Source organism: Necator americanus, chromosome V (assembly GCF_031761385.1).
Source record: "Necator americanus strain Aroian chromosome V, whole genome shotgun sequence".
NCBI lineage: Eukaryota > Metazoa > Nematoda > Chromadorea > Rhabditida > Ancylostomatidae > Necator > Necator americanus.
Window position 1 is genome coordinate 34,254,397 of NC_087375.1, and position 70,999 is coordinate 34,325,395.

The 70,999-nt window shown below is 42.5% G+C and overlaps 9 protein-coding genes across 13 annotated transcripts in view; 3 read left to right on the plus strand and 6 right to left on the minus strand.

Moving 5' to 3' along the window:
- Positions 1-6,156: 6,156 nt before the first annotated feature.
- RB195_016074 (uncharacterized protein) lies at positions 6,157-13,374 on the minus strand (the record flags this gene model as incomplete). Its single annotated transcript, XM_064207069.1, has 7 exons — positions 6,157-6,442; positions 7,074-7,122; positions 7,670-7,726; positions 7,954-8,076; positions 8,823-8,895; positions 9,159-9,248; positions 13,291-13,374. The coding sequence occupies 7 exons, from the start codon at positions 13,372-13,374 to the stop codon at positions 6,157-6,159; spliced, it is 762 nt and encodes a 253-aa protein (XP_064062950.1).
- Positions 13,375-15,808: 2,434 nt separating this feature from the next.
- Positions 15,809-16,897, plus strand: RB195_016075 (uncharacterized protein; the record flags this gene model as incomplete). The annotated part of the gene is made up of 2 exons (XM_064207070.1): positions 15,809-16,008; positions 16,729-16,897. The coding sequence occupies 2 exons, from the start codon at positions 15,809-15,811 to the stop codon at positions 16,895-16,897; spliced, it is 369 nt and encodes a 122-aa protein (XP_064062951.1).
- Positions 16,898-17,689: 792 nt separating this feature from the next.
- On the plus strand, positions 17,690-18,427 carry RB195_016076 (uncharacterized protein; the record flags this gene model as incomplete). Its single annotated transcript, XM_064207071.1, has 1 exon — positions 17,690-18,427. One exon carries the CDS (start codon positions 17,690-17,692, stop codon positions 18,425-18,427), a length of 738 nt encoding a protein of 245 aa, XP_064062952.1.
- Positions 18,428-20,692: 2,265 nt separating this feature from the next.
- On the minus strand, positions 20,693-21,790 carry RB195_016077 (uncharacterized protein; the record flags this gene model as incomplete). Its single annotated transcript, XM_064207072.1, has 4 exons — positions 20,693-20,782; positions 20,861-21,064; positions 21,633-21,715; positions 21,766-21,790. 4 exons carry the CDS (start codon positions 21,788-21,790, stop codon positions 20,693-20,695), a joined length of 402 nt encoding a protein of 133 aa, XP_064062953.1.
- Positions 21,791-31,683: 9,893 nt separating this feature from the next.
- RB195_016078 (uncharacterized protein) lies at positions 31,684-42,722 on the minus strand (the record flags this gene model as incomplete). The annotated part of the gene is made up of 9 exons (XM_064207073.1): positions 31,684-31,981; positions 34,344-34,392; positions 35,019-35,060; positions 35,290-35,370; positions 36,224-36,296; positions 36,822-36,911; positions 37,268-37,351; positions 42,519-42,598; positions 42,698-42,722. The coding sequence occupies 9 exons, from the start codon at positions 42,720-42,722 to the stop codon at positions 31,684-31,686; spliced, it is 822 nt and encodes a 273-aa protein (XP_064062954.1).
- RB195_016079 (uncharacterized protein) lies at positions 39,892-40,347 on the minus strand (the record flags this gene model as incomplete). Its single annotated transcript, XM_064207074.1, has 1 exon — positions 39,892-40,347. The coding sequence occupies one exon, from the start codon at positions 40,345-40,347 to the stop codon at positions 39,892-39,894; it is 456 nt and encodes a 151-aa protein (XP_064062955.1).
- A 3,191-nt stretch (positions 42,723-45,913) lies between the features above and the next one.
- On the minus strand, positions 45,914-59,423 carry RB195_016080 (uncharacterized protein; the record flags this gene model as incomplete). 3 transcript variants are annotated; one of them, XM_064207077.1, is made up of 14 exons in its annotated part: positions 47,495-47,658; positions 47,896-47,968; positions 50,298-50,387; positions 50,739-50,825; positions 51,772-51,851; positions 52,635-52,813; positions 53,436-53,496; positions 54,612-54,668; positions 54,891-54,947; positions 55,177-55,257; positions 56,111-56,183; positions 56,710-56,799; positions 57,157-57,190; positions 59,224-59,423. In XM_064207077.1, the coding sequence occupies 14 exons, from the start codon at positions 59,421-59,423 to the stop codon at positions 47,495-47,497; spliced, it is 1,326 nt and encodes a 441-aa protein (XP_064062957.1). The 3 variants fall into 3 exon arrangements, with proteins under 3 accessions (XP_064062956.1, XP_064062957.1, XP_064062958.1); XM_064207075.1 differs by lacking the exons at positions 52,635-52,813; positions 53,436-53,496; positions 54,612-54,668; ... (4 more) ...; positions 57,157-57,190; positions 59,224-59,423 and adding exons at positions 45,914-46,044; positions 51,954-51,978 and having other exon boundaries at positions 47,539-47,658; XM_064207076.1 differs by lacking the exons at positions 47,495-47,658; positions 47,896-47,968; positions 50,298-50,387; ... (2 more) ...; positions 57,157-57,190; positions 59,224-59,423 and having other exon boundaries at positions 52,621-52,813; positions 56,710-56,730.
- Positions 59,424-59,456: 33 nt separating this feature from the next.
- Positions 59,457-59,855, plus strand: RB195_016081 (uncharacterized protein; the record flags this gene model as incomplete). 2 transcript variants are annotated; one of them, XM_064207078.1, is made up of 1 exon in its annotated part: positions 59,457-59,855. In XM_064207078.1, the coding sequence occupies one exon, from the start codon at positions 59,457-59,459 to the stop codon at positions 59,853-59,855; it is 399 nt and encodes a 132-aa protein (XP_064062959.1). The 2 variants fall into 2 exon arrangements, with proteins under 2 accessions (XP_064062959.1, XP_064062960.1); XM_064207079.1 differs by having other exon boundaries at positions 59,487-59,855.
- Positions 59,856-66,230: 6,375 nt separating this feature from the next.
- Positions 66,231-70,999, minus strand: part of RB195_016082 (uncharacterized protein) — a gene marked incomplete at both ends in the record, with an annotated part of 11,697 nt that continues 6,928 nt past the window's right edge. The window contains 4 exons of one of the 2 annotated variants that reach the window (XM_064207080.1): positions 66,231-66,361; positions 67,719-67,838; positions 68,076-68,148; positions 70,985-70,999. The exon at positions 70,985-70,999 is cut by the window's right edge and continues 72 nt beyond it. In XM_064207080.1, coding sequence (XP_064062961.1) covers positions 66,231-66,361; positions 67,719-67,838; positions 68,076-68,148; positions 70,985-70,999 — 339 coding nt within the window. Of the gene's footprint in view, positions 66,362-67,674; positions 67,839-68,075; positions 68,149-70,984 lie in introns of those variants that run through there. The other variant, XM_064207081.1, reaches the window with a different exon arrangement.

Here is a 70,999-nt window from a genome sequence, read left to right on the forward strand (position 1 = left end):
AACATACCGCTGGAGTTTTCTTTTAGAATTTCGAGGCCAATTTATGCTCACTAGTGTGGTGCGGACAATTATTTTGACGCGATCCGGCGGCACCGCCATATTCAATAGGTTTAAAACAATTAAAGAGTGGGTGAATAGTTATTAATGGGAACATCAACCAAAAACATCATTGGAAGACGAAACTGCCGTTGAATAAAGGAGCAATGGCTTTCCAGGCTTCAGATGCTGAGATTAATCTATCTTACGATCGTTTTGCAAGCGCTGTGGGTATACACAATTTCTCATATATTGTTCGTAAACATTCTACTCAGAAGTGCGAAAGTTCGACTTTCCTTGAATCTTGGCATAGAGATTGCAACTTGTTGATAGTCGAATTTAAGCAACAGCCAAGATTGTTAACAAAATTTATTACGGCTAACGTTTCGGCGTTGTCGCCTTCGTCAGAGCCTGGAAAGTAAGAACATTTGCAATATATCCTCTCAAATGCCTCATTCAGAACAAGTCATCATCCCCTAGGATATTACACCCGTAAAAAACCAAAAAAGCGTAAATCGTTGTGCCTACCTCAGTAGCAGCGTTGCCGAGATGTTAGCGGATATCGCGTGGTGCAATCGCTCCGCTGATACTAATTAGGATGCGACCCGCATATGACTCCGTAGTTCAAACCCGCAAAGGTCTTGATACAGAGCCAGCTCGTTGGTCACAGCTAAGCACTCTTCCTTTCTATTCATTTTTGGACCTTTTGCATTTATCCAAAACGCTTCTAAAGTTCTGCAAGCTATAATTTCGGGTTCGTACGATAGAATTGTGACAGCTATGCAGAAAGGAACGTTTTCATGGCATTGTCTGCGGTGAACTCCGAGGGGAGTTGCTGCATTCGATTGTCCTTAGATGTTCTTATTCTGTCCGTGGGGCCACCTACGTTTCTTATGATAGGACGTACTTTGAATACATCCGGGTCTTCTGAAAGGAAAGCAAAGGAAGAGAGTTCGTGTGTTTTTGTTAGCAGATATAGAACTGGGCAAGCAGGAAGTTCGTATTTTTTCCGTAAATACGAACGTCCTGCTTGCTTCTAGCTCCCACACTAGCCATTGCATTCATGTCCAAAATAGAACAACCCATTCTGGAACGGAAACCTTTCCTCTATTGCCGTTATATTGATGACTGTTGCATTATATGCCCCACTCAAGACGAGATGGACACTTGTTTCGAGCTTCTAAACCAACAGTCCCCTTACATACGGTTCACAAGGGAGAAACCCAAAGAAAATTGGCTGTCCTTCCTTAATGTAGAAATACAGTGGTCCAATGGTGAATGGAAGACACGATGGTTCCGAAAACCTAGCAACAAAAACATTTTAGTTCATTGTCTTTCCCTTGGAAAACTAAGAAATCTGTGGTTAAAAACATGTTTAGGACAGCCGTAAGGGTGACATCGGATGTCCAGGAGCGGATCGATGCGATCAACCTAGCGCAATGCATCGCGAATTCTAACGGTTACATTGGTAATGTAGCACGTAGGCCAGATCTTGGTGCGCAGCGAGAATATGCCACACTGGTTGACTGCCCTTTATAACCGACGATCTGAGTAAAGCTATACGGGCTAGTCTGGTGAAATGCGGTCTCGAGGACCAAGTGAGAGTTGTGGAAATACCTCCAACAAATCTCAAAAAACAACTAGTTCGAAACAGAATGTACGACCGCTTCTGTCTCACTCCAGACTGTATAATATGCCCATTGGGAAGGAAGGGGACAGCATGGTCTCTGGTGTAGTCTATCTAATTTCGTGCAAAATATGTGGGGACCAATACATTGGCGAAACAGGGCGCCCCCTTTGTGTACGCATTAAGGAACATCTAAGGACAATCGAATGCAGCAACTCCCCTCGGAGTTCACCGCAGACAATGTCATGAAAACGTTCCTTTCTGCATAGCTGTCACAATTCTATCGTACGAACCCGAAATTATAGCTTGCAGAACTTTAGAAGCGTTTTGGATAAATGCAAAAGGTCCAAAAATGAATAGAAAGGAAGAGTGCTTAGCTGTGACCAACGAGCTGGCTCTGTATCAAGACCTTTGCGGGTTTGAACTACTCGCATCCTAATTAGTATCAGCGGAGCGATTGCACCACGCGATATCCGCTAACATCACGGCAACGCTGCTACTGAGGTAGGCACAACGATTTACGCTTTTTTGGTTTTTGTTTACGGGTGTAATATCCTAGGGAATGATGACTTGTTCTGAATGAGGCATTTGAGAGGATATATTGCAAATGTTCTTACTTTCCAGGCTCTGACGAAGGCGACAACGCCGAAACGTTAGCCGTAATAAATTTTGTTAACATTCTACTCAGCCACATAGGAAATCAAGAATAAAATAAAAATAAAGCTAATTGGACCTTTCTTGAGACAAACACTCCGCAATGTGATCCGCAATATGAACACAATGTGATCAAGTTATTCCATTTTACTCTTCAAAGTATTTTCAGCTTTTTTTTTTATTAATTTGCTTGAGCTATGGCCAAGATTGGTATTGATATTTATTAACAACTAACGTTTCGGCATTTTCGCCTTCGTCAGAACCTGGAAAAATCGTAGCCATTAGTGATTTAATCTCTCAAACGCCTTATCACCTACAGAAAGCATCCAAACGGTAGGCTAGGTAAACTCAAACATCAATACAAAGGCTAGTGTTTACCTCATTTAGACTTGGTAACGCAATAGATCATCACGAACCACAACTGCGAAGTCAAGCAAGTCAAGTCAAGAAAATAAATAAAAAGCTAGTTATTCAACATGCCAAGATTCAAGGACAGTCGAACATGGGCAATTCTAAGCAGACTCAGTTCAGAGGGCTAACGATAGTGAAATTAGAGAAGCAGAGGTTAAAAAGACGGTTGCCTCATACGCTGTCCAGTAAACCTGCTTGAACCGCTAGAACTGGACGACGGAACTGAGCAGGATCAATCCAATACGGAGCACGCTACTGAAGAAGAAGAAGCACGAGCGAGAAATACATATATTATTAGAAATATTTCCTTTACAGACAGATGTGGATACTCACCACTGTACTGCCGAGGAACGGGGAACGAAGGGCGGGTGTAGCGCATTCGGGTAAAGATTTCGCTGCCTGCGCAATCGATCAGAGGTTCGAATCCGCCCTAGTGCTCACCAAGCGTGTCACCCCTCCGCGGTCGATAAATTAGTACCAGTGTTGTCTGGGAGGATAAAAGCACTGATTTACTAGCCCCAGCAAGTCATTCTAGAGACCAGTTACACGTTCGTGAACCCCGAATAGTTCGGAATTGAAGTAAACGTGGTGGAGCATCCCAAGCAGACTGATTAACGCCAAACACTTAATCCTTTATCTTTTAGCAGCGCAGATTACAACATGTTTTTAAACTTGCATCGAAATTGGCTGCAGCCTACGGACTTCGACTCCGCCGTGGTAAATGCAAGCATATGTGGGTGTTCTCGAGACCCTCAACGGGAGAGATCATCAGGGTGGACGGATAACCTATCGAACTCGTCGATGTTATTCTGCTGTTTGGGCTGTATGCTGAAAAACGATGGCAGGTACGAGAGCGATATTCAGCGTTAAAGCGAATTTGGCATTCAATCCACTGACCAAGTTCCGGTGGTTACCTAAAGTCAAGCCGCAGGTCTCCCATCCATCACGATGCAGGGATGATAGATTTGGGCAGCGTCATCGACGGTGATGAAGAAATTTTAACTGCATGGAGAGAAACTTATTTGTTAGGCTATATTTAGCCGATGGTGTGCCATAACCAATGACTATACTTTAAAGGCAGCATACCACGAATCTGAGGTGGTACGGATCTCAGTTGGAGTATCCGTATACGGGGTCGTAAGTTATGGAGACCGGTTCCGCTCATCTCTCCCTGAATCACTGTAAGCAGCCGGCCCCTGAATGCTGTTTTGTGCGATGCGTTCTATTGCGGCGCGCCACCCTTGCACGCGTAGCGTCCCTTACTGCCTATCGGGGCAGTCCGTTAAGCAGGCGAACTGGCACTTCCTTCAAATAGTTTTATCCGCTGGAATATATACTTTCACAACGATTTAGAACAATATTTTTCTAGCAACTTTTCTCCCTTCTCGCTTCGCAATACATCCTCCAGGTAGAATGGTAGCGCTAATCTATTGCCAAACTGCGCACACTTTCTGCTGGTGATTGTTAGGATGAAAGCATTTCCAGCCCGGAAAAGAGGTTCTAAATTGAAATTGCTAACTGCTCCATTGCAATTTCGTGTTATTTGCATCTTTAACGCTTAAGAATTTTGTAAAGTTTGTAGAGCTACGCTTTGACTGTACCAAGTCCTGTAAGTGTGATGAGGTGGCTATCGAGGACGAGCAAAAAATGCTACTATTGAATTTCAGATGCTTATGGAATGATAATATGAAAGATTTCGGGTCCCTGACGAATTTAACGTATTTAACGACTTTATCCCTTCTTCTCGAGATTTTGTAGTTTCTTTTAGTCACCCGTCGTTCCTTAACTAAAACATTTCCAAATTTTCGATTGACAGCTTCAGCTACTTTCTACATTGCTGTGTTTCAACAGCGCCGGGGTTGTTCTCTAGGCTTTGAAAGCCAATTTTCACTCACTCTTTGTGATTTAGGCTCAATCTAGCAGCCTTGCCAAATTCGATAGGAAAGAGAGTTCAAAATTCTGCGTTGTTCCTCGCTCCGCAATTACGGCTTTGAAAAATTGAAAAATGAAAAGAAGTTTTCATTTTTCATTCTTTAATTTCTGTTAATGATATTCCAAATAAAAAACTAGGGAAGTTAGAAACGCAGAATTTTGGTGTAATGTAGGAAAATGGCTCTCCACAGCCGTGCATAATTGTATCTTGCATTACTGTCAGCGTCGCAGCGTCGTTCTTCAGCAGCTCGTGGAGCCCTTTTTACACTAATTTTATCCCTATCGCCAGCCGTAGATGTCTGCTTTTCTTGTCAAAATTGTCGAAATTCCTTCTTTGATGGATGATATGATCCAACTGACGCCAAATACTTGCCAAAAGGATTGTATCACAACAGACCCTGAGATTATATTCGAAAAGGTGTTCAGAAATTCAAGCTTTCATATTTCTCCAAAAGATCGAGAAATGTGAATGCGACAATAAGAAATTTTTGATTTATCATTTCTAACTTAATTATCATTTCTAACTTTTGATTGGTATGTGAAATTGTGGATTGTCTTTACTTTGAACCTTTGTTGCGAGAAACGAAGCTATCAGAACAGCGGTAAAATTGCGATTAAGTTTCTGCGCAGTTTTTTGCTGCATGTAAGGAGACCAATTTCATTCCTTGATTAGAGCAGCTCAAATATGAAAAGGTTCATTTCTCCTCCGTTTCCTTACATTTCTTCTCCAAGTTCTTCCCCTGCCAATCTATAGAACTAAGTTTAAATCGTGGCAACCTCAGTAGAACATAAAACATGAAATATACTTCAATTTGTAGAGCTGATTTCTCTCTAGTTGGATTTTCTTGTTCTCTCACAGCACTTTCAGTAGCTTTCAGTAGCAAAGAAATTAGATGGGAAAGATTTGATGATGCAACTATTTTAACATTAATTGGCAAATTATTAAGTTCGCCACAGCATTTCTACTTGGCAGTGTTAGAGAAGTTACTTGGTTTAGTCTCTGCAAAAATAAAACTTTAGGCATTGAGAATATCCCTACTGTACTCCATTCTACTCACCTACAGGCGATTTACCCTCATATTTTCAAGGGAAACCCATCCCACTTGGAAAAGCGAGCAAATTATGAGTGAACTCCTGAACTAATTATTCTATTCCCAGAAGCAGCAAGTCTAAAAGGCGAGTGAAAAATTCAATTTTCTGAACAGCAAGAAGTTTTGTATTATCAAATAAATCTCTTGAAATGATCAATGCAGAAAAGAAGGCTTAAATTTTGTGGAGCGATAAAAAGATGAAACCCAGATTTTGTGTTCAACATGATTGAACTGCTGCAAAAAAACGTTGGTTTATATGATACTCATAAAAATTAGAATAGTAATCGAGTGTGAGTAGCCATTTTATTCAGTGATAAGTATGTCAGTATTCACGATTCGGATAATTGCAAGAAAGTTTTCTGCAGTTGTTAGAAAGAGTATGTATCATTGGACATCATTTGCTTCCTATCCTTCTGCTGCTCTTTGACTTGTGTTACTTGTTTTCTTACTCGCACCTCCTGGTCTTCTGCTTTCCGTGTTCGATCGAGCGCTCTTGGTGCTCGTTGTCTTAGCACTTTTACCGCTTTTCTTACTTTTGTCGCTCCTGAGGCTCTTCGTACTTTCGCCTCCTCCCTTTTTGGAACTTCTGATTCTATTTCGTTTTGATTTCATTGCAACACATAAGATCAGGGCCGGAATGATGGCTATCAGTAGAATTGCAGCAATAATGACAAGAATCAGAAAAATAATCCTGAAAAAAAAATGATTTCTTGAATTATTCACAAGTACCAGAATGTACATAGAATATAAAAAATACAAAAAAAAGCACATGCGTAGAATTAGTTGCACAGTCTGAACACTTTTGCCACAATAAACCACTGCGAAGGATTGCTTGGCACATTCTGATTTCGACGGACTTCCTCAACACTCGTTCACAACTCACGACTGGGACTCGTTTCATCATTTTTTTTAAATCGCTTTTTATCAATTTTGTCACCATCTGATGCCGTTGCATCGATGATGCAGTTCGACCCCGTACGACCTTACTCATCTCTTTGTTACACGCAAATTAACACCCAACCACACACTTTACATAATAAGCCCATTACTATATAACTACCGACGTTAGAATTTTATAACCATAGCACACGCAAAGTGACATAGCTCCACTTAGCCTCAATGGATTGTATGCATAATTTGAAGTGTTAATTTGAAGCTGATAACCAGTATGCATCAAATGCTTTACCTAAGTACAATCTTTTTTACAGTTAAGAGAAAAGTGAAATTTGGTAGTTCTACTCCAATAGTCCGAACTGAAAAGTAAGCGCAGATTCCGACAACGTGAAATGCGTAAAATTATATGGAATGCATGAAAAGCTTACAAGTCAAAGTTTGAATCACCGCCGGAAGAGCTTTTGCTATGGTCAGTGCCTGGAAATCAAAACCGTAGATATGTTATGGCTTACTTTTTTTGTTGAATAAAAGCAGAACACTCCCTCAACTAGGATTTCGTCAAACATTTCTCTATATGAAGTGAAGCATTCAGAGCATTGAGGTATTTTGGCGTTTGAATCTTGCCTCAATGTTCTCCGACATTCTTCCTTTTTGATATATGAAGTTATGGAGTTTAGCGAACAGTGACCTATTTGTAGCTAGTGCTGCTCAATTTTATATGTTTGGGGCAAAGCTTTTGCATGTGTATGTGTGGAAATTCTTGAAGGGACGGATAAAATAATAAATTAAGTTTAAGCTCCCGACAAATTTTGAGAAGAAAGGATCGTTTTTATCTGGACGCTCCTCTTGTATGGGAATCATTCTGTCAATCACAATCAATCGGTCATCAAAATCTGGAAGCGCTTAAAAAATGTTTGGATATATGGGCTTTTCTAGCCAAGTCGTATTTCTTCGGAATCAGAGTTTTGACAGGGTCTTAAATGTCAAGACAGGTGTTTTTAACAAGTACATAAAAGAACAATACTCGATTTTTCCTCATCTTCGTTGATATTCTTTTGTTCCTGGGATGTGGTTGTGGGAACTGAAATTAATTGGCGATTTGTTGTTCAACTCAAAATGAAGATATTAAAGTGCTCAATTCGATGCGTAAACACAATAAGTGAAGTTGACGCCGATAACTATAAAAGCTCATTGCAACTAATCAATTGTACGACCCGTGCGACCAGCCATGCACAACTATTATTTCTTGAGTGAACGAGAGAGACAAATAAGAAATAGTGATAAACAGATGCTTCAAGTAAAGCTCACCTTCTCCTGTAGTAGTAGTTCTTTCTGTAGTGGTTGTTTCTGCAGGTACGGTGGTAGTATGTACAGTTACGGTAGATTCAGTGGATTCAGTGGAGGTAGGAGGAGGCACAGTGGAGAATTTTCCTTGAAGCCTTCACATAACATCAGAAAATATAGTATGATATCGTAATTTAACTTTTGTGTGGAAAACGTTTGGATTTTTATGATTATTTCTTCTACATACTTTTCTTTGCAAAACGTCACAGAATTAGTGCAGCATAATATATCATTTGATGAAATGTGTATTGAGGTAAATTTAGGGATTTAAAAAAAAAATATGAAAGTAGTTTGGCATTTAAGAAAAAAAAAGTGGTGCCTTCATATGTTCTTAATTGTTCCATCTCGAGCTTAGGCCATACCCTTAAGACTGGGTATATGGTACAAGAGATGCAAAGGCTGTCCATGGAGAAATGTTGATTGCCCGGGCTTTATCGATTAGTACTTAAAGAAAACCGCTCTTTCACTACCTATCCCATTACACGAAACACATTCAGATTCAGCCTATATTACACTAAATTTGAGTTACTCTGACATTCAAATCTCGCCTAGGGGGTTCAATTTACACCTTCCACATATCTTGATAAGGTTTGACATAAGTTCAAAACCGGCAAGCAGAAAACATTTGTATTGTAGGTAGGATCATTTGGACCGGCAATAAATGACTACTTGCTGCTAGCTTGTTTACATCTATTACAATTTACCATGTTTTGCACTTATGACAAGTTCGGAGTTAACCTTCGGTAAATCTCCAGCTCTAGGACATCTTGCAGAAGAACAGATCATTTAATTCCAGACGTTTCCCTCGTAAAAGAAAACTGTTTGCTACGAACCTTCTATAGCTTTTACAAAGCATTTATCGGCTTGACTTTCTTTTTTGTAAATAGGTGATGACCTCCATATTTCCTATTAAGGCATCATTATTTTTAGTAAAATAAAACGGATATATTACCAGTTATTTTAGATCAACATCATCTTATCGGAGAAATCGAGATGTAATTGATTCGAAAATCTGACGAGTTTGCAGAATGAGGCTGATGTATGCAATTTTTTCTTGCTGAAGCGCTACAGGACCCAGGCAAAGTAATCGCAGCTCGGCGAATGGTCCTCTACATTTGACTGATTTGGATGATCCGATAGTAAGTCAGCCGATTGAATATCATACTCACCGATATCAAAGTAAAGTTCATGTTGCAGAGATTAGTATCGCAGCTGCATACAATATTTTGCTCTGTTTGCTGACATGTTTTTCCACTGGGCTGAAAGTGATTGTGTCAGAATAACACAACTCTAAAAAAGAAATTGTCTTGCATATGGCTGTGCCAGAGGCTCATACATCTGTGTGAAGTTTACGAGAAAGAAATGAGAAAGAGGGAAACTAGAGCTCCTGTAGAAACTACTTCTCACAAACAAAGCGGAAACTGCTAGTTGCTCACTCGCCACCAGGCTTCATTGAACATGAACGGATGAAGATTTAGCAAGTCATGACGCTGACTAATGAGTGTCTGAATTGCTCTATTTTTGGCTATCGGAACAGCACTACCGACAACTCAGAGGCCTATCTATGAGAAAAAGACTGGGACCCACCCTCGCCATTGTATTCATGTTCGAGAACGGTAAGCCTATAATAGACCACCACTGCCGCATTGTTGTTGCATGATGCAGATGATTGTTGCGTCGTCGCCCAACCAGAGGAAATTGGACGAGTGCTTCAATCTTCTCAACCAGCAGTGTCCGCACATTAAAGGCATCACCCCACGAATCTGGAGTGGTACGGATTTTCGGTGAAGTATTCGTATACAGGATCATGCGTTATGGGAAGGACGGTGATTCCGTCCATTTCCTAATTGCCGTAGAAAACGGCCTGGAAGATACGGCTTCGAGCGTTCCGGTGCACTATTTTCTACAAGGACTTCGGTTGTAGCGCGCTAGCCATGTGCGGCGCCGCACATTAAGGGCCGTTTTTTTACGGCAATGAGGAAGAAATGGACGGAATCACACCCCTCTCCATAATCTACTATCCCGTATACGAATACTCCACCTGAAATCCGAACTACCTCAGATTCGTGCTGTGGTGCCTTTAAATTTACGAAAGAGGAACCAATAGACAAGTGGTTGGCGTTCTTAAATGATGCGTTTCTTGCATGCGGAATGGGATATGGAGATCAAGTGGTATCAAAAACTTAGTAGCAAGAACATCTTTGTTCAGTACTTTTCAGCGCATCCCAACAAAATGAAAACTCTATTATAGGTAATATGTACGGGGGGGGGGGGGGGGGGCGACAACGGTTACATCGAGCAACCAGGAAAAAACGTGGTCTCTCAATCCGACCAACAAAGTGGCTATTTCCAATGCCAATGGGTACCCGACTGAAAATTGTGCTACTCGAGACAGGACTTCCCTCCTCCTGGCCTGACATGGTGAATGGCTAAGAAAAGCCTCCGTTCTGCTTGCCCTACATATGTGATGATATGAGCAGAACGGTACGTATCTGTCTACGCAAAGCTGGTCTACAGAACAACGTAAGGGTTGTAGAGATACCACCAAAGAGCCTCAAGTATCAGCTAGTACGTAATCGTGCGTATGTCCGACTCTATACAACTTCCAGTTGCGTGGTTTACATGACATCAGAAGTGGTGTATCGTATCACATACAGGTAGTGTAAAGACGATTATATAGGGGAAACGGGACACCCTCTGTTTATTCGGATCAGAAAACATCTAGATGGGCCGGCAAAATCTCAGCTTTCTAGCCCACCCGGGACACCGTGGAGTACATAACTAAACTTCGAAGTAGAGGTAGAAGTTAGTACACTATCTTTCTCAAGTCTGAGATCATAGCACGCAGAACACTAGAGCCATTTTGGATCACCGCCAAAGCTCCAAAAATAAAGAGGAAGCATGTTTGCATTGCGATTACGAACCAGCCTCAGTTCAAGATCTGCGCGAGTTTTGATCTACGTGGTGTTTCGTCAGGGTAACATGTAAGTTTGTAAGACTCATGGTTGTGGTACGTGGTGATTTGTTGCGTTACCAGATCTAGCAAATGAGGCAAGCACCAACCGAAGTGTTGTTTGAGTTTACATGTTGCTTGAATTCTTTCTGTGGGGAAATGAGGCGCTGGAGAGAATAATCAGATACAGCTTTGATTTTTCCAGGCTCTGACGAAGACGATAGCGCCACAACGTTAGCTGCTGATAAAGATCAATACCAATCCTTTCTACACGTTGAGCAAATCAATAAAAATCAGGAATCATCTTTTCTTTTTTATTTTCCGTTTATTTTTAAATCACTTTTTCCACCACAAATCATTCACATTTTTGTCTGCCGTGCAAAGAATGAACTGTAATTCACTATGCAGGTCATCGAGTACAGAAAATCTGTAGGCAATAGATCTTCTCTGCAGTTCTCTTAAAAATGGTTAGTGTTTACTCAAAAATGGTTTCCACTATTGCATTTACCCCATTTGGAACCGTTTCCCTTGCTCGTTTTAACTGTGAAAGTGGGATCTAATCCACTTAACCACCTAACCAGTTCCACTCTATCATATACCATGCACTACTGCAGTGGTTTTGTATTACGTTTTGCGATGCAGCAACGTTGTAGTGATTTCATTATGATACATACACAAAGTGGTTATCAATCGCATTTTACTCGTAATCCACTTAGGGGAGGGGGACGGGATGGAACGTAAGGATTAGGGTGTGCAGCCTGAAGTACCTCGAAGAGGAGGAAATCGAGGCAGGGGAAGGAGTTACTGGCCGCGTTCCCGCATGGGTACGGAGCGATAGATTGCTATATGGTGTCTTGGCCCAGGATCTACGGACCCTCTACGGATTGGGCAGTCGAGGCAGGTTTCACTCACTGATGCCCACCGCTCCTCGGGCAAACCGGGGACACGATATGTCTAATAATGGGGAAGTCCGTATCCCAGAAGTTCCATATGTATTGTCTTTAATATTCAACCGAACTGTGTATATTGCTCTTATTTCTTTACTTTAATAGACGCAGCGGGGGAATTTTCGAAGTTGGATAGTATTGTATGGAGTGCAAGAAATTATCTTAATTTCCGTTCTTGTGTTCGAGCAATACCCAGTTATACTTTCATTCGCGTGATCACGCGAAAAGGTTTCCCAGTGTCGAAGAAGTCTCTTTTGCCGAAGAACAGAAAGGGCAGAAGATTTTTTTCAAAGCAATTAGTAAGTGTAGTAGTGAAGTGGAGAAATCCAGCCACGCAGTGGGCAGAATTCAAAACGTTCATATGATTAGAGGCAAGTGAAGCTGTAGAAGAAATACAAGTGGAAATCTTGATTATCTCCTTTATCCATTCTCGATGTTCTCACCAAAGTTCCAGAAAGCAGTCATCATTGTATTGACGAATTCCCAGGAGGCATAGCAATTGACCATTGCGCTCCTTAGCTCTGTGCTCTAACCTTGCTATCACATCAAAACGAGTTTTAACGTCTCTCTTCAAACACTTGCGTGTTTGATCGCGAGTTCCTGTTCAAACTAGGCTCGTGAGGCTACATTTCTACGTATCAATTAGAGAATTTCTTTAAGAAGATGCCTCTTCGTGGTGTTAAAACTCCCGTTTTCAACTTATCTATCTGCAGATGTACTCGAACCGACCATCCTCGTCGTCGGTGATATTTTGGTACCAATCCATGGCGAAAAGGGCTTTTTGAAATGCGAGCTTCAATTGAAAGTCCTGGTCATGATGATCAAATCAGATAGCTTCTCTTCAGTTCCTGCTATTGTAGAAAATGGATCTCGATGTAAAGTTCTCCTTGCCTCCTCCAGGGACTTCATCAAATCCTCTACTCTCAGAAGTTTTTCCTCTAGTCCAATAAGGAACATAGACATTTTCCATTTAACTGAGAAGGAAAAGCTTCACGTTAGTAGTATAACTGCATGGGAGCGGGACCATGCAAACTGGACTTAATTAATTAGAAGAGCTTACTTCTGCAATCTCTGATACCTGGAGGTTCAGCTTCTGTTTTCTGCGGTAGTTTTGGAAACTTAGTCGCAAGTCCTAGCTATCCGCAGAAGTAAGACAACGCTGGAAACTTGGGCGCTGCCCTTTGATCCATGATATTTTGTTTACCCATACGTGTAATGGATTTTTCAACGATAATTCTCCTCAATAAAAAATTTTCCATATATTTCGTGCGGTCTCTTCAACGATATGTTTGAAAAATGCCAAAGATAATGTAGTTTTGCCTTTCGCAATTTTCTTTAACAGTAAAACTTGAGCAATCTTATGAAGGCCGTTTGAGTTTATCCTCAAAAAAAAAAACTCACTTCAACATAACTCCAGTCGAAGTACCCATCTATTTCTTCATCGCATTCCAAACTAATGTACACCATACAATTCTTGTCTTCCATATAAGCATGAAAAGAAACACATTATAAGAAATACACAATTGGTTTGGTGAAATGTAAGCATAATGTTAGTATAGTGCTGTTCCGGAAAAAAAAACTTGTGGTATTCTTCGCAGAAATGCACTTACTGCAAAACAATTATGTTAAACGCTTGCCGCGGTCATTGAAATCACTACTTATTTCATTACTTAAATAAGGTTAGTATGGGAAAGGTCGATATTATGAGGAAAGATCACGTACGCTTGCATCCAGAATATTTCTAATTTTTGTCATGGAAATGTAATGGCACAGAGAAAATATGCGCTACTCTTATAAACGAGAAAAACTCATTTACACAGTTTTTTTCTCCTAAAAGAGAACCTTTTTGCCCTACTCTGGTTATCCTACAAGTCAAGTGTGGCAAACTAAACACATCGCTGGAGGGAAGATTCCGTTGCTTTTAAAAATTGATTTGCGAATTTTTTTAAACGGATGTACGCAAGTTTCTTACAATTGTTTATGTGATTTTTTTTCCATCATAGAATGCATCACTCTTCTTCCTCTTGTTTTGGCAAGCCGCAGTTTGATGCCACGGTACATTTGCAGAGATTTTGTTTCGGAATGCAGCAGCTCGATTAAGGCAAAATGTGATGTGTAGTAGAGAAATAAGGAGTTGGTCGTTAAAGCCCAGCCGTGAAAACGACTGCTACCGACTACACGTAAGTTGTTAAAAGAGAACTAGTCGAAATGAAAGCTCTATCAAACTGGCGTAACTGAAAAGCAAAATTGGAAGGAATGGCATGCATCGAATCGGATTGTTTGCTACCACAATGCAGGGGGTTTAACATTAATCCGACCTCTTCAAAATAAAAATAAAGGGGGGGGGGGGGGGGTTGGGGGAGGGGTGGGAGATGTGATCGAGAATGCTTCCTGCTTATGTTTTCCTGTTCTGCCAAGAAGTTTTTTAGCCTGACCTTTCAACAATATCGTCTTCATGAAAGACCTAGAAATGGTTCGATCTTTTTGATGCTATGCATAACCAGAAAACTCCTCCGTCTTTCCTTTGCCGATATCGTTCCGCGTACGCAATACGAGCACTCGGAACAGGAAAGCAAACTGAGCAGTAACACAGACTAACGGGACTGAACTTCCGGCCAAAGCCGGAATTTGGACTTTTTTGTAGTGTTGTCTCCGCTCGCCTTCACTTCAATTGATCAAAATTGATCAAAAATTAATAGTATTGACGTTTTCTGTAAAATCAGAAATCTGTTTTTCTAACAACTTTCCTTTTTTCTTTTTTTTTTTGGTAAATTTTTCTTATCTTCTCTTTATCTTTTTTTATTATAAATTTAGACGAAACATTTTATAGTTTTCTTTGTGTTCGCATCATTTCTAAATTTAGAGAACATTCAAACTTCAGCTTCAAACACTACTTCGACACCAGTATAATATAGACACAATTTGAAAGTATTACTCGAAGTATGGGGTTTCTTCCTGTTTTCCCCAACATCTATCATAGGATGGTGTTTAATATAAAATGACGTGAACGACATCATCGTACTGATGAAGATAAGTCCCTCGGCAGATCACGTAAACTGTTGGCTACTATCTAAGCAGCCGGTTTCTTTCGTGTTTGCACTTTCTGAGGAAGACGTGTTACTAACCTGAGGCAAACGTGCAAGGAAACAGACGCACAGAGGAGTGATAGTGGTGAAAAGCAAAGCGCACAGTGGCCACGGGGTATGAAACGGTTGCAACGTCTCGTTTACCTTAGGCGACATGCACACGAAGTTATTGCGCGATAATACTGGACTATGGCGCAGAAATTCCATGCCTTTGGGTACTTTTATAGCTATCTTGTCATAGTTATACCGCGCCGACGCACCAGCCCTATGTCGTGGGCTCGTTCTGCCCCATTTTATAGATTTGTGCCGTCGGCACACCAATCCCACGCCGCTGTACCCGTCAAGCCTCCTTTCACTGCCCTACGACGCCTTCGGATCTCCCTTATTAGAGGGATCACAGCCGTATAGTCGCAAGGCTACATGGCGCGTCCTCGAACGGCGAAAAGGCGACTTTGTATCTGCCCTAAGATGCAAGTGGATTCAGGGGATGGACTACTTGTTTCTGCCTTGTCAGTATCGGCTCTAAAAACTATTGTATCCCACACTTCCATCCGGCTAAAAGCCTGCAGTCAAGTGAATGAGAAGTGCAAGAGGGGCGGTTTTGAGCCGCATCGAAGAAATAAGCTCCATTGTCCACAAAGGGAGGACACAGCACTCTCCAAAAAGAAAACTCATGGAACTAAAGGCTTGCAACTTCCTCGTGGGTTTTAAATTTATTTGCACGACACAGTAATAGAAAAGGGTCTTCTGATTTCGGAGGAAACCCTGGTTCGACAACGTCAGGAAAGGCAGAGTTGCAGGAGTTATGTAGGCTACCAAAACGGAAGATTAGGATGACGATCTGTACTTACAGCTCACGTACGCCTGCATCAGAAGTGGCTAATGAAGATCTGTTGACGCAAGCCACGACGATTGTACAGCGTAAGTACGGCGTCATCGAACTGACCGACATGAGACGGTGTCAAAAACTTAGCGTCGTATATGACACTGTAGACAGTAAGGAAGTTGGTGGAGTCGGTTTCCGTCAACACAAGTATTTCTATGAATGTCAACTCTTTCGGACAACTTACGCCCGAATCGGATGTTTACGGATGAGAAGATGTGGTTTAACCCAACCCTTGACAATCTTCGTCGCTTACACTCGAAGCTCTTTATGTGGACCCAGAGGAGTTCTACAGAGAAGACCACACTTTCTAAGGTCATTGTTAGTGATTTTAACGCCAAAATGGCCCAAGAAGAACGCCTGAGGAACTTCCCATTAGAACACACGGAACACCTGGAATGAGTAGGGAGAGAGGCTTTTCGAGTTGGTCATTACGACTAAAACGATCATCGGGAACTCGCAATCCCAGAAGCCCTCCTCTCTACGTGGGAGTCTCCCGATGGAGGGTATCATAATGAAATTGACCATGTCATCGTCACTAAAAGGTTTTGCCTGACGGATGTCGCTGTTGAACCATAGTTTTATGCGTGATCGGACTATCGCCTCCTCCGAAAAAAATTTTCCTTCACAAGAAGAGAAGTGAAAGCCGCCACGCCGCCAAGTTCAGAGAGCAAACTCCCAGAACCATCATTGACTGGGAACTCTTCGCTTCGTTTGTCGGTTTTTGGGAAAATGGACCAGTCATGGACAACATTGAAGACGGATGTGAACGACATGTAGAACATCTTCATGACTGTACGAGGGAAGCGAAAAGTTTCAAAACCACCAAGAGGCACCTATCTCCGGAAATTATAGAGCTGACACGTCCAGACCTGCACGAGCTGCAGATAACCAAGAACTCACGTCCGTGCTCGCAATGCTTTGCAGAGAGGCGATAAAAGAAAACCCAAAGAGAGAAGAGCAGAAGTGTTGGTCGAACCTGCAGAGGCAGGACAGAGCATTCGCTACGCCCGCCGGAACTTCGCCAATAGTAAAATAGTAATGACTGCTCCCCGGATCCCAGATACAACAGCCACAGAATCAAGAAGGGGATGAAAAAGGTCCTTCACGACTTCTACTAAGATCTATTGGACACCCACGTCCACTTGCCTTCTCACCATCTGAGGGAAGATGGACATGTCATTCCAAAGCTCCTCCTTTCTGAACTCCGACATGCCATCACGTTGGTGAAGATCGCACATCACCCGTTCCGTATAAAATCAAGCCTGAACATCTGAAATAGCTATCGTCAGTCCTGATCAACAAAACTGGCGAGACTCTTCACTTTTTATCTGTCGCGACGCAACACAATCGAAAACAGCAGGACCGTGCTGTTGTATAAGAAGGGAGACTTACAATACATCGGCAATTACCGTCCAATCTGCTTACTCTCTGTCATCTACAAGCTTCTTACAAGAGTAGTTCTAAACAGGATAGAAAGAACATTAGATTAAGGACAGCCCTGCGAGGAAGCAGCGTTTCGAAAAGTACGATGACCACATACACACGGTTTCAAAACTCATAGAAGTATCGCGACAGTACAAGATGCCGCTGTAAATCATTTTCGTCGATTTCAAGAAAGTATTTGACACAGTTGAGATCGAAGCGGTTACGGAGACCCTATATTACCAATACGTCCCCACTCCGCACATAGAGATAGCTCGTGAGTTGTATAGCAACTTCACGACCAAAATTTCCCTATTCTACAATGTCATAATCGACGTGAAGAGCGGAGTTCGTCAGGGTGACACGAATTCACCCAAAATATTCAGTGCGCACTCTCGAGAACGCGATGCGAGGATTGGAATGGGATAACATGGGAGTGAAAGTTGATTGCCGCTATTTACACCATCTTCGTTTTTCTGATGACATCGTTCTTATAACATCAAGCATCAATCAGGCGGGACGGATGGTGGCCGAATTTGATGAAACGTGTGAAAAGATCGGTCTTCAGCTAAACCTAGACAAGACGGTGTTTTTGAGGAACAGATGCGTTTGTGATGCCCCATTCACGCTCAACGGAATGAATATATCCGAATGCTCCAGCTGTCTATATCTAGGTCGGAAAATCAGCATGATGGACGGCCTCCGAGTTGGGCAGAAGGAAACGAACGGCTGGGAAGCATTAACGAGCATCGGGGATGTAGGGAAGGGGACCACGAACACCCTTCTTCGTGCTCACCTCTTCAACACCGCCGTTCTTCCTGCTTTGATTTACGCTTCAGAAACGTGGGCGTTTCGCAACCAGGAGAAAAATGTGATCAGCGTCATGGAATGCGGCATTGAAAGGATCACGCTCGGAGAAACCCGCTTTACGCAAGTGAAAGAATGGATTCGAAGTTCACTCCCACATCAGCGATCGAAGATCGGAGAAGTTGCCGCATATTTCAAGGGAAGCAAAATTAGGTGGGCTGGACACGCGATGCATTTCAATGACAATCGTTGGACCAGAGCCGTAAGCGACTGGATACCACGCAAACGCACCGCAGATGCAATGGTTAGACCTCTTTACGGAGTCCTTAGAAGATAATTACGACTCTTCGAGTTTCTCGCGAATAGCAACACTTGCGCGCGATCGGGACAAGGTACTGCTGGTGCCCGCTCGAGCAAATCGATGAACAAGCACAGGTGATACAGGTGATACAGGTGACGACGCTGGCGCACCAATTAGACGCTGGTGGACCCGTCGCACCCCTTTTTACACAAACAGATATAGATACACCCGCACGTGGCAGACTAAGCCCGTTATTATATAGCATGATAGTGTGTTATCAACGGTATAAAGTCTTTAATAATAGATAAACCGCCATTTTCGTTATTGATTGGTAGGTTCTCGAAGGCTGCTTTTAATGCCTTCACAGCAGAAATCTTATTTCCTTCTCGCAGAGTAAAGTCACATACGTTAATTCAATCCAATCCCATCAAATTTCTCATTCGTGTTTCGCCGTAATAGTGGCAGAAAACCAAAGAATCAGAAAAACTGGCCGTAAGCAGTTCGAACGGTTACATGAAATCGGAATCTAACACCCAAACTCTAACTGCGAAAAAAACAAAGAGGACTTCACGAAAGAGTAGAATCCCCCTGTGAATCAACGTTGTCTCCGACTCCTTAACTGCATTTTTTTGTGAGCATTGTTACAGGATGATTTTGTGTTGGCAAACTTCCCACTGCAAGTATTAAGCACTTGCTTTTTCGCAGTAGACTTCATGACATGAAGTGTGTCAAACCAATGCGTTCTTTGTCCATACGCTAACATTGGAGATTGCGAGACGATCAAAATGATATAGCAGATAGAGCGACGGTCGTCCCAGATCATCCAAATTGGAGAAACTGGAAAGTTTGCGTATCGAAAATCATATCGCTTGTAAAAGGCGAGGACGATCAATGGCACTAGTACAGCGGCACGAAATTGGCAAATGTGATTCAAATGAGTTTGAAATCAAGTGTACAACAGTCCGCAAAAAAATCTGCTAGAAAACCACCAGAGCGCTGCAGATTTTCGTTAGCAATCCATTTATGAATAGCAAAAATGTGCGCTCACATCAGTGTCTTTGTGCCATTTATTAATACTCTTTGAGTACACATTTCCTCATCTAGTTCGTAAACAATATTCAGGCACCTGTGTTTAAGGACACTGCTCAGTATAGATTTTACTCGCTTTGGGTGACAATCTGTATGAACACGGTGGTTCGCAGTCGCGCTGGTCTGTATGACTGATCTGTGATTTTCCCTGTTTGGACTTCAGGCGTAGTGCAATTAAAACGATATCTAGGGTTGACCAAAAGAAAAGAGGAACTTGGTGATGTGTATAACATCAAAAATCTTCAACCATCATCAGACTTTTGATAAAGAGGAGGTCAATGAAACATTAGGTCAAGACCTAACTAGCAGGCTGGTGTCATCGGCTGGCGCGATAACCCGCATCTTCGTCGAGGTTTGTCGTCCATGAACGTAGTTCTGCCCAACCTTCTCGATCTTCTGCGATGGCTTGCACAGAATCAATCCATTCGTCGCTATTCCATATTCTGCGAATCTTTACGTTTCGCATAAACTGAATATCCACCGAGTCTCCTCAGGTCCTCTTTCACCACCTCAGTCTATAACTTCCGTTTTCGGCCAAGTGGCATCTTCCAGCTTGAATCCGACCAACTCTTCAAAACTCGTTGAACAAGGCGATCTGTTGGTCTCCTTAATATATGACTAAAAAAGCGAAGACAAATTCCTGTAGCCACTTTCGATGACGGTGCGAGATGTCGATACCTTCCACGTGTTATCCGCTGGTACACCACATCGACTTCTGCGCAAAGCTCTTCATTGTGGCACACACTGGGCCAAAAGTACCCAATTAGCCGTCTAAGCAACTCCCTGATCCGTATCATGACGAGGCGAATTGCGGATAGGTAGACTCGCAGTTTGACTTCGTTGGTAATGGGGGACGACCACGGGCATTTCGTTAAGGAGTTGAATGCGGAAACGGCCTTAGCGCACCTTGGTTAAATATCATTCTCGTAGCTGCCGTTGTTTTTCAGCACATAGCCCAAATAACAGAACTCGTCCACGAGTTCGACCGGTTGTCCGTCCACCCTGATTCCCCTCGAGACCTCAATGAAATCCACATCTGCCTGCATTTATTAGGGCGTAGAAGTAGTCTGTAGGCTGCAGCCAGCTTCGATACAAGGTTGACAGTATGTTGAAGTTTCGTACGTAAGTTTCCGCGGACACAACAACATACTCAGTGTACTCGAGATCAGTCAAGGGGCACCCTGATGGCGCTATGACGATGTCGATATCGAACTAATCGACTGTTCTTCGCATGGTGTCACCGATAGCGAAGTTGAACAGGAAAGGTCGTGCCACTGGGCCTCGTCTTACCCCAGGCACCACCTCAAACGGTGTTGTACATGCGGCTGGTGTTCGAACCGCAGTAGTTGTTGGCTAATTCATGTAATCAAGCAAGCGAACCAACTCTCCTGGTACTCTATCGGTGCGGAGCGCGTTGAAGTGGCCTCGATGAGGAGAGTCGAAAGTGGCTTCAAGGTCCAGAAAGGCTAATTGCATTGGCTTCGAATGCCGCTGCCAGATTTCGATCACTCTGTTAACGATGGTCAATTGTAAAGCGACCACTAAGAAAGACAGCTTGCTCGTCGCGTGTTCATCTTCGCGATGCTTAATAAGTTGATCCGGAATCTTATTCAGATAGACTTATTCGGCTAACACTTAAATTTCGTTGGCAAAAGAAGAAAACATGATTCCAGTTGACAATGTTCGAGGTTTTAAGAAGAGAAAACTTGAAGATTGCTTTCAGTTCAACTAAATTTATATACCGTTCTAAAATTCTCACATCCCATCATCCCATCTAATGAGTCTCTGAAGAACTGTTGCGAGAAAACTCCTTTATTCAATGCGCACATGAGTGAGTTCTGAGAAAAATAGGCAAGTTATATTTTGCGATAGTGTGTCTGCGAGGTTTTTAGATGGAACTTTTTATTTGCCTGACGTTTCGGCTTTTTCGCCGTCTTCAGAGGCCTAAATAGAGGATGACTGGAGTAATGCAGGTTAATAAATCCGTTGAGAAGGAACGCTCGTCAGTTTTGATGGCAGTAATCCCTGGGTGATTAGAGTTTTATATACTAGTATGGCATAAAAATCGATTTTCTGGAAGAAAGCTGCCACAAAACGTGGTTTTCAAGGTAATGAGTTGCAGAACTTCAAATGCATAGTGAAAATCGAGTACCGTTCTTATCTCGGAATTAAATTCTCCAATGTAGCACTTTAAACCAAATGCACCACCAAAAATGTACAGGAAAAGGATGTGAACTGGAACAAAAAAATCAAAATCTCAGCAAATAGAGTTGATAACGACTCACAGAAAATAATACGGCCGCTCGACATCACTACTGCAAACGAATAACAAGTACTGCATCATTCACATTACCCTTCGAGATTGTTTTTACTAAAAGAGTAGCAGATGTAAAGCAAACATCAACAAACATTTGTTCCTTTTTCTAAATTTCGGGTGTAGGGCACGGAAATAAAAATACACTGATGTGTTGGTTCTAGTTAGTAGTTGGGCTGTCTACGAGGAGTAAGACCGTACCGAAAGTGGGCGGGACTGAAGAAACTTCTGGCTGATTGCCCGTCACAGTTACGTAACTAGCCGTCGAGCCTTTTATCCGAACAATACGTACCTCGTCTTCGGGCCTAATATCCAAACTTTTTTCCCTTGTAGTGAGTCCCATGGATTCAGATTAACCTATTTATGATTATCAGTTTGAACGTTTCGCCGTAGCCGAACTTCACGCTTCACGTGGTGCGCGCTCCACTCGCCTGCACTAATCGATAAAATTTAAAAGTAGTGGCAACTTGTCGATAGTCCAATTTAAGCAGCGCCAAGATTGCTAACAAATTTTATTACGGCAAACCTTTCGGCGTCGTCGCCCTTATCAGGATCTGGAAAGTCAGATCATTTGTGATATATCCTCTCAAATGCCTTATCCAGAACAAGTCATGATTCCCTAAGATGCTACATCCAAAATCGACCAAAATCGTTGTGCTTACCTAGGTAGCCGCGTTGCCTTGATATTAGCGGACCTCCACGTGATAAAATCGCTCCGCTAATACTAAGTAGGATGCGACCTGCATATGACCCCGCAGATCAAAACCCGCAAAGGTCTTGATGCAGAGCCAGCTATTATCTTATTATCTAAAACGCCTCCAAAGTTCTGCGAGCCACTATTTCGAATTCGTACGACAGGATCGTGGCAGCTGCGCAGAAAGGAGCATTTTCGTGACATTTTCTGCGATGGGTTCCGAGAGGAGTGGCTGCGTTTGAATGTTTAACCCCATCTGCAAGCAGCCACTCCTCTCAGAACCCATCGCAGAAAATGTCATAAAAAGGCTCCTTTCTGCGCAGCTGCCACGATTATATCGTATCGAAATTGTGGCTCGCAGATCTTTTGGATGCGTTTTAATGAGATAATAGCCGCGACCAACGAGCTGGCTCTGTATCAAGGCCTTTGCGGGTTTTGATCTGCGGGGTCACATGCATTATAATTAGTGTTAGAGAAGCGATTTTATCACGCGGAAGTCCGCTAATATCACGGCCACGCGGCTACCTAGGTAAGCCCAATGATTTGGACTCTTTTGGTTCCGATTTTGGATGTAGCATCTTAGGGAATGATGACTTGTTCTGGATGAGGCTTTGAGAGGATATATCACAAATGATCTGACTTTCCAGGCTCTGACGAAGGCGACGACGCCGAAACGTTAGACGCACACACACGTGACACCATAAGCCCGTTATTATATATATATATCTTTACAATATCAATCAATAATCAATATCTTTACAAATGCTAAGCAATGCCAGGATTTTCGCCAGTTGGTGTATCCGCGTGTTTTGCAAATACGTAATCAGCTAGTTACGTATTCAGTTCTTTTAATATATATATATATATATATATATATATATATATATATATATATATATATATACATAGTTATTTGAATCGACCGTCCGGCTTACGCCGGACTCTCAGACTTTGTGTGGTGTTCGCTTCGCTCACTTTCATCAACTAACCAAAATATACTTTTAAATTGAAATTCAAAAATTAGTGGTAGTGATATTTTCTGTAAATAATAAGAGTTCTGTTTTCATGTTGTTTTGTTATTTTCTTCTTTCTTTTTTAATGTATATAAAGACAAAAAATTTCATAGTTTTTTCTAAACGCGTCAGTTCTACATTTTGAGAATATTCAAACTTTAGCTTCAAACACTACTTCGGTTCGAATATAATATATACACAATTTTAAAGCATTACGCGAAGAATGGGTGTTCTCCCTATTTTCCTCAACAGCTATCAATGATGTTTAACATAAAATAATGTGAAGATCATCGTACTGATAAAGGTAACGTTCTTTGTCAAATTATGTAAGCTGTTGGCTACTATTTAAGCAGCCGGTTTCATTCGTGTTTCCACTTTCTGAGGAGCACAATACCAAGCTGAGGCAAACGTGCAAGGAAACAAACGCACGGAGGAGTCATAGAGGTGATGAACAATGCGCGCAGTAGCCACGGGTATCAAACGGCTGCAACGTGCTATTTAACTTCTGCGACACGCAAAAAAAATTACTGCAAAATAATACTGTACAACAGTTCCACGCTGTCCGTCGCACCCAATTTTACAGCTTTCGGGTTTTCAATGTGCTCCCCTCGCTTGCACAACTCTTCTTACTGCTGAACAGCACTTCTACTGAAATTACTCTGACCCTAAAGGTTACTTTTAGCTCAAAACACTCATTCGTTTTCGTTCCCTACACAGTGTAGACACGATTTGAAAGTGGTATTCGAAGAATGGGTTTTCCTGTTGTTTCTCCCTAACAGTTACGGCAGAATAATGTTTAACATGAAATGACGTGGACAACATCATCGTACTGATAAAGATAGCGTTCCACGTCAGATCACATAAACAGCGTGCTACTATTTAAGCAGCTGTTTGAACGTGTATATCCAGTTTCTGAGGAACAGCGGAGCCGAGTAGGTGGAGCGCAACGCCGAAAGTGGTTACAACTATAAAACTTTTACAACGTCCCTAGCTTTACGACGCCGGCACACCAACTCGACGCCATTGGACCCGTCGCACCCCCTTCTATAGGTATCCGACGTCGTGGGACCCGTCGCACCCCCTTCTATAGGTATCCGACGCCGTGGACCCGTCGCACCCCCTTCTAAGGCTATCTGGCGCCGATGGACCCGTCGCACCCCCTTCTATAGGTATCCGACGTCGTGGGACCCGTCGCACCCCCTTCTATAGGTATCCGACGCCGTGGACCCGTCGCACCGCCTTCTAACGCTATCTGGCGCCGATGGACCCGTCGCACCCCCTTCTATAGGTATCCGACGTCTTGGACCCGTCGCACCCCCTTCTAAGGCTATCTGGCGCCGATGGACCCGTCGCACCCCCTTCTAAGGCTATCTGACGCCGTTGGACCCGTCGCACCCCCTTCTATAGGTATCCGACGCCGTGGACCCGTCGCACCCCCTTCTAAGGCTATCTGGCGCCGATGGACCCGTCGCACCCCCTTCTATAGGTATCCGACGCCGTGGACCCGTCGCACCCCCTTCTATAGGTATCCGACGCCGGTGGACCCGTCGCACCCCCTTCTAAGTAGATCCGACGCCGTGGACCCGTCGCACCCCCTTCTATAGGTATCCGACGCCGATGGACCCGTCGCACCCCCTTCTAAAGGTATCAGACGACGATGGACCCGTCGCACCCCCTTCTATAGGTATCCGACGTCTTGGACCCGTCGCACCCCTTCTAAGGCTATCTGGCGCCGATGGACCCGTCGCACCCCCTTCTATAGGTATCCGACGTCGTGGGACCCGTCGCACCCCTTCTATAGGTATCCGACGCCGTGGACCCGTCGCACCCCCTTCTAAGGCTATCTGGCGCCGATGGACCCGTCGCACCCCCTTCTATAGGTATCCGACGCCGATGGACCCGTCGCACCCCCTTCTATAGGTATCCGACGCCGTGGACCCGTCGCACCCCCTTCTAAGCTATCTGGCGCCGATGGACCCGTCGCACCCCTTCTATAGGTATCCGACGCCGTGGACCCGTCGCACCCCCTTCTATAGGTATCCGACGCCGTGGACCCGTCGCACCCCCTTCTAAGGCTATCTGGCGCCGATGGACCCGTCGCACCCCCTTCTATAGGTATCCGACGTCGTGGACCCGTCGCACCTCCTTCTATAGGTATCCGACGCCGTGGACCCGTCGCACCCCCTTCTAAGGCTATCTGGCGCCGATGGACCCGTCGCACCCCCTTCTATAGGTATCCGACGCCATTGGACCCGTCGCACCCCCTTCTAAGGCTATCTGGCGCCGTGGACCCGTCGCACCCCCTTCTATAGGTATCCGACGCCGTGGACCCGTCGCACCCCTTCTAAGGCTATCCGGCGCCGATGGACCCGTCGCACCCCCTTCTATAGGTATCCGACGCCTGGACCCGTCGCACCCCCTTCTAAGGCTATCTGGCGCCGATGGACCCGTCGCACCCCCTTCTATAGGTATCCGACGTCGGGGACCCGTCGCACCCCCTTCTATAGGTATCCGACGCCGTGGACCCGTCGCACCCCCTTCTAAGGCTATCTGGCGCCGATGGACCCGTCGCACCCCCTTCTATAGGTATCCGACGTCGTGGGACCCGTCGCACCCCCTTCTATAGGTATCCGACGCCGTGGACCCGTCGCACCCCCTTCTAAGGCTATCGGCGCCGATGGACCCGTCGCACCCCCTTCTATAGGTATCCGACGCCGTGGACCCGTCGCACCCCCTTCTATAGGTATCCGACGCCGTGGGACCCGTCGCACCCCCTTCTAAGGCTATCTGGCGCCGATGGACCCGTCGCACCCCCTTCTATAGGTATCCGACGCCGTGGACCCGTCGCACCCCTTCTAAGGCTATCTGGCGCCGATGGACCCGTCGCACCCCCTTCTAAGGCTATCTGGCGCCGATGGACCCGTCGCACCCCCTTCTATAGGTATCCGACGTCGGGGACCCGTCGCACCCCCTTCTATAGGTATCCGACGCCGTGGACCCGTCGCACCCCTTCTATAGGTATCCGACGCCGATGGACCCGTCGCACCCCTTCTAAGGCTATCTGGCGCCGATGGACCCGTCGCACCCCCTTCTAAGGTATCCGACGCCGGGACCCGTCGCACCCCCTTCTATAGGTATCCGACGCCGTGGACCCGTCGCACCCCCTTCTAAGGCTATCTGGCGCCGATGGACCCGTCGCACCCCTTCTATAGGTATCCGACGCCGTGGACCCGTCGCACCCCCTTCTAAGGCTATCTGGCGCCGATGGACCCGTCGCACCCCCTTCTAAGGCTATCTGGCGCCGATGGACCCGTCGCACCCCCTTCTATAGGTATCCGACGTCGTTGGACCCGTCGCACCCCCTTCTATAGGTATCCGACGCCGTTGGACCCGTCGCACCCCCTTCTATAGGTATCCGACGCCGATGGACCCGTCGCACCCCCTTCTAAGGCTATCTGGCGCCGATGGACCCGTCGCACCCCCTTCTAAGGCTATCCGACGCCGTTGGACCCGTCGCACCCCCTTCTATAGGTATCCGACGTCGTGGGACCCGTCGCACCCCTTCTATAGGTATCCGACGCCGTGGACCCGTCGCACCCCTTCTAAGGCTATCTGGCGCCGATGGACCCGTCGCACCCCCTTCTATAGGTATCCGACGCCCTGGACCCGTCGCACCCCCTTCTAAGGCTATCTGGCGCCGATGGACCCGTCGCACCCCCTTCTATAGGTATCCGACGCCGTTGGACCCGTCGCACCCCCTTCTATAGGTATCCGACGCCGGGACCCGTCGCACCCCCTTCTAAGGCTATCTGGCGCCGATGGACCCGTCGCACCCCTTCTATAGGTATCCGACGTCGTGGACCCGTCGCACCCCCTTCTAAGGCTATCTGGCGCCGATGGACCCGTCGCACCCCCTTCTATAGGTATCCGACGCCGTGGACCCGTCGCACCCCCTTCTATAGGTATCCGACGCCGATGGACCCGTCGCACCCCCTTCTATAGGCTATCCGACGCCGTGGACCCGTCGCACCCCCTTCTATAGGTATCCGACGCCGTGGACCCGTCGCACCCCCTTCTATAGGTATCCGACGCCGTGGACCCGTCGCACCCCCTTCTATAGGTATCCGACGCCGTGGGACCCGTCGCACCCCCTTCTATAGGTATCCGACGCCGTGGACCCGTCGCACCGCCTTCTAACGCTATCTGGCGCCGATGGACCCGTCGCACCCCTTCTATAGGTATCCGACGTCGTGGGACCCGTCGCACCCCTTCTATAGGTATCCGACGCCGTGGACCCGTCGCACCCCCTTCTAAAGCTATCTGGCGCCGATGGACCCGTCGCACCCCCTTCTATAGGTATCCGACGCCGTGAACCCGTCGCACCCCCTTCTATAGGCTATCCGACGCCGATGGACCCGTCGCACCCCCTTCTATAGGTATCCGACGCCGTGGACCCGTCGCACCCCTCTAACTCTAAGGTATCCGACGCCGTGGACCCGTCGCACCCCCTTCTATAGGTATCCGACGCCGTGGACCCGTCGCACCCCCTTCTAAGGTATCCGACGCCGTGGACCCGTCGCACCCCCTTCTATAGGTATCCGACGCCGTGGACCCGTCGCACCCCCTTCTAAGGCTATCTGGCGCCGATGGACCCGTCGCACCCCCTTCTAAGGCTATCTGGCGCCGATGGACCCGTCGCACCCCCTTCTATAGGTATCCGACGCCGTGGACCCGTCGCACCCCCTTCTAAGGCTATCTGGCGCCGATGGACCCGTCGCACCCCCTTCTATAGGTATCCGACGTCGTGGGACCCGTCGCACCCCCTTCTATAGGTATCCGACGCCGATGGACCCGTCGCACCCCCTTCTATAGGTATCCGACGCCGTGGACCCGTCGCACCGCCTTCTAACGCTATCTGGCGCCGATGGACCCGTCGCACCCCCTTCTATAGGTATCCGACGCCGTGGACCCGTCGCACCCCTTCTAAGGCTATCTGGCGCCGATGGACCCGTCGCACCCCCTTCTATAGGTATCCGACGTCTTGGACCCGTCGCACCCCCTTCTATAGGTATCCGACGCCGGTGGACCCCTTCACACCTCATTTTATAGCTTCCTTGCTTCGAGGCATTAACTCGACGCCGGTGGACCCGTCGCACCCCTCATTTTGAATTTCGTGACTGACACACACACACACACACACACACACACACACACACACACACACACACACACACACACACACACACACACACACACGTGACAGAATAAGCCCGTTATTATATAGTAGATATATATATATACCAGTCTGAATGTCCGGCTAAAGCCAGACTTCAGACTTTCGCTGGTTTTAGCTTCGCTCCCCTTCACTGATCAGCGAAAATTTATATTAGTGTTATTAGTTCTATGAAATTGGACTTGTGTATCTCCAACAATCTTTTTTCCTTTTTATATTATAACTAAGAGCGAAAGATTTCATAGTCTTCTATCTAAACTCGTCAGTTCTACGTTTGGTGAACATTCGAAGTTCAGCTTCAAACACTCCTTTCCAATATATTATAGACAAAATTTAAAAGTATCAAGTGTGGGTTTTCCTCCTGTTTTCTATAAACAGTTATCAGAGAATGATGTTTTGGCACAAAATAACGTGAAAGACATCATCCTACTGATAAAGATAACGTTCCACGTCAGATCACATAAACATCCTGCTGCTATTTAAGCAGCCGTTTTCATGCGTGTTTCCACTTTCTGAGAACGGCATGCTACCAACTTGAGGTGAACGAAGAAAGAAATAGGTACGCGGAGGAGTAATGAAGGTGAAAAGCAACGCGCCTAGTGGCCACGGCTATGAAAGGGCTTTAACCATTTATCTTTTGCAACATGCACGCGAAGTTATTGCGTACCATTTCGATTCCGCGGGAACCGTCTCCCCCCACGTTATAGCTATCTTTCGCCAGCGCGCCGACCCGACGCCGGATGGACCCATCAGACCCCGTTTTATACCTATCTGACACCGCCGAAACAATCCGACGCCAGTGGACCCGTCACACCCCCTTCTATAGGTATCTTGCACCGGTGGACCCGTCGCACCTCCTCCTATACGTATCTGGCGCCGGTTGACCCGTCGAACATCCTTACATAGGTGTCTGGCGCCGGTGGACCCGTCGCACCCCCTCCTATGCGTATCTGGCGCCGGTGGACCCGTCGTACCCCATTTTATAGCTTTCTTGCGTCGAGAAACCAATTCGACGCCGGTGGACCCATCGCACCCCCCTTTTTGAATTTCGTGACTGACACACACACAGACCCACACACACACACACACAGAATAAGCCTGTTGGCTAAAGCCGGACTTCAGACTTTCGGTGGTTTTAGTTTCGCTCCCCTTCACTGATCAATGAAAGTTAATAGTAGTGGTGTTTTCTGTAAAATTAGGTTTGTTTTTTTTAACAACGCTCTCCTTCTCTTCTTTATATTACAAATTAAGGCGAAAGATTACGGAGTTTTCCCTCTAAACGTGTCAATTTTACAATTGGAGAATATTTGACCATCATCTGCAAACACTCCTTCGATGCCAGAATAATATAGATACAATTTGAAAGCATTACTCGAAGTATGGGTATTTCTCTTGATTTCCCCCAGTAGTCATCACAGAATGATGTTTTAACATTAAATGACACGAAAGACATCATTCTACTGATAATGATAACGTCCTACGTCAGATCACATAAACAAAAAGAAATAGATACGCGGAGGAGTCATAAAGGTGAAGAGCAAAGCGTCCAGTGGTCACGGCAATGAAACAGCTCCAAGCATTTATCTTTTCCGTCATGCACCCTGAGTTATTGCGCACCAATGACCGGGTCCACCGACGCCGGTGGATCAGCAGCATATTATAGCAATTTGGCGCCGGCGCACCAATCTGACGTCGTTGGACCCGTCGCACCCCTTTTTATGGATATCTGGCATCGGCGCACCAATCCGACGCCGGTGGACCCGTCGCACCGCCTACTATAGGTATCTGGCGCTGGCGCAGCAATCCGACGCCGGTGGTTCATTTCTTCTTCACTTTGTACCTCCGCTAATATATAGAACTAAGTTCAAGTCGTAGGAACCTCAGTAGAGCTCTTGAAACACGTTATGCACTTCAGTTTGTAGACCTAATTTCTCTCGGGATGGAATTTCTTGTTCTCTTACAGCTTTAAGTAGCAAGAAAGAATACGGGCTAGATTTAAGGCAATAATTTCAACATTATTTTGCAAAAGATTAAGTTCGCCATAGCATTACTTGAGAGTGTTAGAGAACTTACTGGTATTTACTTCTGGTCTCTGAAACAATGAAGCTCTAGACCTTGCTCATAGTTACAATGTCCCCGCTGTACTCTAGTCATCGGCAAGTGAGTTAGTCTGGTATTTTTAAGGAAAACTTTCCCCAGGTGAAAAAAGCGAACAAATTATGAACGCCTTTAATTATTCTCTTCCTAGGAGCAGCAAGTTTATGAGGAAAGTTAAGAATTCAGTTTTCTCAAAGGCACAACGTTTTGTATCGTGAAATAAATCACTTTATGTCATCAATTTCGCTGCAGAGACCAAGGATTAAATTTTGTAGAGCGATGAAACGTTGAGTTAATTTTTTGTGTTTTTGTGCAATATAATTGAAAGGGACGGATGTGGCGCAGTCGGTTACAAGTCCGTTGTAATCACACGGTCTACGGTTTGAAATCGTCTTAGTGCAAATCAATCCTTTCATTCCTCCGGGGTTGATGATATGTTACCAGATCTGTTTGGGAGGATAAAACCATCGACTCAAATATCCGTTGGCTCCACAAGTTGTCGAATAGGCCAACATGCGTTCCAAAGCTCAACTATAACGAATTCCAGTGAAACGCGTAGGCGTATCCCAATTGGACTGATACCCCAGTGACTTTATCTTTTGACTTCATAATTGAACAGTTCCGAGAAGCGTTGGTTTATATGTCACTCATAAAAATCAGAGTAGTTATTGAGTTTTAAAAAGATCTAAAAAATTGTATTGAGTAGCAAAATCGTGTTGAGTAACCATTTTGTTCGATGATAAGAATGTCAGTATCTAGGATTCACTTAGGTGCAAGAAAGCTTATTGCAGTTGTTAGAAGAAACATTCAAAGTATCATTTATCTTTATTTACTTGACATTATGCAAAGTTCCTATCTGTTGCTCCTTGACTTTGTGTTACATGTATTCTTATTCGCACTCTCTGGCCTGTTATTTCCATGGCTTTTCGTGCTCGAGCGAGTGTTAGTGCTCTTGGTGCTCGATGTCTTCGCACTTTCTTCGCTTTTCTTACTTCTGTCGGTCCTGAGGCTTTTCTGACTTTCTCCTCCTTCGTTTCTGGGAGTTCTGCTTCTACTTCGTTTTGATTTTATTACGATACATAAGATCAGGGCCGGAATGATGGCTATCAGTAGAATTACAGCAACAATGGCAAGAATAAGGAAAATGAACCTGAAAAAAATTCTTTGTTGAATTATCCATAACTAGAAGGATGTAGAATATAAAAAATGCGCAAAATATGTTGCACATTCTGAAGATTTTTTAACTCAGATGGTTAGGATCCACTAATTTGCGTGAACCAAGCAATTCACTGGTTACCCTAAAATCCCATAGATAAGAGCGGTCCATAGATAAGAGCGGTTTGTGCTAGAAAATGAAAATTGACGTTTGTATACGTTTTTTTTGGCGTTGTGTGCTCATGATTATCGCAATAATAGCCTACAACTCTACCTTTATTCTTACTGTTTTCTATACTCTTTCTATCCTGTATCTCCTGCTATGAAACGTCGTAAATCGTATACAGCAGCTCTCAAGCTAGACGCCGTCAATTATCGTGATTTGCATGGAACCTTGGCAGCGGCTAGTCATTTTGAAGTCACTGAAGCAATGATAAGAAAGTGGGTTGTTGATCGACAAAATCTTCAAGAGATGCCAGCAACGAAGGCGATACAAAAAACCAAGCGTTGAAGAAGTTGAAGATGCCATCTACAACTGGGTTGTCAAAAAACGAGAAGAAAATAGAGCTGTCACGGTGAAAGAAATAAGGACCAAAACAAAGGAATTAGCAGAAGAGCATGGTCACCAAAATTTTAAAGCATCTGCGCATTGGTGCATCCTGTTTATGGCGCGAAAAAAGCTCTCTGTACGAAGAAGAACAAGTGTCGGTCAACCATTACCGTCTGACCATCTACAAAAATGCTCGGATTTTCGAAAGTTTAAAGACCACTTAAAAGCTGGCTGGGAAAAATGGATGAGAGATGAAGCTAAAGCAACTTACACAAAAAGTGGAATAAGGAGAAGGATGAGCTACGAAGAAGCTGCATTTTTAGTTAGCGAAAGTTTCCAATCCATTTCATCTGATGTTATTCAACATAGCTTTGAAAAAGCATTGTGTGATTTGGAAAATCTCAAAAACGATTTTGCCATGATGAATATAAACGATGATGACGAAGTAGAAATTGGAAAAGTTTAGTGTTATGTTTAGGTATGTTGGAGTCCTTGTTGTTTAATATACAAATAAAATTTTAAAAATATTTTTTCAAAATCATTTTCTACCGGTAAATTAAACCGCTCTTATCTATGGAATTTTACTGATCGAATGGGCTCTTCAAGTTCTATCCAGAGATCAAATTCCGGCATTTCTAGAGAGATTCCGGCAGAAATTCCGTTAAAATCGCTATTTTTCTATATGAATTGTTTATTAAGTGGGCGGGGTTTAGAGTTGAGGGGCGGAGCTTCTTCTAAACTTCTTCTCCGATTTTTATTTATCCATCCATCAAGTTAGAGGGGTGACTGCATTCAATTTCAATTTCATTCCAATTCATTTTTCACCGGTAAATTAAACCGCTCTTATCTATGGGATTTTAGGGTAATAAAAATTCAACGTAGTGCACATCATGTAAATTTTTGCAACAAAATTAGTTTTCTCCTTAACAACCCTTTGCTACGTTCTTTACAATAAGCTCAAGCATTGATTAAAGTTTTCATAGTTTTGTTCCTAAACGCGTTGTCTTCCTTAGACCCAAATTGAGAATGTTGTTTAAAATATGAGCATCATCTTCTTCATCAACAATTAGCACAGAATGGTGTACCAAAATTAAATAAACTGCGCCTTCGGTCTCGTCATACTGATGAAGATAGGGTTCTACGTAAGACCACGTGAAATGTTAACCAGTATTTAAGCAGCAGTGAGCATGAGCGCCTTAACATTTTGGAAGCAGGATGCTACCAACCTGATGAAGCAAAGGGTACGCTGGTTCTCGCATTTGGTACGTTGCCCCTCCACCACTGTGGAGGAATACTTGGCGTATTCTGGCCCCGACAGACTTCCTCAACACTTGTCCACAACTCACGACTGGGACTCGTTTCACCATTTTTTTAAATCGCTTTTTTTCTGATGTCGTACTGCCTTTTCTATCAATTTTGTCACCATCTGATGCCGTTGCATCGATGATGCAGTTCGACCCCGTACGACCTGACTCACCTCTTTGTTACACGCAAATTAACACCCAACCACACACTCTACATAGTAAGCCCATTACTATATAACTACCGACGTTAGAATTTCATAACCATGGCACACGCAAACTGACATAGCAGAAAATAGCCTCAATGGATTGTATGCCTAATTTGAAGTGCTCATCAAGCTCATAACCAGTATGCATCAAATACTTTACTCAAGTACAATCTTTTTTACACTTGAGAGACGCTGTGAAATTTAGTGGTTCTACTCCAATAGTTCGTACTGAAAAGTCAGCGCAGATTCCGACAACGTAAAAGACGCAGAATTAAGCGGAATGCATGAAAAGCTTACAAGTCAAAGTTGAAATCACCGTTGGAGGAACTTTTGGTCCTGTCGCTCCCTGGAAAGCAAAACTGTAGATACGTTATGGTTTCCCCTTTTTGCTAAATAAAAGCAAAATCCTTCTATATAGCAAAATACTTCTTTATAATGTAATCTTATATCTTTATATTTTCTCAACTAGACTTTCACTAAACATTTCGCCTGACCAAGTAAAGCATTAAGAGCATTGAGATATTTAGGCGTTCGAATCTAGTCTCAAAGATTCCAAACATTCTTCCTGCTCGATATATGAAGTTAAGGAGTTTAGCAAACAGTGACCAGATTTTATAGCTGGTGGTGTTTGATTTCACATGCCTGGAGCCAGGTGTTGGCACGTGCAGAGTGGAACTCTCGGGAAGGCGGACAAAATAACGAGTTATTAGAAGTTCGAGGACGCGACAAATTTTAGAAAGAACGGATCGCCTTCATCTAGGCCCCTTTCTTGTTTCTTTCTTTTTCTCTCTTTCTTTTCTTCTTTCTTCTTGGAAATCAGTTTGCTAAAACCTAAAGACGTTTCAAACATATTTGGATGTATGGGCTTTTGATAGCTAAGTCGTACATATTTGTTCAGACCCGAAGTTCGGACAGGTCCATAAAATGTTGTTTTTATAAACGCATAACAGAACAATACATGTATTTTCGTACTTTTCATGTCCTTCCTCAAATGGTCGAAAGGGGTTGTTTGTGCTGAAATGAATTGCTGATTTCTTGTTCCAGCTACGAATGGAGATAATAATGTACTGTATCTGATGTGTACATGTAGAGTATGATGTTGACGTCGATAACTCAAAAAGCTTATTGCAACTAATCAGTTGTATGCCCTCCAACCAAGGAGGAACAATAATTACTTAATGGGGAAAAGAGAGACATAACATATGAGAAAAAGTGAGAGACTGATGCTTCACGTAGAGCCTACCTTTTTCTGAAGTACTTTCTTCTGTGTTAATTACGGTGGTCTCAGTGTCGGTATCATCACCAGGCTGAGTGACGAATTTATCTTGAAGTATTCACGTATCAACATCAACAGATACAATATGAAATGGTGATTTAACGTTTGCATGAGGAACGCTAGGATTTTCATGATTATTTCTACCACAAACTTGCCTTTGCAGACGTCTAAGAATTGAAGCAGCGTAATATAACCTCAAACACACTACTTCGGAACTGCTTGTTAATCTTTCTGTTGATTGTTGTTGTTGGAATGTGTACTAATATACATCCGAGGATTTTAGAAAAGAAAATTGGGAGCTTTCTGACATTCAAGAGAACTGGATAGCTTTATATGTTCTTAATTGTTCCACCTCGTGATTTCGAGCTTAGGACATATCTCCTTTTAGGCTGGGCGTACAGGATAAAAGATCCTAAGCCAGTCCATCGAGAAATGTTATTTTCCGAATTTCCCCTAATTTGTTGTGTTCGCATGCTCAGTTGTTTCCTCAGTTGTATATTGCTGACAAATATCTGGTAACTTTGTTGTGTAAGTTAATACAATGAATTTGACGTCGGGAGCTACAAATCGCATTATGTATGATCCGTCTAGCTAGAGAAAGAATAAAACGTCTTGATTAAATTAAGAGTAATTTATCCTAATAGTTTATACTTATTGATGTTTTCTTGACTGAAACATGTATGACTAGGTTGTAATTAAGAATTTAGATTAAATCACTGCATGCGTATTATCCGTCGAATAAAGCGTAGATAACTTTGCATGTTTAACATCTTTGCGGAAAACGGCTTCAACAATTTGTTAGTTGCTTCTCATTAAGGTTGGACTTGGCAAAGAATTCGCAGGAGAACACACTATTTTATTTCAGGCAATCCACTTTGAAGTAAAAAAATTTGCCACATACCTGTGAAATTCTGCCGAAAACATCTGTGATATGAACCTCTGGTTGTGTATTCAGGTGACGACTTCCAAATTTCCTGTTAAATGACCAGTGTTCGTGAATATCTCTATATTATGACGCGCTTTGTCCGTCTGTATCTGTGTGCGTTTGTCTGTGCGTCACGAAAATTTTCCATAAAGATGGAAAACTAAGCACCGTATCTGTGCCAGCCCCTGACATGCGATCATTTTGCCACTGAACAACTGTCAATATCGGAGGAAACACGTGTGAAACACTTAATAACACAGAGTTATTTTAGCTACATGTTAGGGAGAGCGTATAATACGATACGAGTATTTTCACCTCCAACCTTTACAAAGCAGTAAAACCGATAAGTACTTTAGTTATAAATCGGTTAAAAGCAGTAAAAGTGATTAGTCCTTAAGGTATAGGTGTAAAATCAAGTGCGGGGAGTCTCGAAATAAATTACTGGATCCTTTAGAAAGAAAACTATTGAATCTTTCACCAGGCCTTATAAGATAACTTATTCTGAAGATGCACAGATTTGTTGCTACAATAGTAAACTAATGAGGAATTATGAATTAATGAATTGCATACTCACACGGAATGCTGAAATATTCATGTTGCACAAATCAGTAAAGCAATAACATGCAAATGTATGCGGTGTTTTAGTACACAATGACCGGGTGACCTGGAAGTGATGATGTTAAGAAATTAAAAGAAAGCAGTGTGAAGCATATTTGAAAGTAAAAAAGGTGAGAATACAAATGATAATAGTGAAGGAAAATTTTGCAAAATAAAATTATGAGATTATCATGCAGGAACTACTTTTAAGAACAAAACGACACTGCATAGAGGTAATCTAGTAGACCATTTGCGCAAAATTCTTACTGTTTTTTTAAACGTAATTAATACTGAGTCTGAAACAATCCCAGGATGACAAAGTCGGCTGTAAGTTCTTTTGACTGCAATTTTATCCAACTACGAAACAGCATAAGATGTGCGCTCAAAAGCTTGATTGAGTTCATTTAAAAAAAAAAAACTCACATTAGCATTGAATTGATCATAGTACCCAACTCCCCTGCAGGGTAAATTAAATATCACACCGCAGATTTTTCCCAATGCTGTCCGCTGAAATAAAATGTGGAGATAGATGGTAGTTGAGGTGTGAACGCAGTGTAAGCCTAATTCTATTTTGAGATAAAAACGCAAAGAAATGTGCTGGATCCGCAATGATTCATTTGGATATGCCGTGATTGCACACAATTGATTTCTTCGTCCAAATAGTGTAACACTACGACTGGATCTGTAAGTGTGAGTGAACCGTAAATGCTCGCATCCAGAACGACATTGAATCGGTTGTCCAGCGACAAAGATGTAGAAGAACGGGAAAACGAAGGTGCTACCTTCGGTCACAAAGTTTTTTCGTTTCCCCAGACCTATCATGAATCTTTCTATTTTGTTGTCTCATTGTTCTCCCACAAAATTAATGTATGAGATAAATCAAATTTTCAGAAACATGGAAGATACTACCGCATTTCTATAACTAATTTTTGTTATTTTTCAAAGTAGTTGTGCATTCATATCTTTACGATATATTGTTGCTGCTTTCTGTCATAACACGAGTGGTGTATTAAATTTTCGAGGGCGTCTAAGACCATTACTAATCCTTAATCGGACTAATGTTTCAGGATGACATGATCTTCTACGGAGCTTGGGAAATCAAAAGTGTAACCTATCCCTTCAAACGTCTTATTAATGCAAGTGATATGATTTGGAAAGCAGTCGCTTCCAGGACAACGTTAGAGAGGCAAAACGCGATAGCTAAAATGCATAGCGCCTACCACCATAGCAACCGAAAAAAATGTTCACACGAAACACGCTGACTCAGGAAAGAAAGCCGGCAGCTGAACGATATCGAAACCCACATCTTGAGTGCAGCATGCGGCAGGTCAAACGAAACCATATCTCTTCTGTGCGGAGTAGTGTAGATAGTGAATATCGTTGTAAATCCGTGAGCCCGTCAGGAATGTTGCTAAAGCCAGTGTGCAGAAAAGTACAAGAACATGTGCATTTCTATTCACTATAACTGCGAGTCAGCAACGGTTTGTCGTCTCGCAGTGACAACTCTGGGCGTAGAATGTGATGCATAACATAGGTACATCCTCTCCCAAGACGAAAAAATGTTCGATATTTCAAAACTTTTCAGACTTTTCAGAGTTCAGACGAGACGTAAGGTTTCGCAGGATATGGGATAGCGACGAATGGATTGATTCCATACAAACTCTCGCAGAAGATCGAGATGGTTGGGCAAACCTGTGTTCAAGGACGACACACTTTGGCGAAGGTGCTGGTAATCGCGTCAGACGATCATACTAGCCCGCCGATTGAGTCAAGTAAGTGAAGTCATTCTTGCTGGGTGTACAAGATGTACAATGTACACGATATCTCGATCATGGTATATAATAACGGGCTTATCTTGTTCCGTGTGTGTGTGTGTGAGTCATGAAATTCGAAAAGGAGGGTGCGACAGGTCCACCGGCGTCGGACTGATGCGAAGGCGCCAGACAGCTATAAAATGGGGTGCGACGGGTCCAACGACGTGCGTCGTTGCCAAAGACCGATCCTCGGCTATTGCTGCGGTCATAGGTGCCAATAACCAGCATACGTAAAATAAATTTGGCTTTCGTGCTGGCATGTCCACGTTATAAGTATGTAATGTCTTTTGTTATTGATCTGCGAATCGTTTCAGTTTCATAGGGCTTTCGTGCCGTTTTGTGCCAAAACGTTCTTCACTTCTATGGGGAACTCAAAAAATTCTGCACTTCGCATTATCCTTGCAAATTGTTTGGTATATTAGTTGGTATTGAAGGTTGGTGCAATGATGGTCAAATTTCTTCAATTTAAAATTGACACGTTTAGAAGGAAAACTCCGTAATCTTTCGCCTTAATTTATAATATAAAGAAGAGAAGGAAAGCCGTGTTAACTAACTTAATTTTACAAAACACCACTATCTGCCATTAACTTATCATTCATCAGTGAACGGTGAAGTTAAAACGTTCACGAGTCTCAATCCGGCTTTTATTACCAACAGGCTACGTGTGTGGGGTCAGTCAGAAATTAATAGATGGTTGGGGCAAAAACAGGAAGAAAACCCATGTGACTCGCGAAGATGAATGACTCGTTGCAATCGTTTCATAGCCGCTGCCGGTGCCCGTTCTTCACTTCTATAACTCTTCTGCACTTCCATTTCCTTGCACGTTTGGTTGGTTGGTATCAGGTTGGTAATATGCCTTCCTCACAAAGTGAAAACACGAATGGAGCCGGCCGCTCAAATAGTAGCCAACAGTTCACATGATCTGCCGAGGAACTTATCTTCATCAGTACGGTGATGTCGTTCACGTCACTTTTTATTAAACATCATTCAGTGATAGATGTTGGGGAAAACAGGAAGAAAACCCATACTTCGAGTAATACTTTCAAATTGTGCCTATATTATATTGGTGTCAAACGAGTGTTTGAGGCTGAAGGTTGTTCTTCAAATATAGAAATGACGCGAATTGAAAAAAAATATAAAGTCTTTCGCCTGAATTTAAAAAAAAAGAAAGAAGAAAGAGTTGTTAGAAAAGCACAATTCCTGTTTTGCAGAAAATGCCAGTATTATTAATTTTCATTGAACGGTGTTGGCGAGCAAAGGAAACACCACAGAAAGTCTGAAGTCAGACTTTAGCCGGGCGTTGTATCGCCATGGCACTTGTACGGTCGTCACTCGTAGAGAGGTGGCTCCATCGCGGAATGCAGACGGTTTTTTGGCTTTGTTGAGCTTCTGTCTGTCGTCCATCTTGTCAATTTTCACGATTTCAATTTTTTCGCTTCTGCCCTCTGAGCTAAGAAACGCGAAAGCATTATCATTATGTACGAGATTATAGAGCGGATAATCCTGGATCGGCTTATCGAACACCGTAAAGAAATCACTCGCGATGAACAAGCCGGCTTCCGCCCTGGTCGATCTACGACTGACCAGGTGTTCATTGTCAGGAGAGTGATTGAAATTTCGCAGCGCAACTCGAAGTGTGCAATGTTCCATGACTTCGAAGCCGCTATCGACTCTTCTTACATAGGTCATCTCTTTTCAACGCGCTTCGCGCTTGTGGTTTTCCAGGAAAGTTCATTTGTCTGAATGAGGATGAACATGAACAGAAGAACAACTGCACAGTTGGAATAGCAGGTGGATGTACTACAGAATTTGAAGAGAGACACTCGTGGTGGGACCTTTCTGCTCAACATTGCCAACGATGACAAAAATTGAAGAACAAATGAGCAGTGAGTTCTAGCAACGTGTGTACATCCTTCATGAATCTCGAGTTCACCGACAATCATCATCATGATCATGACATATAACAACGGGTTTATTCTGTCACGTGTGTCTGTGTGTGAGTGTGTCAGTCACGAAATTCAAAAAGGGAGATGCGACGGGTCCACCGGCATCGAATTGGTTTCTCGACGCTAGAAAGCTATAAAATGGGTTGCGACGGGTCCTGCGGTGTCGGATTGGTGCGCCGGCGCCAGATACGCATAGGAGGGGGTGCGACGGGTCCACCGGTGCCAGATACCTATAGAAGGGGGCGTGATGGGTCCACCGGTGCCAAATACCTATAGAAGGGGGTGCGACGGGTCCACCGATGTCGGATTGGTGCGCCGGCGCCAGATAGGTAAAAGAGGGGGTATGATGGGTCCACCCGGCGTCGGGTAGCTATAACGTGGGGTGCGACGGGTCCCATGGAATCGAAATGGTGCGCAATAACTTCGCGTGCATGTTGCGAAAGATAAATGGTTAAAGCCCTTTCATAGCCGTGGCCACTGGGCGCGTTGCTTTTCACCTTGATGACTCCTCGCGTACCTATTTCTTTCTACGTTCGCCTCAAGTTGGTAGCATGCCGTTCTCAGAAAGTGGAAACGCGCATGAAAACGGCTGCTTAAATAGCAGCAGGATGTTTATGTGATCTGACGTGGAACGTTATCTTTATCAGTAGGATGATGTCTTTCACGTTATTTTATGCCAAAACACCATTCTCTGATAGCTGTTGGTGAAAACAAGAAGAAAACCCCTACTTCGAGTAATGCTTCAAAATTATCTCTATATTATATTGGAAACGAAGGAGTGTTTGGAGCTAAACAAAGCAGAATTCTGATTTTAAAGAAAATGTCACTACCATTAATTTTCGACCAATTTTGATTAATTGACCAGTGGACCAACGGCATGCTACCAAGCGAAGAGAACCAAGCAAAAAAGTGAAGTCCGGCTTGAGACGGACATTCAGACTGGTTCAGTAATACTGCTTCAACCAATGCGACGTAACAACATGTTGTTTTCCCCGTATCGAAATTAGCTGCAGGCATTCGCATTCGCACGGCATTCAGCTTATTCAACGAGTCTGGTCGGTCTCGATCGCCAACAAAGTCAAGCTGCGAGTCTTGCTGTCCGCAATTCGCCCTAGAATGATGTACTAGACCTGGGCAGCGCAATTGAAAATGATGAAAAAGCTTGAATGCGTGAAGAGAAAGCTATTCAAACAACTGTTGGGCTACTTTTGCCAAATGGGGTGCCATATCCTCGAACATCACTCAGACTTTGATATGGTGTGCAGGCTTATGACACGAAAACAAAAAAACTAGAAGAAAACATCAACACGTTGCCCCGCCCTCTAGAGATGTTGCAGAAAACTGTCCTCGCTTCTTGGCCACATCCTTAGGAGACCATGAGATCGTCAAAGAACCTGTGGTCGTTTAACACTTTGCTGCTGTCAAAGCAAGAGCCATTGTGGTCTGTCTCTCTAATGTTGTCCTTAAACTATCTGTTTGCCAAATCACGTCTTGTAGTGACGATACATCCGGTTTTCTTTATTCTACGTCACCCTTAATCTCTACGCACCGAAACAGGCAATCGCCTGCGAAACGACGGGTGGCATAAGGAGAGATGAACGGAGAGGAAGAGACAACCTAGTATATTGTGAGAATGTAAAAGGTAAAGTGATAAAGCTAAGTGGTTCTTGCATGCAACATTATCCGACTCTATCGAAATTGCTGAGGCCGAACCAGACAGAAACCCATTTGAAGGGACGCATATTGCGGAATTGATTAGCAAAAGATGAGAGAGAGAAGACGTAGAATCGTCCGTTTCGTTACTAAAATAGGATGATGAAGGCATCTTCATGGAATTCTCTGGAAAACCACATACGAAATTTGTTTTATAAGAGAGTAATTTGGACGAACTAGATGCATTATGAAATAAAGTACCGATTGTGGTTGACCAAGAACACCAACGTAGCACCGAAGTCCCCATGTATCACGAACAACGTATAGAAGTAGCAGTTGAGCTGAAACAACAAACTAAAGCTCCAAGTTTCTGTATCGAAAAGAATGGTGCAAGCAATTTCTTTAAAGATAGGATCGGAAAACTCAAAAGAGCCACTTACAAAAAATCGCACAACCGCGCACCATACTGCAGCAAACAAATACTAATCACCGCTTCACTCACTAACATCACTCTTCAATGATGTTTTCATCGAATCATGAGCGGGTGGAAAAGCATGCTCAACATGATCCAAGTTATCATTCACGGAATACTTGCATGGAGCTCATCGAAGTATCACCAGAGTAGAAGATGCTGCTCTGTCTCACCTTCTTCGACTTGAAGAAGGCCTTCGACTCAGTTGAGACGGAAGCGATTATGGAAGCCTTGGACAACTAAGGGGTCCCTATTCAGTACACAGAGGTACTTCGATAGTTGTACCGCAACTTCATGACCAGGAATTCAAGAATTTCCCTATTCTACAATGTCATAAACGACGTGAAGAGGGGTCCGGCAGGGTGACACAATCTAATCCAAAATATTCACAGCCATCCTCGAGAACGCAGTGCGAAATTTGGAATGGAACGACATGGGAGTGAAGGTTGACGGACGGCAGCTATATTATTCATCATATTTATTTATTTGTACTACAACTACTAATCACATGGTTTTTATAGGGGGGCGGCCTGTCCCTGACATCAAAACCTGCAGTGAGATTGATAAGTAGCTAGTTGTTTGTAATCGCAATGCAGATGTACTTCCTGTTTATTTCTGGAGCAATGGCGGTGATCCAAAATGCCTCTTGTGCTCTGCATGCTATGGTCTCGGACTCGAGAGGGATAGTAATGTAACTTCTACTTATATTTCGTTGATAGTATTAGTTATAGATTTGTTGATAGATAATGGTTTAGTGATGTAATCCACGGTGTCCCAGAGTGGGCTAGAGAGTTGAGATTTCGCGGGTCCATCTAGATGTTTCTTGACCCGAATACACAGAGGGGATCCCGCTTCCTCGATATAATCGTGTCCACACGACCTGCATGTGATACACCACTCCTTACGTCATGCAATCATCTACTCTTCCTTATGGGCAAACTACGAAACTGAGAGTTGTGCAGAGTCGGTCATACGCACGACTACGTACCAGCTGACACTTGATTCGACGAGTATACTTACCCTAACAGTTGTTGCCCGTTGCCAGGTACTATTCATGGGGATTCATCAACGATTCGACAAAAAACATCTAATTGATAGCTCGGCTAGCTCATGCAAGTCATTGTATGGGCTAGACGCGAGTAAACCTCAAAAGGTACTGGATTTAAGAAGATGCGTTTTCGTACCTCAAGTAGACCGCCAAATACTTTGTCATTTTGAGTAGGAATAAGCATTATCGTGCTCAAAATCGTGAAGGCTCACCTCTATCCATTTCTGATGAGATCCAACACCCTTCGTGATTCGGTGTCATTAACGAATGTTAAAAATTCCCATGCCATATTAAACATTTTGTGAATATCTCACTAAAATCTCGTACGAATACTAGACCTTCCCCTGCGGTCAATCCTAAGAGTCCTAAATGTAGATTTTTATTTATTACGTCCGAACTTACCATAACAGAAACAGCTATTTTTGCCTAACTCACTATCATTCTATCGATACACAGGAAACACATTTGTACATATGTTTTACGATCCAACAACAATTTTGAGAAATCAGAAATCTATGCCTAGAAAAAAGTGAAGAAATAATCCACAAAGACAGACACGTTTATTTCCTTCAACATTCTCCTCAACAATTTCGTAACAACTTTTCTTCAGAAATTGGAGGCAAGCACGTAAACGACTGCTGAAATGGTAGTTAACAACTTACGTGATCTGATGTAGATCCTTATCTTAATGATACTTGCGTTCACATGGTTTCGTACAACCTTTTTGCTAATTATTGGGGAAAACAGGACAAAAACTAGAGAAACTAAAAAAAAACTAAAAAAAAAGCTAGAAAAAAAACAATTAGGGTACGTTTCCAAATTGTGGCTCTCCATAAAATTCTCCATAAAAAAACCTACACATTCAGAAATGGACAATGAAATCTGTTATCGGAATGAGTAGGTTTTTATGGAGAATTTTCAAACATGATGCTGCACTTATATCCCTTTGACATCCAGGAACGGACAATGAAATCTTTCGTCAATGCTTAAGTTTCATTGAAAAAAACGAGGAAGCTGTTAGGGGAAAAAGTACAATTGTACAGACAATGCCAGTATTTCTTTCATTAGAAAATAGTGGAGGCAAGCGGACCAAGCACCATAAAAAGTCTGAAAACGGACGTCCAGGCAGATTCACTTAAAGGAGTATGGCATCTTCAGTTCGAATAAGACCTTTTAAGTCGTAATTGCTTACTGCTTCCGGTGCAGTTAACCGCTATTCGTATATCTTTTACACTCGACGGTTTCAAAGGGTTCGTTGCGCGACATCTTCACTGCGCCAATTCAGTAAATGAGGATTATTGATCGGATTTGGTTGATATCAGATGCTCATGAGATGGTGACATCATGGATTATGGATTTCTGACAAATTTTACTTGTCTACTTTCTATCGTGAGCTCGGGTTTATTTTGACATTGTAGTGCGGCAGCGCCGGAGTTATCAAGAATTTCAAAGCGAATTTTTGCTCATTCTAGATGCGGATGACCCTTTTTAACGTCGGAAGGCCTTGTTAAATTCAATAGTGATAAGGATTAGGGTATACATTAACCAGTAATTCGACAATAAGGTAGTGGACCCCGTCGCACCCTTTTTTACCGCTGTGCCACGCCGGTGCACCAATTTGACGCTTGTGGACCCGTCGCATCTCCTTTTTGGATTTCGATTTTTTGGGTTCACACACACACACACACACACAAACCCACACACAGCAGACTAAGCCCGTTATTATGCATCATGATTATTGTTGAGCAAAGGAGACTTGCCTTCGCTGACCTTATATGTTGAAGTTACTTCATATTTTGTTTGGTTAATCAACAGCGACTTTATCGTGCACATGAATTCTCATATTGTGGCCTTGGATATTCGAACCATTCACTTATGAAATTAAGCAGAGAGTAAAAATTGAGCTATAAGCACTTCTCTGCTGATGTTATCATATCATTCCAATACTTCAAAGATCGCTCTCCAAAATGATCTCAGATTCATTTTCATTTGAAAAAAAAATTTATTGGAAGTCAACATCTTAAATGTTATATGAGGCAGATAAAGCAGATTCCGATTTCGTTGTGATCTTTTAAGGAGTCTGAGTCATCTGGCAAGAAAAACAAAAGTAGTCTATTCAAGGCTAGGTAAAGCCATTCAAAAGTACAGCAACCAAACGATGTACATGTAAAAAATTACGAAGCATGAACAATGCAGTCTGGGAATTTGTCCTGAATTTTTTCCTTTTTCACTGCCTTCATCTTTTTTGAAAGCGTCCTTGGTGTGATCTAAAATGCAGAAGGAAAACTCCGAAGCAAACCGATATTAATTCGTTACTCAAAGTCTGGGCCAGTAGTAACGTTGCAGCTTTTCTAGAGATTTCGAAAATGTTGGTTCAAGAAGGAATTCGTTACTTTTCTTTTGAAACCAGTAAACGTACTTAGAAGTGAAATGTGTTGCCCAAATTCTACAAAAGATTGGTAGAGAGTTTCGTGACCGATAAAAAATCCTTTTCGATGTTTTGTTTCACTGATTCTTATTTTTCTAGATCACTGAAATGGCGTGTCAGTTGTATAGAACAGAGCGTTTCCGTCAGTTCCTTTTTCCATTCAATCAAGCTCATCGCTGAAGGTGCTCGTGGGATTTTTTCTGTATACAGAAGGCATTGGATGGGGTGTGGGAACCACACAGAAGAACAACAAAAGGAACAAAAGGCAAAAAAAGCACTTAAAAAAAGCAAAAAGAGAAGAACAACTCGGGATGTAGAAAAACCTGGTGAACGAATGGAGAAAAGGGAGTGAAAAGCATGCCTTAGATGAATTTGAGTAAGAGTATGAGTGTGATTCGTATTCGAGGTCGAAAATCCTTTTCTCTTGAGCGCGAAGAGCGCGAGAAGCACCGGTCTTATCATTCGATTACATTTGAAAACGTCGTGTTGAAAAAAAATGGAGGAATCAAGGAAAGATAGAAGAGTGACGATACAAAGTTCTTCTTTCTACGTACACTTCAAAGTTCGAAAACAGAAACGGCAAGGAATTATTCAGACAAATTTAGATATCGGCATCGCTGCTAGTTGCGTGAACTCGCTCTATTCCTTTGTTGTTCTTGCTGCTATCCCCCCCCCCCCTCCCCTTTCCCCCAACGATATCGCATCTTTTTCCAAAGTTGATTCTGCAACACAAGCGAAAGCGCTATTGCCAGTAATTTTCGGTGTGCACCAACTGCCTAGTCAAATTTTGTCACCATCCGATCAAACGCCTCATCCGCCCAACAATGAAACTCCCACGTTAACCGTTGGGCCTCATAGCTACCAGTAGAAGATAACATCGTACCTTAGGATCAGCTGACTATCCTTCCACTGCTAGATATCTGTTGTGAGGTGACTAGCGCAATCAAATATCAGCCTTAAATAAGGCGCGAGTTCCCGCGTAATGGAGAGGCATTCCTCCGTGCGATTCATATTTGGACTCTTGGAGTGGATCCAAAAAGCCTCCAGAGCCTTGCGCGCCGCAGTGCTAGGTTCGCGCGCCAAAATGTATGTAACGCCAAGATATTGTAGCTATGAAGCCCAACGGTTAACGTAGGACTTTCCTTGTTGGGCGGATAAGGAGCTGATCGGATTAATCCCGTTCGATTTCACCCCTTTCAGGCTCTGAAGAAGGCGATATTGCCGAAACGTTAGCCACGAATAAAGGATTATAACAACCTCGTGTCCGACTCCATTAAAGAAGAAAATTATTAGTGATGATTTCTTTTTGTCATAAACACGAAGCAGGTGGCACCTTCAACTGTTCCTGGTTTCCTGGTTTTTTTCATGTCCGGCAGCAACGGTCCCAATTTCCCCTCTTTTGTTGTGGTCATTCTCTGAGTTGTTGTTGTTGTAGACTGGAGAGAACGATCTTCTAAATTTGTTGTGTAAGAAAACACTATAAAATTGACATCGATTCATAATCGATTAAGAATGATTCGTCTAACTAAAGAGTGCGACTATAAACTCGGATGTTCAACACTGCGGCGAAAACCAGCTGCAACGATTCGTTAGTCGGTCCTCATTAAGGATCCAGCTGGCAAAGAATTTCCAGAAGAATACTTTTTTCTTCTGGAGACCCATATTTAAGTGAAAGCAATTTGCTACGTACCTGGGAAAGGATTCCGAAAACATTCAGGATATGATTCTTCAGTTGAGTAATCTGGTGATGACTTCCAAATTTCCTGTTAAAGCATCACTATTTGTGAATATCTTGCTACATAATAACGCGCTTAGTCCGTGCTCGTTTTTCTGTTTGTTAGGAAACTACCCCATAAAGAAGTCAAACTATGCACCAAATTTGCACCACCCCTTGACAAGCAATTGTTTTGCCACTAAACTACTGTCAGTATCTGAAGAAACACGTATGAAACACTTAATGACACAGATTCCTTTTAGCTATTTATTGGGGAGAGCGTATACTACATTACGAGTATGTTCACCACCAATTTTACAATGCAGTAAAACTCATAAGTGCTTTAATTAAAAATCGGTTAAAATCAGTAGAAGTGATCAGTCCTTAAAGTATACAGATGGATTAAAAGTTTTAGTTCAATGCGTCCATAAATGATAAACTTTCCGCATTCTCTTTCAGTATGTTTTTTTATGAAGTTTTTCAAAAGTGCAGTACCTTTTCCTCGCAGAACTCAAGAGAGACTAAAAGTTGCAAGAAGTAGCTGTAGTTAGACATTTTCTCCACGTTTTACTGATGTAACATATTTACCACACATATACCACATATGTACCACAAACGTCCGTGTCTACCTCTTTATTGTTACTGTCTAAACTGAGATCTTGCACATCATCACATATTTCTGCCACGAAATAGTGTAGTCGGGGTAGGGCGGGTCTCACGACGTCAAGTGGGTGTGAAGATCCCAGAATGGAGCTAGAGAAGTTCTACGAAGCTTCAATTGTGCGGTAGTACCAGCAAGCAGAAAGATAGGATAGAACGATTGTGCGTGTCTTTTCGCCCCAACGCCGGAAAGTAGGAAGAAATAAGAACGTGGTAAGAGGTGTCGTTCTCCAACGTTCTGCTTTCAGATTGCTACGCCTGTGCAGCAAAACAGTAAAATAGGGTGGCACGGGGCCAAGTACATCAGGTAGACGAGCTTGCTTTAGAAGGCAGCAGAAGGTATCCCATGTCGTTATGTGAATGAGCTGGAAGCAAAAAATAAGGTGGTGGGGTAGTACGAGTCATAAAAAGATAAAGGATAAAGTTTCTGGCGTTAATCAATCCGCTTGGGATGCACCACCACGTTCACTTCAATTCAGAAACGTTTGTGGAGTTATTTGATTTAAAATGTAGGCTGCCGGCGTTAGAATACAGGAGGACGAATTTTACGACGTTGTAGTGCGTCCTCGCCAGAAGACAGTAAAATGGAGTGAGATGGGTTGCATGTGGTGCCAATTACCGAACTGTATTCTTCCGCATGCCCACTCCGCTGTACGTGACCTCATATTGCTTGCCAGGTGACTTCCGCAGAAATTATATGAAGCAAGTAGCTGCTTACGTGATGTGACGTAGGATTTTCATCGTTAACAGTATGGTGGCGTTCAAGTAGTTTGGATCACACCATTTTACATTAACCGTTGAGGATGAAGAAGAGAAAGCTCAGATGCTATATCGGCATAGATGGAATGTGCGTCATGCTCTAAAAAAACGGGCCTATTCTGTCGCGTGTGCATATGCATGTCTGTTGAGGCAGGAACGACGCCGTGATATTGGAGCGCTGACGTCAGAAAACACTGCGAAATGCACATTTGGTAGGACGACGAAAAATTGGAATCAATTAGGTAATACGTCCAAGCAGGTTTGTCAAGGGGTGAATGAAACGTTTTGGAAAGTTTCCTTTCGTGTGTTTCGTTTCATCCCTATGTAGGCATGCAAACAAATGTTTCAATAGTGGCTAACAGATCAAGAGAATTGATAAATTGTCACTGTGATGTCGGCGTTCACGTTATTAAACCTTACAGATTTCCTTAATTCTATGTCAGTTTCTGGAGAAAACGTGGGAACATCCAATGCTAATAATATAATAATGTTTTCAAATTCTAGCGGTACCAAAGGAATATAGGTATGAAAACAAGTTTGATTCTCGAAGCCAAGTGCTGACAACTTTAGGAAAAAAGTATTGAATTTTTTATCAATGCCAAAGCCTCTTAGAAAAAGAACGGGAAAGGAAGTTGCGAGGGAAAGAAAACTTCAGTTGCAAAAGTGTATACTACTATTAATTGCTATTGATCAGAGAAGACAAGCGAAATGTGAACTACATACAAGAAGTGTGAAGTTCGGCGTTAGCCAGATCGGTCGAAAATAATTCGACTAATTTCCGGTAAAGTATTAGCAGTTGTTCATTTGGTTTAAAGAAGAATTTGGGGCGCAATCAAACAAAAATATGAGATATGTGCTGGATTTACAGAGGAACCTCAAGTGAATGTGCGGCTTAACTGGTGCAATTTAATGAAATTCACTCCAATGGCAAATAAATGAAGAAAGAATATAATACTCACACGGATCGCAGAAATATTCATGTTGCACAAATTAGTATTGCAATAACATGCAAGCGCATGCTCTGTTGGAGTACACCAGGGCTGTTCGAACTGCAAGTGATGCTGTTAAGAAATTAGTAGAAAGCACTGTTGAAGTATATTTGAAAGTAAAAACAGTGAGAATACAAATGATAAGAGTGGATGAAAATCTTGTAGAATAAAATCATGACATTCATGATCATGCAGGAACTACTCTTGAGAACAAAACGACAGCGTATAGAGAAAATCGGGCAAACGATTTGCGCAATTTTTTTTTGTTTTCTTAGACGTAATCAATACTGAGTCTGAAACAAGATGGATAAGGTTACTGTAAGTTCTTTGACTACAATTTTATCTAACCACGAAACAACATAGGATGTTCAAAAAGCTTCATTGAGTTCAGTCAAAAAAAAAAAAACTCACATCAGCATTGAATTGATCATAGAACCCTTTTCCCTCGCAGGGCAACTCAAATACCACACCGCAGTACTTTCCTCCTCGGACTATCCGCTGAAATAAAATCTGGAGAATAGATGTGAGTTGAACACAGTGTAAGCCTAATTCCATTTTACGGGAGCTGTAAGTGTGAGTAAACCGTAAATGCTCGCATCCAAAATAAATCTGAATCGGATGTTCATTGATAGAGATGTACAAGAACTGAAATACGAAGGAACTAGCTTAGGTCACAAAGTTTTTTTTTGTTTCCCGAGACCTGTCACGAGTCCTTATTTGTTCAGCCACAAAATAAACGCATCAAACTAAGGACATTTGCAGAAACATGGAAGAGGGTATCGCATTTCTAGACTTTTCTTTCTTTTTTCCTATTTTCAAAGCGTCTGTGTATCCAGATTCTTATGATATGATCGTATCGTTAGCTGCTAAGGCTGAGTAGTCCTAGCATGAGCCAAAGTAACCTCTATCGAATATATCAAATTATCGAATTAACTGAAGCAGAACCATACAACACTGCATTTGTATTATACATACTGCGAAACTGATTAGCAGAATAAGAACAGACAGAAGACCTAGAATCAGCCGTTTCGTTACCAAAATGATACGTTGAAGACATATTCACGGGATCCCCTGGAGAAGCTGTCACAAAATTTGCTTTTGTTTTTTGAAGATAATCATTTGCACAAACTAAATACATTATGAGCCACAATCGGTTAGAGGTCCCTTGTAGCCAAACGGGTCGATGGTTAGAAACCGCCCTAGTGCAAACCAAATATTTCATCCCTCCGGAGTCGACGAATTCGTGACACACTTGTCTGGGAGGACAAAAACTGACGTTATCTTCGGGTGGCCCCCGCAACTCATAGGTATAGTCCAATACGCGTTGCAAAATCTCAACGATTACGAATTGCTGTGAAACGCATCCCACGTGGATTGACACACCAGTGACTTTATCCTTTATCCTTTAAAGGCATTATGGACGTAGCATTATGAAATAAAGTACCGATTTTGGTTGACCAAGTGCACCAACGTAGCACCGAAGTCCCCATGTGTCACGAACAACATATAGAAGTAGGGCTTGAGCTGAAGCAATAAACTTGAAACAAGTTTCGGCATTGAAAAGAATGGTGCAAGCAATTTTTCTTTTGAGAATCCAGGCTCGAAAACCCAAAAAGATCTACTTACAGAGAATTGCACAACCGCGCACCATACTGCTGCGAACAGTAACTGCCGCTTCACTCACTAACATCCCTCTTCAAGATTGTTTTCACCGAATTATGACCGGGTGGAAAAGCATGTACAACATGTTTTCGCGGAATATTTGGTAATTTCATCGTTTCAACCATTCACTAGTTCGTTCGTTAAGTTTTAAATTGAAATCAATTCTGAAGTCTGGAAATTGCTTACTTTATTTCACCGTATTGGTTTATCCTCGCATTTTTGTGGAACACACCAATTCGAAAAAAAAAAACCGAAGAAAGTATGAATAAGCGTTTGGTTGGTTTTTTCCCCTTCGCGAACCAAGAGTCTGATGAGGTGTAAAGAACTCGGTTTTCACAAACTTCAAAGTTCTGTATTACCGAAGAAGTAATTCAATAACATCAATTATTCTGGGATTAGCAAGCATTGAATTTCAACCTCGATAGTAGATAAGTTTTGATCATTTTGTGTTCTTTTGCGACCAGCACCTTTTCCATGTTATTAACGTTATTAACGAAAACCAGAATATTCATCGGGTATGTAGGAACTTTATTAGGTAACAATAGCGTCCATAACTAGTAAGCGGATGATTGAAAGGTTTTCTGTAATTTGTAGAATTAGCATTCTGAGCATATATTTGTTGCATTTGTTTCTATCTTCTCCCACTCTTCCTTGCGCGGTGGCCTTTTCTTTTGGGAGGTTTCCCAGCCATACTGCCGGCCGATGCTTTCCTGGTACGTCTTCTTCGATCTCTTTTTGATTTAATTACGAGGCATCCGATCAAGATCGGGATGATGGCTATCAGGAGAATTGCAGCGACAATAGAAAGGATCACGAAAATAATGCTGAAAAACGTATGATTTCTTAAAGAAGAAGAAGAAATAAAGGCACAACACAGAAAAGTATTCAGGTAGGTATTTTGGTAGGCATATGTGTAGAAATTGCACCTGCGTGAAGCAAAGTGCACATACCAAAAATTTCAAATTCAAGTTCTACTAAGTAGATTAGATCTATCTACTTTCCACAAGGATTGCGTTTCAAATTCTCTACATTGGATGCTGATAATCATTTCTGGTTCACGCACACGTTCACCATATAAAAATTGCAAATTGAGGAGTTGTATGACTATTAGAAGAGTATATCAAGCTCGTAACCGAATGTTTTGAATGCTGCACCGAACTGTTTTGTTTTTCCTAGAATTGCAAGAGAATGCAAAAATTAGTAGACTTATTCCATTAATCCGTTTTTCTTCTCAGTAGTGTACTGAGATCGCCTTTAGAATAAGCAGAAAGAGGGCAGAAGTGTAGTAAATACAACATCTCTCCAGACTTGACATTGAATTGAATTGAAATTGAAGATTTTAGTTTTTTTAGACATGGCATTTGAAGATGACATTTCTTTCTGCTGTTTCAGTGCGGATTCCAGCAGCGGAAGGGCAAAGTTATACGGAAGGCATAAATCGCTTACAAGTCGATGTTTGAATCATCGTCTTCGTCGAGAGAGCGTCCGTTGCTTCCTTCCAAAGAATCTGCAAGTTAAAAATGTGGATTTATTAGGGTCTCCTACTTTTGATTAATTTAAACCAAATGCTTAGAACATAGTGACCAAGTTCAGCAAATGATGTTCAAATTCACATGTTTTGAGTAAAGGTTCCATTTTAAAAGTCCGATTACAGCTGGACTGTATTAATTCTCTTCTTGTGGTTATGACACTAGATGAAATGTAGGTGCATAAATTGCCTATTGCTGCAAAAATGCTTGCAAATGTTGGATTTGCATCGCTAGCAAAGGAAAACAATAGCAGGTTACAAATTAGAAAGTTCGTAATTATGAGGCATATTCACTCGCACGGGATGGTGTAACACAGTCCTCAAGAGCTTTCGTTGTGGCTACAATCGGTCAGAGTTTCAAGTCCGCCCTAGTGCCAACAAAGCCTTTCATCCCTTTGGGGTCGATAAAATAGTCCCAAGCTTGTCCGAGAGGATAAAAACGTTGACTTGGCGCATCGGCTAGCCCCAGCAAGTCATTGTGAGGCGGGGTTACACGTGCATTCATAAACCTCAAACGAAGTCTGAGCTGGAATCGAAGGCGTAGACACCTCATCATAGCGACCGATAAATGCCGTGCACTTTTATCCGTATACGGGGTCGTAGATTACGAAGACGGTGGTAGTTCCGCTCACCTCTCCCTGCATCACTGCAAAAATCCCCTTCCAGAATGCTGTTTTGTACGACGCCATCTATTGCAACGCTCCACCCCTTGCGCCTCCTCCGCCCTGCGATTTGTCGAAAATCCGATTCGGACTGCCCCGATAGGTACTAAGGGGAGCTAGGCGTGCAAGGGTGGCGCGCTGCAACAGAAGGCATCGCACAAAACAGCATTCATACATTGCTTGCAGTGATGCAGAGAGAGATGAGCGGAACCACCCCAGTCTCCTTAATCTACGTGCCCGTATATGGATACTTCACCTGAAATCCGTACCACTTCAGATTCGTGGTATGCTGCCTTTAAGGAAACCAGATGGCATTTCAGATGGCCTTCCGTTCGTAGAGTCTTTGTAGCCATGTGAACGTTTTACCTGCCCAGCCAGATCTTGGATGAGTCCAAAGGTGTTCTTTGTTATAAACAGATAACAGTTTAGTACCTGGATGAATCTCGGTGGTGCTGAATAGGTTAATCGGTTCTGGCTCCGTTGTTGTTCCTGCAAATTGAAGATAAGGGTGCGCTAGATTCGAATAATAATGGATGAAGAAAAGGATTAATTTTGGATAATAATGGATGGAGATAGCGAACTAAATCAGATAAATCAAATTTAAACTTCGACATGGCAACAAATTTAGCTAAGTCGTACATATTTGTTCAGACCCAAAGTTCGAAGAGGTCCACAAAATGTTGTTTTTATAAACGCATAACAGAACAATACCTGTATTTCCCGTACTTTTCTCATCCTTCCTCGTCTGGTCCAGTGGGGTTGTTTGTGCTGAAATTAATTGCTGATTTCTTGTTCCAGCTACGAATGGAGATAATAATGTGCTGTATCTGATGTGTACATGTAGAGTATGATGTTGACGTCGATAACTCAAAAAGCTTATTGCAACTAATCAGTTGTATGCCCTCCAACCAAGGAGGAATAATAATTACTTAATGGGGAAAAGAGAGACATAACATATGAGAAAAAGTGAGAAACTGATGCTTCACGTAGAGCCTACCTTTTTCTGAAGTACTTTCTTCTGTGCTAATTACGGTGGTCTCAGTGTCGGTATCATCACCAGGCTGAGTGACGAATTTATCTTGAAGTATTCACGTATCAACATCAACAGATACAATATGAAATGGTGATTTAACGTTTGCATGAGGAACGTTAAGATTTTCGTGATTATTTCTACCACAAACTTGCCTTTGCAGACGTCTAAGAATTGAAGCAGCGTAATATAACCTCAAACACACTACTTCGGAACTGTTTGTTAATCTTTCTGTTGATTGTTGTTGTTGGAGTGTGTACTATTATACATCCGAGGATTTTAGAAAAGAAAATTGGGAGCTTTCTGACATTCAAGAGAACTGGATAGCTTTATATGTTCTTAATTGTTCCACCCCGTGATTTCGAACTTAGGACATATCTCCTTTTAGGCTGGCCGTACAGGATAAAAGATCCTAAGTCAGTCCATCGAGAAATGTTATTTTCCGAATTTTCCCTAATTTGATGTGTTCGCATGCTCAGTTGTTTCCTCAGTTGTATATTGCTGACAAATATCTGGTAACTTTGTTGTGTAAGTTAATACAATGAATTTGACCTCGGGAGCTACAAATCGCATTATGTATGATCCGTCTAGCTAGAGAAAGAATAAAACGTCTTGATTAAATTAAGAGTAATTTATCCTAATAGTTTATACTTATTGATGTTTTCTTGACTGAAACATGTATGACTAGGTTGTAATTAAAAATTTAGATTAAATCACTGCATGCGTATTATCCGTCGAATAAAGCGTAGATAACTTTGCATGTTTAACATCTTTGCGGAAAACGGCTTCAACAATTTGTTAGTTGCTTCTCATTAAGGTTGGACTTGGCAAAGAATTCGCAGGAGAACACACTATTTTATTTCAGGCAATCCACTTTGAAGTGAAAAAATTTGCCACATACCTGTGAAATTCTGCCGAAAACATTTGTGATATGAACCTCTGGTTGTGTATTCAGGTGACGACTTCCAAATTTCCTGTTAAATGACCAGTGTTCGTGAATATCTCTGTATTATGACGCGCTTTGTCCGTCTGTATTTGTGTGCGTTTGTCTGTGCGTCACGAAAATATTCCATAAAGATGGAAAACTAAGCACCGCATCTGCGCCAGCCCCTGACATGCGATCATTTTGCCACTGAACAACTGTCAATATCGGAGGAAATACGTGTGAAACACTTAATAACACAGAGTTATTTTAGCTACATGTTAGGGAGAGCGTATAATACGATACGAGTATTTTCACCTCCAACCTTTACAAAGCAGTAAAACCGATAAGTGCTTTAATTATAAATCGGTTAAAAGCGGTAAAAGTGATTAGTCCTTAAAGGTATAGGTGTAAAATCAAGTTCGGGAATTCCCGAAATAAATTACTGGATCCTTTAGAAAGAAAACTATTGAATCTTTCACCAAGCCTCATAAGATAACTTATTCTGAAGATGCACAGATTTGTTGCTACAATAGTAAACTAATGAGGAATTATGAATTAATGAATTGCATACTCACACGGAATGCTGAAATATTCATGTTGCACAAATCAGTAAAGCAATAACATGCAAATGTATACGGTGTTTTAGTACACAATGACCGGGTGACCTGGAAGTGATGATGTTAAGAAATTAAAAGAAAGCAGTGTGAAGCATATTTGAAAGTAAAAAAGGTGAGAATACAAATGGTAATAGTGAAGGAAAATTTTGCAAAATAAAATTATGAGATTATCATGCAGGAACTACTTTTAAGAACAAAACGACACTGCATAGAGGTAATCTAGTAGACCATTTGCGCAAAATTCTTACTGTTTTTTTAAACGTAATTAATACTGAGTCTGAAACAATCCTAAGATGACAAAGTCGGCTGTAAGTTCTTTTGACTGCAATTTTATCCAACTACGAAACAGCATAAGATGTGCGCTCAAAAGCTTGATTGAGTTCATTTTAAAAAGAAAAAACTCACATTAGCATTGAATTGATCATAGTACCCAACTCCCCTGCAGGGTAAACTAAATATCACACCGCAGATTCTTCCTAATGATGTCCGCTGAAATAAAATGTGGAGATAGATGGTAGTTGAGGTGTGAACGCAGTGTAAGCCTAATTCTATTTTGAGATAAAAACGCAAAGAAATGTGCTGGATCCGCAATGATTCATTTGGATATGCCGTGATTGCACACAATTGATTTCTTCGTCCAAATAGTGTAACACTACGACTGGATCTGTAAGTGTGAGTGAACCGTAAATGCTCGCATCCAGAACGACATTGAATCGGTTGTCCAGCGACAAAGATGTAGAAGAACGGGAAAACGAAGGTGCTACCTTAGGTCACAAAGTTTTTTCGTTTCCCCAGACCTATCATGAGTCTTTCTATTTTGTTGTCTCATTGTTCTCCCACAAAATTAATGTATGAGATAAAACAAATATTCAGAAACATGGAAGATAGTACCGCATTTCTATAACTAATTTTTGTTATTTTTCAAAGTGGTTGTGCATTCATATCTTTACGATATATTGTTGCTGCTTTCTGTCTTAACACGAGTGGTGTGTTAAATTTTCGAGTGCGACTAAGACCATTACCGATCCTTAATCGGACTAAAGTTTCAGGATGACATGATCTTCTACGGAGCTTGGGAAATCAAAGATAGGTGTAATCTATCCCCTCGAACGCCTTATTAATGCAAGTGATATGATTTGGAAAGCAGTCGCTTCCAGGACAACGTTAGAGAGGCAAAAGGCGATAGCTAAAATGCATAGCGCCTACCACCATAGCAATCGAAAAAATGTTCACACGAAACACGCTGACTCAGGAAAGAAAGCCGGCAGCTGAGCGATATCGAAACCCACATCTTGAGTGCAGCATGCGGCAGGTCAAACGAAACCATATCTCTTCTGTGCGGAGTAGTGTAGATAGTGAGTATCGTTGTAAATCCGTGAGCACGTCAGGAATGTTGCTAAAGCCAGTGACTATGTGCAGAAAAGTACAAGAACATGTGCATTTCTATTCACTATAACTGCGAGTCAGCAACGGTTTGTCGTCTCGCAGTGGCAACTCTGGGCGTAGAATGTGATGCATAACATAGGAACATCCTCTCCCAAGACGAAAAAATATTCGACATTTCAGAACTTTTAGAATTGAAATTCTCTAGTTCCCGGCATCGGAAGCTGAGGCTAATACTTCCCCACCGTACTGGAACAATGCTGGAAGGTGGTTTTCTGACCCACATCGGTTTTGGACGACCTGTGAGGAAATCCTACAACAGCAGCATAAGGAACAGTGTACTTCCCGATAAACCACACAAACAATCTTAGTATCCGTGCACTGCCAACCTTGCTGTCTTCGGACCTTGCTCTCACAGCGCAAAAATAGAGTCCGCAGATGCTACTTCTACCTGCATAATACCATCGACGATGAGTATGACTGATTCGTAGCACATCTTCACATCCTTAAAGATAAATCCGAAAGTTTCACAACTACAAAGATACTAACTGTCAGCTAGCTAGAATGACTCTGTAGTGGGTTATTGAATTGTGTGCAAAGAACAGAACAACCTGAGTAGCATTAGAGAGGCAAAACGCGATTGCCTCTCAATTCAAGTGCTGTCATTAGAACTTGAACATAGAACTTGATAACGTTTCAAAAAGTAGGCTATTGTGGTGAAGATTCTCAGAGGTGGCAACCTAAAGACAACTACTAAAAGATGTCCAAATCGATCTAGCCAAATTTTTAGAGAATTCTGTGCGCTTCCAACACGTCGCTTATGTCCTTTCTAACTGTATGGTATAAGACTCTGTAGTAGATTATCGAATTGTGTGCGAAGAACAGGACAACGTGAGTAGCATTTGAGAGGCAAAACGCGAAAGCTAAAATGACTGATGTTATGGCTGATTGAATGATGCCAGCGTGTAGCCGCATAAGCCGCACATAACTTTGAGCTTACATTGGTGCATGCACAACTTCTATAGGTAAGGTTCCCTTATTCCTGGAAAAAAATAAGCGGAGAAAAATCAGGAACAGTTAAGTTAATACCGCTTGCGCTGCTCTTCAGGCGTTAAAAGGGTTGACCCTTGCCACGTGAGCTGATGGCGTGAATGATCCCTCTTAAAAGTGGAAGCGATGATGAGGTACGTCTTTTCACATAAGTAGGCCAGACGGTCCCCGTTGTCCGATGTGCACTCCGCTGAATAATACCATTTTCCTAGCACATCGGATTGTTGTTCGAGTCCCATCTTCTTATCTTCTCATTTGCGTCGATTCCGACAATGGCCACCTCTTGGCTGGGTATTTTAGACATGTTCGCATTGATTTTATCGCAGGAGGCTGCGCCGAGAGTACCATCAGGGTGCCTCTTGACTGATCTCGAGTACGCCGACGATGTTGTAATATTCGCGGAAAGCACTACTAAATTTCAACATGTTGTCAATCTCGTATCGGGGTTTGCTGCAGCCTATGGATTACCTCTACGCACTGATAGATGCAAGCAGCTGTGTATTTCTTCAAGACCTCAAGAGGGAATCAGGGTGGAGGGACAACCAATTGAACTCGTCGATGAGTTTTGTTACCTGGGCTGTATGCTGAAAAACAATGGCATTCACAAGAAAGATATTCAGCAAATATGCGCTAAGGCCGTCTTCGCATTCACCCATTTCACTTCGCATTGAAATGCTGTCCCCCAACACCAACGAATTCAAGCTGCGAGTCTACATATCTGCAGTTCGCCCTATAACGATGTGCGGATCGGAGACTTAGGCAGCACCATCTACGGTGATGGAGAAGCTTGACTGCGCGCAAAGGAAGCTGCTTACATGACTGGTTGGATACTTTTGGAGTAGGGTACGCCACAATTAAGAGCTTGAAGGCATCAACCCACGAATCTGAGGTGGTACGGATTTTAGGTGGAGTATTCGTATACGGCATAGTAGATCAATGAGAGGTGGTGATTCCGTCCATTTTATCCTAATATCCGTAAAAAAACGGCCCGGAAGATGCGGCGCATGGATGGCGCGCTCCAATCGAATTCCTTGTAGAATGTAGCGCGCCAGAACGCTCGAATTCGTATCTTCAGGGCGGTTTTTCACGGCAATTAGGAAGAAATGGACGGAATCACCTCTCTCTCCATAACCTACGATCTCGTACACGAATACTCCACCGGAAATCTGTGCCATCCCAGATTCCTGGAGTGATGCCTTTAACGCGGAAGTCGATGTGGTGTATCGGCGGATGACACATCGAAGATATCAACATCTTGCACCGCCATCGAAAGTGGCTACAGAAAATAGCATTTGCTTCTTTGTTCATATAATAAGAAGACCTGCAGATAGCCTTTTCCACCGAGTTTTGAGGAGTCTGCCGGATTCGATCTGGAAGAGGCACCTGGGCGAAAACGGAAGCTCTGGACTGAGGTAGTGAAAAGGACCTGAGGAAACTCGGCGTGGATAGGCAGTTCAGGCGAGACGCAAGATTTCGCAGAATATGGAATAGCGACGAATGGATTGATTCTGTGCAAGCTCTCGCAGAAGATTGGGGTTGGGTAAAGTCAAGGTCGACACACTTCGGCGAAGATGCTGGTAATCGCGTCAGACGATGATACTAGCCCGCCGATTGAGTCAAGTAAGTGAACTCATCCTTGTACAAGATTTACAATGCTCACGATATCACTACCATGGTATATAATAACGGGCTTATCTTGTTCCGTGTGTGTTTGAGTCACGAAATTCGAAAAGATTGTGCGACAGGTCCACCGGCGTCGGATTGGTGTGCCGGCGCCAGATTGCTATAAAAGGGGGTGCGGCGGGTCCACCGGAGTTGAATTGGTGCGCAGGCGTGGTGGAGAAGTTAAACGAGGAGACACGGGTCCACTGGCGTCGGATTGGTGCACAGTAACTCCCTGCGCATGTCGCAAAAGGTAAATGGGACGTTGCAACCGTTTCGTACCCGTGGCTACTGCGTGCGTTGCTTTTCACCTCTATGACCCCTCCGTGCCTCTCTTTTCTTGCACGATTTCCTCCTTAGTAAAACTACCAACCGGGAGAAAACACCTCCCTTAGAAAGTGGAAACACGAATGAAACCGGCCACTTAAATAGTAGCCAACAGTTTACATGATCTGACGAGGAACGTTATCTTTATCAACATGTTGATGTCGTTTCATTTTATATTAAACATCATTCTTTGATAGCTGTTGGTGAAAACAAGAAGAAAACCCCTACTTCGAGTAATGCTTCAAAATTGTCTCTATATTATATTTCAAACGAAGGAGTGTTTGAAGCTAAACAAAGCAGAATTCTGATTTTACAGAAAATGTCACTACCATTAATTTTCGATCAATTTTGATTAATTGATCAGTGGGCCGAGCAAAGGGAAAGAAAAGTGAAGTCCGGCTTGAGGCGGATATTAAGACTGGTTTAGTAATACTGCTTCAACCAGTGCGACGTAACAACATGTTGTTTTCCTCGTATCGAAATTAGCTGCAGGCATTCGCATTCGCAGCTTTAGCTCATTCAACGAGTGTGTCTGATCGGTATCGATGGCCAACGAAGTCAAGCTGCGAGTCTTGCTGTCCGCAATTCGCCCTAGAATGATGTACAGATCCTAGACCTGATAAGCGCCACTGAAAATGATGAAAAAGCTTGAATGCGTGAAAAACAAGCTATTCAGACAACTGTTGGGCTACTTTTGCCAAATGGGGTGCCATATCCTCAGACATCACTCAGACTTTGATATGGTGTGCAGGCTTATGACACGAAAACAAAAAAACTAGAAGAAAACATCAACACGTTGCCCCGCCCTCTAGAGATGTTGCAGAAAACTGTCCTCGCTTCTCGGCCACATCCGAAGGAGACCATGGGATCGTCAAAGAACCTGTGGTCGTTTACACTTTGCTGCTGTCAAAGCAAGAGCCATTGTGGTCTGTCTCTCTAATGTTGTCCTTAAACTATCTGTTTGCTAAATCACGTCTTGTAGTGACGATACATCCGGCTTTCTTTATTCTACGTCACCCTTAATCTCTACGCACCGAAACAGGCAATCGCCTGCGAAACGACGGGTGGCATAAGGAGAGATGAACGGAGAGGAAGAGACAACCTAGTTTATTGTGAGAATGTAAAAGGTAAGTTGATAAAGCTAAGTGGTTCTTGCATGCAACATTATCCGACTCAATCGAAATTGCTGAGGCCGAACCAGACAGAAACCCATTTGAAGTCTGACGCATATTGCGGAACTGATTAGCAAAAGACGAAAGACAGAAGACGTAGAATCGTCCGTTTCGTTACTAAAATAGGATGATGAAGGCATCTTCATGGAATTCTCTTGAAAACGACATACGAAATTTATTTTATAAGAGAGTGATTTGGACGAACTAGATGCATTATGAAATAAAGTACCGATTGTGGTTGACCAAGGACACCAACGTAGCACCGAAGTCCCCATGTATCACGAACAACATATAGAAGTAGCAGTTGAGCTGAAACAACAAAATAAAGCTCCAAGCTTCTGTATCGAAAAGAATGGTGCAAGCAATTTCTTTAAAGATAGGATCGGAAAACTCAAAAGAGCCACTTACAAAAAATCGCACAACCGCGCACCATACTGCAGCAAACAAATACTAATCACCGCTTCACTCACTAACATCACTCTTCAATGATGTTTTCATCGAATCACGAGCGGGTGGAAAAGCATGCTCAACATGATCCAAGTTATCATTCACAGAATAATTGCATGGAGCTCATCGAAGTATCACCAGAGTAGAAGATGCTGCTCTGTCTCACCTTCTTCGACTTGAAGAAGGCCTTCGACTCAGTTGAGACGGAAGCGATTATGGAAGCCTTGGACAACTAAGGGGTCCCTATTCAGTACACAGAGGTACTTCGATAGTTGTACCGCAACTTCATGACCAGGAATTCAAGAATTTCCCTATTCTACAATGTCATGAACGACGTGAAGAGGGGTCCGGCAGGGTGACACAATCCAATCCAAAATATTCACAGCCATCCTCGAGAACGCAATGCGAAATTTGGAATGGAACGACATGGGAGTGAAGGTTGACGGACGGCAGCTATATTATTCATTATATTTATTTATTTGTACTACAACTACTAATCACATGGTTTTTATAGGGGGGCGGCCTGTCCCTGACACCAAAACCCGCAGAGAGATTGATACTTAGCTAGTTCGTTTGCAATGCAGATGTACTTTCTGTTTATTTTTGGAGCTATGGCGGCGATCAAAAATGATTCTTGTAATCTGCATGCTTATCATCGAGATTGATAGTATGGTAATTTCTACCTATATTTCGGTGATAGTATTCGCTATAGATTTGTTGATAGATAGTGGTTTAGTGATGTAATCCACGGTGTCCCAAAGTGGGCAAAAGAGTTGAGATTTTGCGGGTCCATCTAGATGTTTCTTGACCCGAATACATAGAGGGGTCCCGTTTCCTCTATATAATCATGTCCACACGACCTGCATGTGATACACCACTCATTACGTCATGCAATCACCCACTCTTCCTTATGGGCGAACTACGAAACTGGGAGTTGTGCAGAGTCGGTCATACGCACGACTACGTACCAGCTGACACTTGATTCGACGAGTATACTTACCTTAACAGTTGTTGCCCGTTGCCAGGTACTATTCATGGGGATTCATCAACGATTCGACAAAAAACATCTAATTGATAGCTCGGCTAGCTCATGCAAGTCATTGTATGGGCTAGAAGCGAGTTCGTAAACCTCAAATGTACTGGATTTAAAAAGATGCGTTTTCGTAACTCAAGTAGACTGCCAAATACTTTATCATTTTGAGTGGGAATAAGCATTATCGTGCTCAAAATCGTGAAGGCTCACCTCTATCCATTTGTGATGAGATCCAACACCCTTCGTGATTCGGTGTCTTTAACGAATGTTAAAAATTCCCATGCCATATTAAACATTTTGTGAATATCTCACTAAAATCTCGTACGAATACTATACCTTCCCCTGCGGTCAATCCTAAGAGTCCTAAATGTAGATTTTTATTTATTACGTCCGAACTTACCATAACCGAAGCAGTTATTTTTGCCTAACTCACTATCATTCTATCGATACACAGGAAACACATTTGTACATATGTTTTACTTTTAATCCAACAACAATTTTGACAAATCAGAAATCTATGCCTAGAAAAAAGTGAAGAAAAAATCCACAAAGACAGTGAAATTAATATCAGCGGGAAGAGCCAAGTGTGCCCGTACTGCGCTTGAATGTCACGTGTAAGTATACGATGATGGGTCATGCTATCATAGTGCGTGCAACTGCCCAAAAATTGGTTTGGCGCAGTTACTGCTCAAAATAACTCCACTATGGATTTGTAGAAGAGTAGGTATTATATTATGAACCATTTCGCAGCCGTCACAACCAAACGTGTTGCGTTTCGCCACCATGTGCTCTTCTGCACATTTATTTCCCACAACATTCTCCTCAACAATTTCGTAACAACTTTTCTTCAGAAATTGGAGGCAAGCACGTAAACGACTGCTGAAATGGTAGTTAACAGCTTACGTGATCTGATGTAGATCCTTATCTTAATGATATTTGCGTTCACATAGTTTCGTACAACATTTTTGCTGATTGTTGGGGAAAACAGGACAAAAACTTAAAGAAACTAAAAAAAAAACTTTAAAAAAAGCTAGAAAAAAACAATTAGGGTACGTTTCCAAATTGTGGCGGCGTCGAAGGAATATAAGTGCAGCATCATGTTTGAAAATTCTCCATAAAAAAAACCTACACATTCAGAAATGGACAATGAAATTTGTCATCGGAATGAGTAGGTTTTTATGGAGAATTTTCAAACATGATGCTGCACTTATATCCCTTTGACATTCAGGAACGGACGATGAAATCTTTCGTCAATGCTTAAGTTTCATTGAAAAAAAAGAGGAAGCTGTTAGGGGAAAAAATACAACTGCACAGACAATGCCAGCATTTCTTTCATTGGAAAATAGTGGAGGCAAGCGGATCAAGCACCACAGAAAGTCTGAAAACGGACGTCCAAGCAGGTTCACTTAAAGGAGTAAGGCATCTTCAATTCGAATAAGACCTTTTAAGTCGTAATTGCTTACTGCTTTTAGTGCAGTTAACTGCTATTCGTATATCTTTTACACTCAACGGTTTCAAAGGGTTCGTTGCGCGACATCTTCACTGCGCCAATTCACTAAATGTGGATTATTAATCGGATTTGGTTGATATCAGATGCTCATGAGATGGTGATATCATGGATTATGGATCTCTGACAAATTTCACTTGTCTACTTTCTATCGTGAGCTCGGGTTTATTTTGACATTGTAGTGTGTCAGCGCCGGTGTTCCTTTTTTATCAAGAATTTCAAAGCGAATTTTTGCTCATTCTGGATGCGGATGACCCTTTTTAAGGTCGGAAGGCCTTGATAAATTCAACAGTGATAAGGACTAGGGTATAGATTAACCAGTAATTCGACAACAAGGTAATGGACCCCGTCGCACCCTTTTTTACCGCTGTGCCACGCCGGTGCACCAATTTGACGCTGGTGGACCCGTCGCATCTCCTTTTTGGATTTTGATTTTTTGGGTTCACACACACACAAACCCACACCCAGCAGACTAAGCCCGTTATTATGCATCATGATTATTGTTGAACAAAGGAGCCTTGCCTTCACTGACCTTATATGTTGAAGTTACTTCATATGTTGTTTGGTTAATCAACAGCGACTTTATCGTGTACATGAATTCTCATATTGTAGCCTTGGATATTCGAACCATTCACTTATGAAATTAAGCAGAGAGTAAAAATTGAGCTATAAGCACTTCTCTGCTGATGTTATCATATCATTCCAATACTTCAAAGATCGCTCTCCAAAATGATCTCAGATTCATTTTCATTTGAAAAAAAAATTTATTGGAAGTCAACATCTTAAATGTTATATGAGGCAGATAAAGCAGATTCCGATTTCGTTGTGATCTTTTAAGGAGTCTGAGTCATCTGGCAAGAAAAACAAAAGTAGTCTATTCGAGGCTAGGTAAAGCCATTCAAAAGTACAGCAACCAAACGATGTACATGTAAAAAATTACGAAGCATGAACAATGCAGTCTGGGAATTTGTCCTGAATTTTTTCCTTTTTCACTGCCTTCATCTTTTTTGAAAGCGTCCTTGGTGTGATCTAAAATGCAGAAGGAAAACTCCGAAGCAAACCGATATTAATTCGTTACTCAAAGTCTGGGCCAGTAGTAACGTTGCAGCTTTTCTAGAGATTTCGAAAATGTTGGTTCAAGAAGGAATTCGTTACTTTTCTTTTGAAACCAGTAAACGTACTTAGAAGTGAAATGTGTTGCCCAAATTCTACAAAAGATTGGTAGATAGTTTCGTGACCGATAAAAAATTCTTTTCGATATTTTGTTTCACTGATTCTTATTTTTCTAGATCACTGAAATGGCGTGTCAGTTGTATAGAACAGAGCGATTCCTCAGTTCCTTTTTCCATTCAATCAAGCTCACCGCTGAAGGTGCTAGTGGAATTTTTCTGTATACAGATGGCATTGGATGGAGTATGAGAACCACACAGAAGAACAACAAAAGGAACAAAAGGCAAAAAAAAGCACTTAAAAAAGCAAAAAGAGAAGAACAACTCGAGATGTAGATCGCTGCTAGTTGCGTGAATTCCCTCTATTCCTTTGTTGTTCTTGCTGCTATCCCCCCCCTCCCCTTTCCCCCAACGATATCGCATCTTTTTCCAGAGTTGATTCTGCAACACAAGCGAAAGAGCCATTGCCAGCAATTTTCAGTGTGCACCAACTTCCTAGTCAAATTTTGTCACCATCCGATCAAACGCCTCATCCGCCCAACAATGAAAGTCTCACGTTAACCGTTGGACCTCATAGCTTTCAGTAGAACATAACATCATACCTTAGGATCAGCAGACTATCTTGCCACTGCTAGATACCTGTTGTGAGGTGACTAGCGCAACCAAATATCAGCCTTAAATAAGGCGCGAGTTCTCGCGTAATGGAGAGGCATTCCTCCTTGCGATTCATGTTTGGACTCTTATAAATACCTTGGCGTTACATACATTTTGGCGCGCGAACCTAGCACTGCGGCGCGCAAGGCTCTGGAGGCTTTTTGGATCCACTCCAAAAGTCCAAATACGAATCGCAAGAAGGAATGCCTCTCTATTACGCGGGAACTCGCGCCTTATTTAAGGCTGATATTTGATTGCGCTGGTCACCTCACAACAGGTATCTAGCAGTTGCAGGATAGTCAGCTGATCCTAAGGTACGATGTTATCTTCTACTGGTAGCTATGAGGCCCAACGGTTAACGTAGGACTTTCCTTGTTGGGCGGTATAAGGCGCTGATCGGATTAATCCCGTTCGATTTCACCCCTTTCAGGCTCTGAAGAAGGCGATATTGCCGAAACGTTAGCCACGAATAAAGGATTATAACAACCTCGTGTCCGGCTCTATTAAAGAAAACAATTATTAGAGATGATTTCCTTTTGTCATGAACACGTAGCAGATAGCACCTTCAACTGTTCCTGGTTTCCTGGTTTTTTTCATGTCCGGCAGCAACGGTCCCAATTTCCCCTCTTTTGTTGTGGTCATTCTCTGAGTTGTTGTTGTTGTAGACTGGAGAGAACGATCTTCTAAATTTGTTGTGTAAGAAAACACAATAAAATTGACATCGATTCATAATCGATTAAGTATGATTCGTCTAGGTAAAGAGTGCGACTATAAACTCGGATGTTCAACATTGCGGCGAAAACCAGCTGCAACGATTCGTTAGTCGGTCATCATTAACGATCCAGCTGGCAGATACTTTCCAGAAGAATATTTTTTTCTTCTGGAGACCCATTTTTAAGTGAAAGCAATTTGCTACGTACCTGGGAAAGGATTCTGAAAACATTCAGGATATGATTCTTCAGTTGAGTAATCTGGTGATGACTTCCAAATTTCCTGTTAAAGCATCACTATTTGTGAATATCTTGCTACATAATAACGCGCTTAGTCCATGCTTGTTTTTCTGTTTGTTAAGAAACTACCCCATAAAGAAGTCAAACTATGCACCAAATTTGTACCACCCCTTGACATGCAATTGTTTTGAAACTAAACTACTGTCAGCATCTGAAGAAACACGTATGAAACACTTAATGACACAGATCCCTTTTAGCTATATATTGGGGAGAGCGTATAATACGTTACGAGTATGTTCACCACCAATTTTACAATGCAGTAAAACTCATAAGTGCTTTAATTAAAAATCGGTTAAAATCAGTAGAAGTGATCAGTCCTTAAAGTATACAGATGGATTAAAAGTTTTAGTTCAATGCGTCCATAAATGACAAACTTTCCGCATTCTCTTTCAGTATGTTTTTTATGAAGTTTTTCAAAAGTGCAGTACCTTTTCCTTGCAGAACTCAAAAGAGGCTAAGAAGTTGCAAGAAGTAGCTGTAGTTAGACATTTTCTCCACGTTTTACTGATGTAACATATTTACCACAACTACATACCACAGTATGTACCAAACAAACGTCCGTGTCTACTTCTTTAATTGTTACTGTCTAGCCAAATCTTGATGATTCTAAACTTAGATCTTGTACACATCATCATAAATTTTTTTTCCAAAATTACAATTCCCATAGTGTCCTGTACTGTTGAAATAGTGTAGTCCGAACCGGGTCTAGGTTACGTCGAACGAGATCTCACGACGTTCAAGTTCGGGTGTGTAAGATCCCAGAATGGAGCTAGAGGAGTTCTACGAAGCTTCAATTGTGCGGTAGTACCAGCAAGCAGAAAGATAGGATAGAACGATTGTGCGTGTCTTTTCGCCCCAACGCCGGAAAGTAGGAAGAAATAAGAACGTGGTGAGAGGGGTCGTTCTCCAACGTTCTGCTTTCAGATTGCTACGCCTGTGCAGCAAAACAGTAAAATTGGGTGGCACGGGGCCAAGTACATCAGGTAGACGAGCTTGCTTTAGAAGGCAGCGGAAAGTATCCCACGTCGTTATGTGAATGAGCTGGAAGCAAAAAATAAGGTGGTGGGGTAGTACGAGTCATAAAAGGATAAAGGATAAAGTTTCTGGCGTTAATAAATCTGCTTGGGATGCACCACCACGTTCACTTCAATTCAGAAACCTTTGTGGAGTCATATGATTTCAAATGTTGGCTGCCAGCGTTAGAATACAAGAGGACGAGTTCCACGACGTTGTAGTGCGTCCTCGCCAGAAGACAGCAAAATGGAGTGAGATGGGTTGCATGTGGTGCCAATTACCGAACTGTATTCTTCCGCATGCCCACTCCGCTGTACGTGACACTCATATTGCTTGCCAGATGAATCCCGCAGAAATTATATGCACGCAAGTAGCTGCTTTCGTGGTGTGACGTAGGATTTTCATCGTTAACAGTATGGTGGCGTTCAAGTAGTTTAGATCACACCATTTACCATTAACTGTTGAGGATGAAGAAGAGAAAGCTCAGATGCTATATCGGCATAGATGGAATGTGCATCATGCTCTAGAAAAAACGGGCCTATTCTGTCGCGTGTGCATACGCATGTCTGTTGAGACAGGAACGACGCCGTGATATTGGAGCGCTGACGTCAGAAAACACTGCGAAGTGCACATTTGGTGGGACGACGAAAAAATTGGAATCAATTAGGTAATACGTCCAAGCAGGTTTGTCAAGGGGTGAATGAAACGTTTTGAAAAATTTCCTTTCGTGTGTTTCGTTTCATCCCTATGTAGACATGCAAACAAATGTTTCAATAGTGGCTAACAGATCAAGAGAATTGATAAATTGTCACTGTGATGTCGGCGTTCACATCATTAAACCTTACAGATTTCCTTAATTCTATGTCAATTTCTGGAGAAAACGTGAGAACATCCAGTGCTAATAATATAATAATGTTTTCAAATTCGAGCGGTACCAAAGGAATATAGGTATGAAAACAAGTTTGATTCTCGAAGCCAAGTGCTGACAACTTTAGGAAAAAAGTATTGAATTTTTTATCAATGCCAAAGCCTCTTAGAAAAAGAACGGGAAAGGAAGTTGCGAGGGAAAGAAAACTTCAGTTGCAAAAGTGTATACTACTATTAATTGCTACTGATCAGAGAAGACAAGCGAAATGTGAACTACATACAAGAAGTGTGAAGTTCGGCGTTAGCCAGATCGGTCGAAAATAATTCGACTAATTTCCGGTAAAGTATTAGTTGTTTATTTTGTTTAAAGAAGAATTTGGGGCGCAATCCAACAAAAATATGAGATATGTGCTGGATTTACAGAGGAACCTCAAGTGAATGTGCGGCTTAACTGGTGCAATTTAATAAAATTCACTCCAATGGCAAATTAATAAAGAAAGAATATAATACTCACACGGATCGCAGAAATATTCATGTTGCACAAATTAGTATTACAATAACATGCAAGCGCATGCTCTGTTGGAGTACACAAGGGCTGTTCGAACTGCAAGTGATGCTGTTAAGAAATTAGTAGAAAGCACTGTGAAGCATATTTGAAAAAAGTGAAACACAAATGATAATAGTGGATGAAAATCTTGTAGAACAAAATCATGACATTCATGATCATGCAGGAACTACTCTTGAGAACAAAACGATAGAGAAAATCGGGCAAACGATTTGCGCAATTTTTCGTTGTTTTTTTAGACGTAATCAATACTGAGTCTGAAAGAAGATGGATAAGGTTGCTGTAAGTTCTTTGACTACAATTTTATCTAACTACGAAACAACATAGGATGTGTGTTCAAAAAGCTTCATTGAGTTCAGTCAAAAAAACTCACATCAGCATTGAATTG